The 64,860-nt window shown below is 36.3% G+C and overlaps 9 protein-coding genes, 1 long non-coding RNA gene and 1 pseudogene across 17 annotated transcripts in view; 4 read left to right on the plus strand and 7 right to left on the minus strand.

Annotated features, from left to right (window-relative positions):
* LOC142504447 (uncharacterized) overlaps positions 1-827 on the minus strand; it is a 4,783-nt gene extending 3,956 nt beyond the window's left edge. The window contains exon 1 of the mRNA XM_075617313.1: positions 1-827. This exon is cut by the window's left edge and continues 709 nt beyond it. Within this exon, the coding sequence (XP_075473428.1) occupies positions 1-827 (827 nt within the window).
* A 9,521-nt stretch (positions 828-10,348) lies between these two features.
* LOC142555485 (uncharacterized) lies at positions 10,349-13,364 on the minus strand. The gene is made up of 3 exons (XR_012822407.1): positions 13,243-13,364; positions 12,666-12,784; positions 10,349-10,577 (listed from the first exon to the last, which is right to left on the minus strand). It is a non-coding gene; the product is annotated as an uncharacterized LOC142555485 (long non-coding RNA).
* Positions 13,365-14,608: 1,244 nt separating this feature from the next.
* On the plus strand, positions 14,609-15,392 carry LOC142556619 (uncharacterized). Its single transcript, XM_075668095.1, has one exon. It carries the CDS (start codon positions 14,654-14,656, stop codon positions 15,359-15,361), a length of 708 nt encoding a protein of 235 aa, XP_075524210.1. The 5' UTR covers positions 14,609-14,653; the 3' UTR covers positions 15,362-15,392.
* A 1,979-nt stretch (positions 15,393-17,371) lies between these two features.
* Positions 17,372-20,675, plus strand: LOC142555486 (ultraviolet-B receptor UVR8). Of its 2 annotated transcripts, XM_075666371.1 has the most exons (5): positions 17,372-17,529; positions 17,674-17,850; positions 18,713-18,748; positions 18,871-18,995; positions 19,074-20,675. In XM_075666371.1, exons 1-5 carry the CDS (start codon positions 17,442-17,444, stop codon positions 20,376-20,378), a joined length of 1,731 nt encoding a protein of 576 aa, XP_075522486.1. In that variant the 5' UTR covers positions 17,372-17,441; the 3' UTR covers positions 20,379-20,675. The 2 variants fall into 2 exon arrangements, with proteins under 2 accessions (XP_075522486.1, XP_075522485.1); XM_075666370.1 differs by lacking the exon at positions 18,713-18,748 and having other exon boundaries at positions 17,674-17,865; positions 18,850-18,995.
* Positions 20,676-21,085: 410 nt separating this feature from the next.
* LOC142555487 (nuclear pore complex protein NUP85) lies at positions 21,086-26,860 on the plus strand. The gene is made up of 18 exons (XM_075666372.1): positions 21,086-21,547; positions 21,735-21,837; positions 21,958-22,068; positions 22,153-22,236; positions 22,831-22,902; positions 22,979-23,035; positions 23,288-23,407; positions 23,487-23,687; positions 23,852-23,962; positions 24,046-24,083; positions 24,340-24,496; positions 24,803-24,904; positions 25,050-25,106; positions 25,228-25,374; positions 25,806-25,876; positions 25,973-26,060; positions 26,242-26,298; positions 26,484-26,860. The coding sequence occupies exons 1-18, from the start codon at positions 21,189-21,191 to the stop codon at positions 26,676-26,678; spliced, it is 2,130 nt and encodes a 709-aa protein (XP_075522487.1). The 5' UTR covers positions 21,086-21,188; the 3' UTR covers positions 26,679-26,860.
* A 2,065-nt stretch (positions 26,861-28,925) lies between these two features.
* On the plus strand, positions 28,926-30,782 carry LOC142555488 (EIN3-binding F-box protein 1-like). The gene has a single exon (XM_075666373.1). The coding sequence runs from the start codon at positions 28,954-28,956 to the stop codon at positions 30,064-30,066; it is 1,113 nt and encodes a 370-aa protein (XP_075522488.1). The 5' UTR covers positions 28,926-28,953; the 3' UTR covers positions 30,067-30,782.
* A 5,511-nt stretch (positions 30,783-36,293) lies between these two features.
* On the minus strand, positions 36,294-37,320 carry LOC142555489 (ethylene-responsive transcription factor TINY-like). The gene has a single exon (XM_075666374.1). The coding sequence runs from the start codon at positions 37,098-37,100 to the stop codon at positions 36,321-36,323; it is 780 nt and encodes a 259-aa protein (XP_075522489.1). The 5' UTR covers positions 37,101-37,320; the 3' UTR covers positions 36,294-36,320.
* A 7,734-nt stretch (positions 37,321-45,054) lies between these two features.
* On the minus strand, positions 45,055-48,130 carry LOC142555492 (putative glycosyltransferase At3g07620; annotated as a pseudogene).
* A 129-nt stretch (positions 48,131-48,259) lies between these two features.
* Positions 48,260-52,581, minus strand: LOC142555491 (putative glycosyltransferase At5g03795). Of its 6 annotated transcripts, none has more exons than XM_075666379.1 (6): positions 52,190-52,581; positions 51,812-51,933; positions 50,733-51,619; positions 50,492-50,622; positions 49,469-49,817; positions 48,260-49,081 (listed from the first exon to the last, which is right to left on the minus strand). In XM_075666379.1, the coding sequence occupies exons 3-6, from the start codon at positions 51,570-51,572 to the stop codon at positions 48,425-48,427; spliced, it is 1,977 nt and encodes a 658-aa protein (XP_075522494.1). In that variant the 5' UTR covers positions 51,573-51,619; positions 51,812-51,933; positions 52,190-52,581; the 3' UTR covers positions 48,260-48,424. The 6 variants fall into 6 exon arrangements, with proteins under 6 accessions (XP_075522494.1, XP_075522493.1, XP_075522496.1 ...); XM_075666378.1 differs by having other exon boundaries at positions 51,703-51,933; XM_075666381.1 differs by lacking the exon at positions 51,812-51,933 and having other exon boundaries at positions 52,197-52,581.
* Positions 52,582-53,173: 592 nt separating this feature from the next.
* On the minus strand, positions 53,174-57,179 carry LOC142555493 (putative glycosyltransferase At3g07620). Of its 2 annotated transcripts, XM_075666383.1 has the most exons (5): positions 56,819-57,179; positions 55,587-56,711; positions 55,357-55,475; positions 54,841-55,189; positions 53,174-54,275 (listed from the first exon to the last, which is right to left on the minus strand). In XM_075666383.1, the coding sequence occupies exons 2-5, from the start codon at positions 56,406-56,408 to the stop codon at positions 53,610-53,612; spliced, it is 1,956 nt and encodes a 651-aa protein (XP_075522498.1). In that variant the 5' UTR covers positions 56,409-56,711; positions 56,819-57,179; the 3' UTR covers positions 53,174-53,609. The 2 variants fall into 2 exon arrangements, with proteins under 2 accessions (XP_075522498.1, XP_075522497.1); XM_075666382.1 differs by having other exon boundaries at positions 55,587-57,179.
* A 597-nt stretch (positions 57,180-57,776) lies between these two features.
* LOC142556620 (putative glycosyltransferase At5g03795) lies at positions 57,777-60,618 on the minus strand. The gene is made up of 5 exons (XM_075668096.1): positions 60,394-60,618; positions 59,419-60,079; positions 59,187-59,317; positions 58,748-59,096; positions 57,777-58,686 (listed from the first exon to the last, which is right to left on the minus strand). Exons 2-5 carry the CDS (start codon positions 60,016-60,018, stop codon positions 58,033-58,035), a joined length of 1,734 nt encoding a protein of 577 aa, XP_075524211.1. The 5' UTR covers positions 60,019-60,079; positions 60,394-60,618; the 3' UTR covers positions 57,777-58,032.
* Positions 60,619-64,860: the final 4,242 nt, after the last annotated feature.

Consider the following 64,860-nt stretch of genomic DNA (forward strand, 5'->3'; position numbering starts at 1 on the left):
GTAGTCTTCGTTTCAGTGGCACAAGTAGGGACGTCTAGGGCCACTCTGTTGAATCTTCTGATATAGGCCCTTAAACTCTCTTCTGGGTTCTGCTTAACTTCAAAAAGGCTAAAAGCAGTCTTTTTGTACTTTTTACTGCTGCTAAAATGGTGTAAAAACACCTTCTGGAAGTCATCAAAGGAACTGATACTTTGGGAAGTCAAGCCTTCGAACCACCTCTGAGCTGAATCCACCAGTGTTGTTAGGAACACCTTGCACTTAATTCTATCAGTGTAACAGTGCAACATGGCCATATTTTCAAACCTGGCCAGGTGTTCCTCCGGGTCTGCATTGCCATCATAGTCTTTCACCTTCGCAGATTTGAAATTTCCAGGAAGAGGCTCCCGGACGATGATATCAGAAAACGGGCATCCTCTCGGGACTGCCCGGACAACGCTCCGTCTTTCCAACTGTCCTTCCAAGACCCTCATCTTCTGCCTTAATTCCATCAATTCCTCTGCCACGGTAGGAGATTTGGACCCAGCACTGGATCCCTCGTCTTCTCCTACCATCTCGTTATCCCTCCTTCCCTGCCCCTGCCCCTGCTCCTGCTCCTGATCAAGTCCCTGATCACGTCCCTGTTTATCACCGGGTGGTGTGACAGGGTGAGAGACCTCCTTCCTGGCCATAGCTAGCACAACGGCATCGGCCATCATTTTCTTTAACTCTTCAGGGGTCAGGGTAATGAGGTTTGTTCCAATGTTATTAACATCAGCTTGTCTTGAAGTTTGCCGCCCATCACCCTGGGCGTGAGAATTACCCTGGTTGGTTCTTCTCGTACGAGCCATATCAACGTCTCGAACTCAGTGTTTTACCCACAGACGGCGCCAATGATGTGATCTCGTTAAAATAGGTGAGCCGGGTACGGGGCTTCAACGGACCAAATCAATAATTTATAATGTTTGGAAATTTGAGTGAAGATAATGGCTTGGATCAACACCTGTAAACAAGAAAGAAACTCGTGAATGGGCGCCGGAGGGATGTCCGGCGTGGCCACTCCGATGCTTAAGTCAGCAGGCTTTTTTACGAACACAAGCAATATTTGAAGGGAAATATGTAAGTGCTTTTGGTTCAAAGATTTCCGAATGTTTAAATGACACTAATACCTGCTATTTATAGTAGAAAATGGGGTAGGTACCTCGATTCTTGTGCCACCTACTAAGTATGGCAAGTCGGCTGCCCATACTTGTAGCTTCTGATGACTTCTAGGACACTCCAAGCCCAAGTGGTTCTGACGGATTAGGCTGCCTGTATCGATCACACTCGAGTGTGGTGCAATTCTCGAGGTGGCCTGGGTAGTTGGTTACCTGGGTACCTGTATGAGAAACCGGGTGGAGAAGAAGTGCCCGTACAGCTGTCTTCTGATCCGGGCTATTCAACCGATAACCCGGGTCATCACTTACCCGGAAATGGTTACCATTATCCCGGACCCTTACAGGGGTATCACCTTTTTTGCTTCACTAGCTCGATTACATAATATTTTTTACCGAAAAATATTGAACAAATTCATTCAATATATAATTTAGAGATCGTAATTTATTCATGCATAATTCTTCCTTGTTTCAGAATGAAGATCGGGGCAGGGTAGAGATTATATATATTTTCATTGTTTTTTTTTAAATTTAGATAGTAAATAAATTGAAACTTTTTTAGGATATTTTCAGGGGAAAAAAGCGATTAATGAATTAAAAAAGTGGATTTTCATTAAATTTCATACGAGTAAAGAAACCGACATCTTATTTTGGAGCAAAACATTTATATGTGTGCTATATATACATATTCAACATATCAATATAATTACTTTAAAAATATATTATTTAAGAAAACGTGTTGACACCAAGAAATAACAAAAATAAATGTGTATATATGAATTATTAATCAGCATCAGACATATAATATTTTCTGAATATCTAAAAAATCAATTTTATAATTTAAAAAGAAATTAATAAAATGATAAATCAATGTATGATGTACTGCTGCTGAGAGATCCTAGGCACCGCTGATCCATAGGTTGCCATATATTCTTAAATTAAGAATCTTAAGATTATGATATAGTTTTACTGTTTAATTAAAAATAATGAATTTAACATTTTATATACTCCATCCATGCCAAAAATATAAGTCTGTTTGTTTTTCTCACACAAAGTAAGCAAATAATTGGGAAAAAAAACTTATTTAAAATTTAAATCATTCAAAAAATGGTTGCATGTTTTTAAGACAGCTTAGTTAATAAGAATATATTAGTTAAAATTAAGAAAAAAATATCATTAAATGTAGAAACTGAATTATATATTTAAAAAAACCAAAAATAAAAATAAAAATCTATATAATTGAGACGGATGTAGCATTACATGACCCGACATTATTTGTCCTTAATCCCTAACAAAGTTTGTTAGTGATACTCACGGGAAATTTAGGGTCCGATCCACGCAAGCGTCACTAATCCAGACACGGGCTCCAAAATTACCCTGGGCCTGAAATCACAAATAAGACCGTTATGAGGGGGCCAGGAGGGTATCCTGGCGTAGCCCCTCCGACGCTCAAGTCAGAGACTGAGGATATATGGGGGAGCAGCTAAGGGCGCTGCTGAAAATAATATAGTGAATCCAATAACTGAACACTCAAACCTGGTATTTATAGGAGAATACATGGGCCCTTGATGGGCTTGTCTTCCTTTTGAGCTAGGGATGGGCCAAGGGTAATGGGCCCATCCATGGGGTATCACCAGTCTCCCCTCCCGAGTCGAACTGAATCGTAGGTTCAAAGTTCGATTAGATGTGTTGTCCTCGGGTCACCGGGTACGAGTTGTGTATTTTCTTCCGGTCGTTTGTCAGTCTCCAAAGATTTGGAAACAAATTAAATCATATCGCAATCTTGTTATAGTTTTCTCTTCAATTCGTTCACCAGCTCTCCCCCCCATGCCCGAGTCCTCGCCTCGCTACCCTCGCCGAAACCCCATTCAAGCTCGCCCAGCCCCACGCATCCAAGCGCCCAGCCCCGTGCGCCGCGCTTCGCCATCCTCCCGCTCGCCCAGCCGAGCCCCCTGCCCCTCGTCTCCAGCCGAGCGCCCATCCGAGCCCCTCGCTCGCCCAGGCACCCAGCCCCGCGCGTCGCGCCTCGCCATCCTCCCGCTCGCCCTGCTGGGTGCCACGCTCGCCCCTCGCCCAGGCCCACACGCCCGCCTTGCCTGCCTCGCCGTCTCCCTGCCCAGCCGAGCTCGCCCAAGCCCACGCGCCAGCTCCTCGCCACGCTCGCCCCTCGCCCCCTCGCCTGCCAGCACCTCGCCCAAGCTTCGCCCTCGCCACCTCGCCCCCTCGCCTAAGCTCGCCCAACCGAGCGCCCACGCTCGCCTAGCCAAGCACTCGCCCTCGTCGAGCGCCACGCTCGCCCAGCCAAGCTCTCGCCCGACGCCCGACGCCCACAGCACGCCTGCTCGCCCAGCCAAGCTCTCGCCCGGCGCCCCCAGCACGCCTGCTCACCCAGCCAAGCGCTCGTCCCCTCCGAGCGCCACGCTCGCCCCCGCAGAGCGCCACGCTCGCCCAGCCAAGCGCTCGCCCGGCGCCCCTAGCACGCCTCACGCCGCTCCACCCTCGCCCAAGTGCGCCTGCTCGTCCAGCGCCCCCCATCTCGCCTCGCACACCCGCTCAGCCCGCCGCCACTCGCTCGCCTCTTCACGCTCGCCCAACGCATCGAGCGCTCGTCCAGTACGTTGAGAATTTTGATATATTCCCTTGCGAATGGTTGTGTGATCGATCCCCGTAAACTCTGCTCCCCGTAAACATCTTTTGTTATCGACTAACCAAATAAATTTTTCTCTTCCCAAACTTTGCTCCTCTGCTAGGCGATGTCTTAGCAGGAAAATAAAAACTCAACATCTCCACCCTCTAACTCCTCTGCTAGGTGACACCTTAGCAGGAAAAATAAATTTAATTCTCCTCATCCACTCTTCTCCTCTGCTAGGCGATGCCTTAGCAGGAAAATAACATTTTTCTCCTCTCAAACTCCGCTCCTCTGCTAGGTGATGCCTTAGCAGGAAAATAAAAATTCACTACCCCCACCCTCTAGCTTCTCTGCTAAGCCCGGGTCTTAGAAGGAAAATAAAATTCAACTCCTCCATCTAACTCCTCTGCTAGGTGATACCTTAGCAGGAAAATTTAAATTCAACACCTCCACCCTCTAACTCCTCTGCTAGGCCGGGCCCTAGCAGGAAAATAAAATTCAACTCCTCCATCTAATTCCTCTGCTAGGTGATACCTTAGCAGGAAAATAAAATCAACACCTCCATCCTCTAACTCCTCTGCTAAGCCAGCTAAGCCGGGCCTTAGCAGGAAAATAAAATCAACACCTCCATCCTCTAACTCCTCTGCTAGGCGATGCCTTAGCAGGAAAATAAAGTCAACACCTCCACCCTCTAACTCCTCTGCTAAGCCGGGCCTTAGCAGGAAAAATCAAACTCTCACCTCATCATCTCCTAACTCCTCTGCTAAGCCGGGCCTTAGCAGGAAAATAAAATCAACACCTCCACCCTCTAACTCCTCTGTTAGGCGATGCCTTAGCAGGAAAATAAAATCAACACCTCCACCCTCTAACTCCTCTGCTAAGCCGGGCCTTAGCAGGAAAAATCAAACTCTCACCTCATCATCTCCTAACTCCTCTGCTAAGCCGGGCCTTAGCAGGAAAATAAAATCAACACCTCCACCCTCTAACTCCTCTGTTAGGCGATGCCTTAGCAGGAAAATAAAATCAACATCTCCACCATCTAACTCCTCTGCTAAGTCGGGCCTTAGCAGGAAAAATCAAACTCTCACCTCATCATCTCCTAACTCCTCTGCTAAGCCGGGCCTTAGCAGGAAAATAGAATCAACACCTCCACCCTCTAACTCCTCTGCTAGGCGATGCCTTAGCAGGAAAATAAAGTCAACACCTCCACCCTCTAACTCCTCTGCTAAGCCGGGCCTTAGCAGGAAAAATCAAACTCTCACCTCAACATCTCCTAACTCCTCTGCTAAGCCGGGCCTTAGCAGGAAAATAAAATCAACACCTCCATCCTCTAACTCCTCTGCTAGGCGATGCCTTAGCAGGAAAATAAAGTCAACACCTCCACCCTCTAACTCCTCTGCTAAGCCGGGCCTTAGCAGGAAAAATCAAACTCTCACCTCATCATCTCCTAACTCCTCTGCTAAGCCGGGCCTTAGCAGGAAAATAAAATCAACACCTCCACCCTCTAACTCCTCTGTTAGGCGATGCCTTAGCAGGAAAATAAAATCAACATCTCCACCATCTAACTCCTCTGCTAAGTCGGGCCTTAGCAGGAAAAATCAAACTCTCACCTCATCATCTCCTAACTCCTCTGCTAAGCCGGGCCTTAGCAGGAAAATAGAATCAACACCTCCACCCTTTAACTCCTCTGCTAAGCCGGGCCTTAGCAGGAAAATAAAGTCAACGCCTCCACCCTCTAACTCCTCTGCTAAGCCGGGCCTTAGCAGGAAAAATCAAACTCTCACCTCATCATCTCCTAACTCCTCTGCTAAGCCGGGCCTTAGCAGGAAAATAGAATCAACACCTCCACCCTTTAACTCCTCTGCTAAGCCGGGCCTTAGCAGGAAAATAAAGTCAACGCCTCCACCCTCTAACTCCTCTGCTAAGCCGGGCCTTAGCAGGAAAAATCAAACTCTCACCTCATCATCTCCTAACTCCTCTGCTAAGCCGGGCCTTAGCAGGAAAATAGAATCAACACCTCCACCCTTTAACTCCTCTGCTAAGCCGGGCCTTAGCAGGAAAATAAAGTCAACGCCTCCACCCTCTAACTCCTCTGCTAAGCCGGGCCTTAGCAGGAAAAATCAAACTCTCACCTCATCATCTCCTAACTCCTCTGCTAAGCCGGGCCTTAGCAGGAAAATAGAATCAACACCTCCACCCTTTAACTCCTCTGCTAAGCCGGGCCTTAGCAGGAAAATAAAATTCAACGCCCCCACCCTCTAACTCCTCTGCTAGGAGATACCTTAGCAGGAAAATAAAAATTCTTCTCTTCCACTCTGCTCCTCTCATCGCCGACTCTGCTCCTCTGCTAGGCGATGCCTTAGCAGGAAAATAAATATTCTCCACCTCAGCCTCTACTCCTCTGCTAGGCGATGCCTTAGCAGGAAAAATTTAACTTTTCTCCCCCCCACTCTTCTCCTCTACTAGGCGCAGCCTAAGTAGGTAAAATAAAATTCATATAATCCTCATAAGACAAGAACAACCACGAACTTAATATAAGAACTTGGCTTTATTAAATATCAACTGATAACGTAAGACAAATTCAGGAACGAAATACATCAAAAATGAAGTAAAGATGTTCTCTAAGGTGGTAAGCGTTCCCATGCCTCTTTAGAGCCTTACCCAGCGCATTCTCCAACTTTCCTCTCAGCTCCTCTTGTACCTCCACAGGACAAAGTTACCCATTTTGAAGCTTCTCCGAATGACTCTACAACTGCAAGACTGAGCTCAAGCTTCCATGCGAATGCTCGTGACTTTTCTTTTCTTCTTCCTTCACGATTCTTTCATAACAACGACGTGCGACTTTTTGGTCCCCGCACAGGACTCCAACTCCTCTTCCCACAGGAAACTTAAGCTTCTGATGATAACTGGAAGCTACTGCTCTAAAATCCTTCAGGGCTGGTCGTCCTAGAATTCCACTATACGCTGACTGGGTATCTACTACAGTGAAGGCTATCACCTTTGTTACCCGCCGAGGATCAGTCCCCAAGGATAGGGGAAGAACAATCTGACCCAAAGGCAAGATGACGTGTTCTGCAAACCCATACAGCGGGGTGGATACCGGCTCAAACTCAAATCCTCTCATCTTCATTTGATCCAACGTGCTCTTGAACAAGACGTTCACGGAGCTTCCATTATCAATAAATATCCTTGCCACATCATAATTGGCAATGGTGGCCGTCACCACCAAGGCATCGTTATGTGGAGTCACAACGCCCCGGAGGTCTTCCGGCCCAAAGCTGATGACGGGGTCTTGTGGTAAGTCTGCACCACTATATATCTCAAAGTTCTCCAATTTTCTCCCATGTGCTTTCCGAGCTCGCCCAGAGTCTCCATCAGTAGCACCCCCCGAGATCATATGAATCATTCCTCTCGTAGGGTGGTTATCCTCATTCATTCCCCTCCTCGGTTCCACGAGCTCCTGAGGGACATCTTGACATCCACCTTCCCCTCTCTGCTCACCCATCCTCTGATTTATCCATGGAGGGCCTTGACCACGCCTAGGGGGCGAGCGAGACCTTTGTCGACTCCTTAATGAGGATCCTTCTCGTCTATCCCATGAAGATAATCTAGCACTGTACCCAACCCTTCGCGACTTCTCCCACCTCCCCGCGGGCTCCCTCACCTCCATCACCTCGTCCCGACTCCTATCTAGGGGAACATGGGATGAGAATTGTCTTCTACTACTAGTTCTGTCTTCCTCTCTTTCCCCCGCACCCCTCTTCCTTCCTCCTTTCTCCGCTCCCTCAACTCTACTTCCTCCGGGCCGGCTCTCCATCCTTCTGTACCGTTGGGCATCTTCCAAGTTTACATATTTCTCAGCTCGAGCCAACAGATCATCATAGCTCAACGGAGGCTTCTTGACCAACGACTTAAAAAACTCTCCTCCCCTTAGTCCTTGTGTAAAGGCACTTATCATGATGTCAGGGGTAGCCGATGGTATTTCTAGTGCTGCAGTGTTGAAGCGCTGGACAAACTCCCGCAACGTTTCAGCCTCTTGCTGTTTCATCACAAACAAACTCAAATAGTTCTTTTGATGCCTCTTGCTGCTGGCAAATCGGTGCAAGAAGGCTGCAGAGAAATCCTCGAACGATTGTATGGAGTTGGGCTGCAGGGTATTAAACCATTGCTGGGCTGACCTCACCAACGTGCCCAGAAACACCCTGCACCTGACTCCGTCCGAATATTGGTGCAACAGAGCCACATTCTCAAATCTCCCCAAGTGTTCCTCAGGGTCTGTATGTCCGTCATACTCTCCAACGTTTGATTGTCGGAAATTCGGAGGAAGCCCTTCCTCCAAGATGGCTAGTGAAAAAGGGCTTCCTCTCTTGGGTACCGGCGCCCTGCTTCCCACCTGCTCCCTCAACCTCCTTATCTCTTTCCACATCTCTCCCATCTCACTAATCTCCCCACTCTGGAGGGGTTGCGTCTCTTCAACCCTGCTATGATGGACCTCAACATTTTCCTCCCGCTCCTGATGGGCGGCTTGTTCCTCTACAAACATAGACTCTTGATTCCTCTTCATGGCCTCATCCACTGTTCGGGTGATAAATTGGCCAAGCTGTTCCAGGGTCAAGTTTCCCACATTCTCATTGGGACGGGTTTGCTCGGCCCTCGTCTCGTGGATGGGCTGCTCAGTTCTGGCCTCTTGACGAGGTTGTTCTTGTCTCGTCTCAAGATGCGGTTGTTCCTGTCCCACCTCAGCGCGAGATGGTTCGGGTCCCCTCTGAGGACGCGATGATGCTGAGGTGGCTCTTCCACTCCCTCTCCTCCCTACCATCTCTACGTCTTAACTCAAAAGTTCCCACAGACGGCGCCAAGTGATACTCACGGGAAATTTAGGGTCCGATCCACGCAAGCGTCACTAATCCAGACACGGGCTCCAAAATTACCCTGGGCCTGAAATCACAAATAAGACCGTTATGAGGGGGCCAGGAGGGTATCCTGGCGTAGCCCCTCCGACGCTCAAGTCAGAGACTGAGGATATATGGGGGAGCAGCTAAGGGCGCTGCTGAAAATAATATAGTGAATCCAATAACTGAACACTCAAACCTGGTATTTATAGGAGAATACATGGGCCCTTGATGGGCTTGTCTTCCTTTTGAGCTAGGGATGGGCCAAGGGTAATGGGCCCATCCATGGGGTATCACCTAACAAAGTTTGTTAACTTAATGTTTTATTCTGCCGCCAGCACAGCATTTATCTAAATAATTGAATTTAATTATATGTAATTAATTAATTAACTATAACATGCAGTTTATATATATATATATATATATATATATATATAAATTAATTAATTGTCAGTAATCACATGCCTCTGTATAACTTTTCCTCTCTTCCACCTTAATAACCATTGGCCTACACACACACACACGCACGCACAAAATCATACAAGAAAATGTCATTTTTTTGGCAAATAATATGTTAAACCAAGTTGAAGGAAGACCCACGTCTGCACGTGACGAGCACGTGTGTAACGCAACCCATGGGGACTTTTGTTTGCTTCATTAAGAAATTTATATTTAACTCTTAACAAGATTAATAATGATATAAAGAAATTTTATCTTTGGCACGATGAGGATCTTTATATATATCTTCAACGTCACTCGATCGAAGTCTCTTTTTAGGAAAAGTCAAATCCCCATGACCATGTTTAGTTTATTACATACCATCGTCGGAGTACACACGTTATGTGTTTGTACTGTGTTTTTTTTACTATTTAGTTCGTTTTAATTCCTTTTTTTTTTTAAATTAGTTTGGGAGTAGTTTCGTAATTTACGATGGACTAAGAAATTTATGTTATAATAGTATAGAATATGAATAATATGATAATTAATATAAAAATAAATAGGGATGGAGAATTTACCAATTTGTCGAGGGTTCAATTCCAATGTACCATTTGTTGTCGTTTTAATAGCCTTTAGTTTATATGTGTGTAAATAAAAAAAATGAGAGAGAAGATTTTTTAATGGTCAAATGGTACCTTAATGGGCTCCCATTCCATGCATGGGGATGTTATTTCCATGTTCATTGTAAAGGGTCTGTCTCCTATTGTCCACCACCTCTGTCACAAACTGCCCTTGAATACAATATATCTGTGTGTGTGTGTGCTTGTTACAAGATCCACATGACCTCTAAAAATATAAAAATGAAGTGCATTTTCTTTGTAAGAACGAAGCAATAAAGTATTTGATACATCATGCATTTATTTGAATAGTTAAAAATACTTATATTTTACATACATATTGTGACACACAAGTATTCCTTACTAGTAACATCGGCCTATGACCAGTCCACATGCGACGCGTCGCTCTTTGCATCAGAATTATTATAAGTATAATGAAAAGTGATAGCAAGATGTAATGGTTGTTTTTAGCTTGTCTTTCATCTGAGTATGTTCAATATATTTGTTTTTATATTTTCTATTCATTAAATTTTATCCATTGAAAAAACGTAATACCGAAACTTGATATCCACAACGCATGGCAGATTAGTAATGTGTTTTTACCGTGGAAGCTGGAAAATTAAACGATACAGACACCTGGAAGAACTTGAAACTGTCAAATTATATTGCTGCAATATATTATTTATAAATAGAAGAGAAACTCAGTGAGCAAGTTCTTGGTTCTGTAATTTAGGAAAGGAACATTGGTTGTACATATTATCAAGAATTCGAAGCACGTTGCAATGAAACATACGCATTGCCACATCGAATCACACCAGTTCTTCGACCTTTAAACATCTCATCACTTATCGCGGCACACAGAGACCTAGTTCTGAAATAAAGAAATCAACTCGTGAGCAATGAATTTACTGCCAAATGGATACCAGAACCGACTCTACTAGAGGCGAAAAAGAGACAACGATCACATAATGTAGCACTTTTGCAAGCATACAATAATCAAAAGAAATTATAACACATGACTAGATGTAAAATCCCTATTATACACAAAACTACAAACCCAATTGGAAAAACCAAGCGCAGGGAAGATGGCTGAGTCTAGGAGCCCCGGCACACTGTGTAAGCAAGTCGAACAAAAACATAATATCCGTGTCAAAGATGCATTTGCACTACAGCATGAGCCTTCGAGGCACGCCGAAGCATTCACTTCATGTTAAAGACACATGCTTCGTTAAAAGGACGTGTCTTTGATTTGACGACTACGGAAAAACCACAAAAATTGTCGATGATAAAAGTTACTATTCGCTGAGATTGACAGAGACAATGAAAGCTCCATAGAAACAATAACGTGAACAAGATTTCTGAAATCTGGTAGGCATACTAATTCCTACCAACATGTGGAATCAGTGAGGATAAGGAATATCAAATGATGGGGCTAAAGATGCAATCGCGATGTCAAATCTAATAACTGACCATCATCAAGGACTACATATTGTATTCTATTCTTTAAAAACAATCAGCTCTTGCTTGTTATGCAAATGCCATAATAGTAGACACGGAGGGCTTCAATCATCTGGAGGTAGGATGGTAGCTATATATTTTTTTTCATAGTAAAAAAATTAAAAAACAATCACATGAAGAGCTAAACGGCTGAGCATAGAGTATATCCATGATCACTGACCTAGAGTATACATTACAGCCTCTATCAATAACAACAATCATCACTGTGTAGAAGCCTCAGTTGATCATCAATCTGAATTATCCATGAAAAAAAATGATTGTGGAATGTGGTCATCGATGTTCAAATCATGTAGCATTCTGCAACCCAAAGGCAATATTCTGCTCTGGCTTATATTAAGTCACTAACGTTTACCCAAAAAACTAATGTAGGTTGAGAAGATAAGAGAGGAAACTGTTTCCTCAAAGTTTCATGAAAAGCTAGTTTGCAGCAGAGAAAATGAGAGAATCTCTGGTTTACATAATCAAATAATATAATGAAGTAAAAAGGCAGGGTGGGGATAGATGACAGATAATACAGCATTCAAAAAGGTCAATAGAAATTCCAGATTCAGCTCAAAAGAGGAGCTGGCAAAAGGAGCAAACAAAAGTTGTTCCAGTTAAACAGCTGTTGGTTTTTCCTAATTCAATTGCCTCATTTCATATGGATGGCTACTCAAGTACTCATAATACTGATTTTATCGCTGGAATGTTGTTTGATCCAAACGAACAAAAAAAATTAGTTAAACCATTATGTACCACACTACAACCAATATTATTAAATTTTGAGCAACAACAATTTTTATGCATGGTACTTCATATAAAGTCACGCCTTAAGTAACAAGGAAAGCATGTGTATAACCGACCCATGAAACTTGTACAGATTTGTTCAATTTCAAAATGGCTAACCTCCCCTAGTCTAGTCCATGCATGCCTGCATATTGAAACTTCTTATTCTCTCATTGCCTTAAAACAATGGCACACTCATATTTTTTCATTACTGTGTAGGAAAAAAATTTACTTAGCAAAGTGTATTTAAATCAGTGACAGACACATTTAACTTCCGACCAATTATTAGAGATAACACAGCACTCTAACATGTTTCTCCAATGCCACTATTGATCGAATAAGTTGCCTATGTAACTCATGGGTTAATTTTAGTGCACTTGTCATCAAATTATATATGTAAGCAAATGAATCTTCCCTCCCCCTAAAATTTTGATTTCAAGCAAAATACAAAACTGAATTGAAACTCATGATGCCCCATCAGCCATTGCATTCTCCCGAAATTGCAAGTAACTCGGCTAAACTCCATGAAAATAATAGTACAGCAAATTGAAAAGAAAGTTTAGCAGATTGCTATAGTTAGAGACATGGAAAATCATTTTAGATCTAAAATTTAGAGTATTCTTACAGAAACCTCGAAAAATCTATCAAACTCCAGGGTTGGCACAGCAGAGCATACCCTGAGACAACGACCTACAGCCCAAGGAATCGGCACCCAGGCAAGATGTCAGCCTAGCTGAGGAGACAGCTGAGTGGAGTGGCAACAGAGACTGTAGGGCTCCCAATCGCGACACTGGCCTGCAAGACAATATTTTAAGCTGCATTTGGATTTTTAAGATTTTAGGTTACCGTATGGACTTAAAATCTATCATCTAAATCAATCATAGATGTTTGATAACAAAGAAAATCGAGATTTTGAAAATTCATCTTTTCAATCTAATATAATTTTTAGCACATGATTCGATTGATTTTCAAATCTTTTTCATTAGGAACACCGAACATCTTTATCAAATCCAAATCCTCTGACCCAAAACACTGAGCTTCTAAAGTAATTTATCCGATTTATTATTTTAAAAAATGTAAAGTCTTGCGTTTATAATCCAAAAGCACACATCATAACCGGAGCTTTTTAGTGAAACCCATTTGCAAATTCTGCATGAAATTTAGGAATGGCACATAAAAATCCAACCTTGATCAATAACTAAAATGAATACGCAAACAGGGTACATAACTCAATTAGGGCTTACGGAAAAAACCTGGAGAAAAGTAACGGCTGGGGCCGCGGTGATTGAACGGGGGGCGAAGGTCTGGTACCGGGCTTTATAATGGCGGATTTGAGAAGGTTGATTGCAGGTCTTGAAATCAATCCGGAGCGGGAAGCCATTGTTATTGCGTAATGGGGGCAAGGAACCAAAAGGGTTTTGGAGGGATTTATTAGATTGAGGTGTTGTACGTGGTGCTTTAAAGGTTAGACTTTGTTATATTTGTCCTCTCTAAATATTTATACAAAATTGTTTCAATTTAATTTGATTCAATAGTTTTTATAATCATACAAAACAATAAGAGTATGTCCCAAAAAGAGATAATTTCACGAATTTTTATCTATGAGACGGGTCAACTTTACCGATATTCACAATAAAAAGTAATATTGTTAACATAAAAAATAATATTTTTTCATGGATAACCCAAATAAGAGATCCGTCTCACAAAATACGACCGTGAGGTCGTCTCAAACAAATTTTTGCTAAACAATAATGCGTTTAACTGTAAAAATATTTTTATAGAATAAACTGTCTATTTTTAAAACTTTAATTTTTTTTAATTAAAACGTAATTATTAAACAGTACCAGAATTTAATAAAATTATATTTCACTTAAGTTCTTGGATTTGTGGAACTTGCGAAAAGATCCCTGTGTGATTCCAGAAATTGGCTTGAATTTAGATATTTGAATTAGGGCCCAAACAACTTCTACAAAATAGATGTACAATATTCGAACATTGTACTTGTACATTAATTCATAGAATTCCTTAATACAATTATAGCTGGCAAACTTTATTGCTACTCAACTCCCATTTACAAGAAACAACTTACAAAAACTTGTGGGCTTCCTTCTCCAAATTTTCACTTCTCCTTTAATTAATTATTTTTTTGTTTTTAATTCGCAATACGCGTGAACCGTAACATTAGCAAATACTTGTTCATAGACAGATTCAAGAAGCATTTTTTGTAATCAAACAATATAATTATTTTAAAAAGCAATTTTATATAATTTTTTAAAAAACGCTTTTAATCCGTTTACTTCTACGAATAAACCCACTATAGGATTTAAAAATATTTGAAAATTGAAATTTATTGAAAAAAATTTCATGGCTTGAAAGTCAATATGCTAAAATAAATTTCTAAATGTTTTTTTTATAAAAAAAGTGTATTGTTTGGTTAAGAATTTATTTTAGAAAAATTTAAATATAAGATGACCAAATACTCCACGTAGGTAAAGAGCCGAACCAAGTATTCACAGTTACACAATCCTTCACGTGTCCTTGGAAACTCTCCAAGGGATCTCCACCACATTAATTTACCCAAAAAAGACAACTTTTCCCAACAATAATAGTAATAAAACAGTGTCCTCATTTGTCAAACTACCATAACTACTTTCCCTTCCAACGATGGAGTCCGTTGCATCAAGCTCTACTCCGCCGCCAAACCACCACCATCAGCGCCACCGCTTCAGCCCTACTCAACCCTACTCCGACCGGATAACCCGAGCCCTCCACCACCGCCTCCGGCTCCTCCATCGCTCTGGCCCTCATTTCTTCATCCTCGGCGCCACCGGGAATGTTTACACCGTTAACATCTCCTCCACTCCGTCGTGCACCTGCCCTGATCGCACTGTCCCCTGTAAACACATATTGTTCGTGTTTATTAGAGTACTCGGCGTGCCCCTCGACAACTCTTGCCTGTGGCGGCGAACGCTCCGGCCGTGTCAACTCCATCAACTGCTCGACATCCCCACCTCAGTAGATGCCCTTGCCGGTGCAGCAGTCAGAGAGAGGTTTCACCAGATGTTTTCCAAGGAAAAGGGTGGTGGTTCACGGCCGCCCGTGGTGGTGGCAGACTGCGACGGAGCATGCCCGGTGTGTTTGGAGGAGATGAAGAGAGATATGAAGGTGGTGGCTTGTGGGACATGCAAGAATGTGATACATGAAGAGTGTTTCCTGGCGTGGAAGAAGAGCTGCGGACGAAGGTCCGCCACCTGCGTCCTCTGTCGTGCGCGGTGGCGGAACAACGGCGGCGATCTAGAAAAGTATCTGAATCTCTCTGCTTATGTTAATGAAGATGATTTGTCGGAGGAAAATGGACGATGCAATGATTAATTTAGCTAATTAATTAATTTTACAGTGCAATCAGTATTGTTTGGAGATAGATTTATTAATTTCATAACATCATTTCGGCTAATTATTTTGGTGGGCTAAGCTTATCATCGAAATTAATTATTAAACAAAAAACCGTAAATGCGATTATAAGCTGGACTTGATCACTGTCATGAAAGTTTGGGTAATCTTCGAGCTCCAAATTCATAATAAACCAAATAATTATATGCTTGAATATTTATTATTAATCGATTAATAGAGTAAACAAAAATATGGTCCGATATGATTATCTTTTTGTGATATTGATCCTTATGTTATTAGGGATGACAAAAAGATGAGTTTTGATCGGATTTGGTCAAACCCGAGACCCACTAAGTCTCTTTTTTAAACCTACCCCGTCTTGTCTCAAAACTTGGCGAGTCCAACCCGAGTTGGATTCGTGAACATGGTTCGCCGAAACGGGAACGAAACGGCCGGAACGGGCGTTCCGGAACCGGAACGTCAGCAACCTTGACGAGGTTCCGGGGTGTGTAGGTTGATGACTTGTATCGGCGTTTCATATATCGAAAACGGGGATATAACGGTGGAAAACGGGTATATAATGGTGAAACGGAACCGGAACGCAATTCGCGACGATTTTGTTTTGAACTGTCGCTACTAGCGACGATTTTATGTATGTAGCGACGGTTTTTATTCAACGGTCGCCGATGTACATCGGCGACAGGTTTAGTTAGCGATGGTTTGAATAAAACCGTCGCCAAATTAAAATCGACGACGGTTGAATAACAACCGTCGCTAAATTTAACGACGATTTTTCATAAAACCGTCGCAAATTCGAATCAGCGACGGATTTAATAATGCACGTATCTTTGCTTTCTAGTACAAATAATGCAATTGTAGGTCCTATTGCACGTCGTATCTTTGCTTTGTAGTACAAATAATGCAATTTTGAGCACATGCATTGTTTGGATAAAACCGTCGCCAAATTAATTTTCTTATTTACATCAAATAATCTATTTAAATGATATTTATTTTAATTTTTATATTTCTAAATATTTTCCAAAATTTTTAATTTTTATATATTTATAATATTTTTTTAAATACCCGTTCCGTGACCGTTCCGCGAAATTTCATTGTAACTGAAACGGTAACATCCGTTCCGATCTTCGCGACCGTGACAACGAACCATGTTCGTGAACCCGTTATATATTTAATTTAAAAAATTTAATACATCACATATATATATATATATATATATATATATATATATATATACACAGGATGATGGTCCATCCAAACACATGACCCGTCCCCCATACTCATAATTGGACCTGTTTACTCGGACCTCGTAACCTGTTTGACCGGGTTTTAACCCGCTCCAAATGGGGCAGGTTTAACATGGGCAACTCGGCTCATTGTCATAACTATATGTTATCAACTTTTATTATTAGTCAATTATCTTAGTTTTTTTTTTTTTTTTTACAATTTTAATATTTTTTTCTACTTGAAATTGACCCGAGGCTATCTTCAGTGTCACGTAATTACTTTTATAAAAAATTACCATAATTGTGAAAAAATCAACTAATTGCCAAAAGACTATTGTATATTTCTTTCAATGGTATTATTATTTTTATCTAGCCCCGGTTCCTGCATGTAGCATGTTAACAAAATTAGTTTGAATAAAACAACTTAGATTGATTGTTATTTAAATGATTATGTAAACTATATTTACAAACTAATTTCAAATAAAATAATAATGATGAGTATCTCTCTTATGAGACGGACTCACGAATATTTATCTGTGAGACAGGTCAACTCCACCGACATTCACGATAAAAAGTAATACTCGTAGCATAAAAAGTAATTTTTTTCATGTCCCATAAAAAATTAAGATGTAACCCCAATACTTTTATATTAGACGATGGTACGTGTTTTACAAAAAAATTAATATGTATTATTATTTGTTCAGAAATTATTTATTTTAATGTGTTTTTGGTTTGATGTTAGATATTCTTTCTTTTTCTCTTCTCTGAAAATTAGTTGATTATTTATTCTCCAAGCTCACGCTACCGTCTACAGCCCAATGATGGAGCAAACGGCGACTTCCGGCAATCTTTCCCGAAAAGTCATTTCAATCGCCGCCGGAGAAGCTCATACTCTCGCTCTTAGTGGTCAGTATCGGTTTTGTTCCTCCTTTTATTAGCTGAAAATCGGAACTATCATAGATGAACTGGTACTATGTATACTTGATTGAAATAGTGATGCGTGTATATGTACTTTTCTAAGCGTATAGATACGCATCGATGTATGTACAGGTGATGGCAAACTCTATTCTTGGGGGAGAGGAACCTTTGGCCGGCTCGGAACTGGTTCAGAGGCCGATCAGCCATTTCCGGTCCTGGTCAAGTTTTTTGGTTCTGATGCTGATAGAGAAGAAAAGCTGAGGATTGTTGGGATTGCTGCTGGGGCTTATCACAGTCTTGCTCTTGCTGGTAGTGTTTTTGTTTGTGAGTGTATAATTTTGGGTTTTTTTCGATGTTTTTTGTGTGTTTGATTTATTGTTTCTTTGCTATTAGATAGGTATATTGTTTCCTTACATTTTGTCAGTTCACGATGCTTATTTGTCTTGAACATGGGCAGGGGTAGGAATCCAATTAAGACGGGTTGAGTAGTTGTCTGGAGGAGGGCGAAGCTTTCGATTTCGGAGAACTATTCTAAAATTTTGAGTGATGTGAATTATTGAACGCCAAGTGGAAGATGAAGGAACTAGGGTTTGATTTTGTCGAATTGTTTCTTGTTTTTAGGAGAAAGATAACTGATAAGTTTTTTTTTTTTTTTTTTTTTTGTGACAAAGATTTATATCTGAAACCTTTCTCGAATAAGTCTCATCCTACATGATTCGTGTCGGCCTGTGAATTTTGATTCCAGCCAATGATGACACTATATCTTCAATCCAATTAGTTCCTAACAAATTAGTATTTTGCAGTTTCTGAGGGATGTATCTATTTAAGATGTGTAGATTCCAATCTATGGATTAATGAAAATTTTTCAAAAGCTCTTTAGGGGAAGATTAAGAAATTTATTCTCGTGTCCTGCTCTGTCAAGTTTTATTTCCTCTTTTAATTGAAAAAAATGTTCGCATACTGTTTTATATAAATTGGCTTTTTGTCTGTCCATGCTTTGGTTACCTTTCCAGGGAATAATAGTGCTTTGTATGTGAAAATGGTTTTGATGCTATTTTTAAGCCAAATGTTAAATGCCAATGCTGCGGACACGCAAAACAAGTGGAAATTGAAATGGCGTGTTCCATCAGCAATCTTATGGTCTTCTTTTTCTTTCTCTGTATGACGGCAGATGATGGATCGGTTTGGGGATGGGGTTACAATATTTGTATCCTTTTAACACATGCTCTAAACTTGAATACCCTAGATGCTATCTCTGTTCATAGTGAAAGTAATGCAGTTTTGCAAACTTTCTTCCACGATATGAAGTAAACCTTGACCCTTTCCTGGATGGCCAAATTGGTGGTACCGGAGAAAATAGTTTGGTGCCTTGCTTGTTGGAAGGTTTCCTTGGGCTGGGACCTCCAGGTTCTGCTACCAAAGATTACGAAATGCAGAATGGAAAACCTCTGAAAGTACAAGCTAAATATTGTTTAGATGTTTTATCTCCAGTTTCAGTATCAACTTAGATAATGCTTCGCTTGCAATTTCAGATTTCTTCTGTGAAAGCTGGAGGAATGATGTCAATGGCAATTGATAGTCTGGGATCATTGTGGATGTGGGGCAATTTCCCGCATCCTTTGCAAAGTCAATCTGTTGAAGGACAAATAGCACTTGTCAGCAGTGCTTCTCCAGTTCCCATCTGGAATTTCCATGGCCACACTGTTGTTAAAGTGGCATGTGGAAACGAACATGTTGTGGCATTAGTGAGTGCTGGAGAAACATACGAAGCTAATGATCTTATATGTTACTCTTGGGGTGGCAACAATCATGGCCAGTTAGGTCTAGGAGATAATGAAAGCAGGTTGAGTCCTGAGGTTATAGAAGCTTTTAACTTGGGGTCTCCATGGTCGGTGTACGAGATATCTTGTGGTGCGTACCACACAGCTTTATTAGCTCTGAGCAAGGGATCGAGCGACATTTTAGAAAGTGTTTGCTTCACATTCGGATTAGGTGATAACGGGCAGCTTGGTCATGGAACAACACAAAGTTTGCTGTCCCCTGAACTTGTACATGGATTGCCTCAGAACACCTTCCTAACTTCCGTGGACTGCGGATTATTTCACACGTGTGTGGTCTCGTCTGCTGGTGATGTATGGTCATGGGGGATGGAGAAGGGCCTTGGCCTATGCCCGGATGCGCGATTTACGGGGACTGATTCCGGGGATGCTAGTTCTCCATTACTGATTCCTTGTAGTGGGATGTACAGCCCCAGATTTCAAGAACCTTTGCAAGTCGCATGTGGGGCAGCTCATACTGTACTTGTCGCAGATTCTGGTTATAAGATCTGGTCGTGGGGTAGGGGTCGGAGTGGTGTCCTTGGAAACGGAAAGATGGTTGATTGCTATGCACCGACAATTTCACTGTGGCCAACTCTTGTTGAAGATTTCAAGGAACAGGACTCCAACAATGCAAGGCCAAATGAAAATTACAGAGAGAAGAATCCCGAACATAATGTGGAAATGGAGAAAAGGCTATCTGCGGCAATGGAGGAGATGGCAGTTCTTCGATCAAAACTTTCTGTGATGGAAAGATACGCTAGCATGCTTCATGGATCGATTTTTGGGAAGCCTTTCCAAGAACAAGAAATCCCGCCCTCGATACAAAGCTCGGGTGCGTTTGACATTGCTAAAGAGTGGGACAATATGCTGGAGAGTTCAGATCAGGGCAAGCTCCTCCGTTTAGAGATGTTTTACAAGGACATGCTTGCCAGTGTAAAAGATAAGCTGTTGAAGAGAAGGATACAAGATATTGTAAAAGAGTGTCTAAAATCGACTGCTGCCAGATCTACTGGGTAAATATGGTCTATTTCAGTCGACCATGCGTATTCACCCCTGAGTTGAAGGGCATGGCTACCCGTATATGATTTGTAGACATGTTCAGGGTCGGTTTAACAGCTTTTTAAGAACCATCGATCATGTGTCACATATATTGTACCAGTTCCTATAGACAATAAAGTTTGCAATCTCTTGCATGCATTATGGTTTCTCACTCCTTTACTTCCGATTTAGAGAGACAATAAATAAAAGACAATATTTGGCGGCAAATTTCATTGTGGGATTCTGTTGAACTTTTGATTAAGGATGTTTCAAGTATCATGTGTTAAAGTGAGTTCTGTTATGAATGGTCATCGAGTGATTCTATATTAGGTTTCAATTTCACATTTTTTTATTGATGTATTGGTCATCACTATATTATAAATTGACATACTTATTTTTTTACAAAAGTAAATTTTTAATTACTATGGTCCTATTTAAAAGTTTTAAAATTTGATTTTGATAAAAAGATATTTAAATGAAAATGTCATAGTCTCCATGCTAATTCAACCAGTCTCTGTATTAAAAATATTTCGGACACATTTATGATATCTGTACGAGGTTTTGTTATTGATTTTAAAATTATAGGATTTTAAATGGCAATTACTTTTACGACCGAGTTTTCCATGTTTTTTTAATTTTGACTGAAGTTTATATAATTGCCGGACCCCATCACCAATAGGAAAAAACTCGCGAACACACTTTTGCTGGAACAACTCTCCGTGTCGCAGAAACATTAGTCTCAATTGTCTGTAAAAGCTCTTCTAAAACCTAGAACGACACTCCGGCGAAATGCCGGGAATGATGTCGGAGTCAGATAATTCCGACGCTCTCGCCGTTGTTCCACGCTCCCCCGATGCATCAACCCCCCGAGTGTACACTATTCGGAACCATGGCCTTACTGCCCCGGTTGCGCGAGTCTCCATCTCCTGGGCTCGTGGTAACACGCTCCGTGTTTCCCTGTTACAGTCCGACGCAGTTAATGAACAGCGACACGGTGGACAAGTGGTGGAGGTGAAACTAACGAGCTTGGAGGGAGGAGAAATCTCCGGTGCGCATTGGAGGAAAATTGCTTATGGCTCGGTTGCACCATTCTCGCTTCTTCAGTGCAGGAAAAATTCTGTTGACGCATCCCGTTACAAGAAAGATTGGTAATTTATTCGAACTTATCTTTTGTTTACTTAACTGAAGCTATGTTGGATGGGCATTTGAAAATTGTCGGAAGTTGGAGCAAAAATCCTCGCAAATGAGTTGATAGAGCGATTAAAGCTAACAATTTTCAGGTGTTACATTTGTTTGTTTCCTTGGTTTTTTTACTTGTTGTCTTTATTTCAACAGGTGGGAACATGTAATGGAGTACAGCAAGGAAATAAGTTCTCTTCTTGGTAATTCCAATTCATCTCCTACTCCGAAAATTGAAGACCCAAAAGTAATTTTGAAGGTAAATCTTGGTTTTTGGATGGATTTTTCGTTTTGTTGCTGCGCGTATATTGCTTAATTATTGCTTAATATTGTAATATTAATATTGCTTAATCTACTTGTGATCACACAAAAAAATCAGAAAGTTGAGGAACCAATCTCTTTGAGAGCAGCGTGGGAGCTGATGGAGATATTTTACGTAGACAAACAAGCTCAGACTTGGCTCCCTGAACGGCTTCTTGATTGGTTGGCTGTATGAAATTTTCAATTATCTACCTGTGTCCCCAGTGTCGCTGGTTTCTTTTACTCGTACATAATGATTGGTTTTCTTTGACAGGACTATGATTGTCTGTTATCTGGATTACAGCCAACAGTTCATTCGAAACTTGTAGCTTTCCAAAAAGAGCTTGTAACTATACAGGTCTTTATATGGCACTTTCATCTTTTATTTGTAGTTAGAGTCCATAGTTTGTGGCTACAGTTATTATTTGACCTATCTGTGGGATTGCTTCATTGGCTCTCATAGTTTGATTCAGGATATATATAATCATAATCCAATGCTGGAAATGTATATTTTGGCACAACATTTCCGAGTTACTGTTATTGCCCATGAAGCAGTTTATTAACATTAATTTACATAAAATTGCACATCGACTTTAATTTATTTGGCGATGCTTGATATAATCTTTTAAGTTTGTAAAATTTATGTTTAACACCAGATATACATTTTCTTTTTGTTGTATTTTGGACGTGAACATTGTTGTTTTATTTTCTAATGATGTGCCAACTCCTGTTAATTTATTTGGCTATGCTTGATATCATCTTTTAAGTTTGTAAAATTTATGTTTACACCAGATATACATTTTCTTTTAATTGTATTTTGGATGTGAACATTGTTGTTTTATTTTCTAATGATGTGACAGCTCCTGTATTTTAGATGTTTATTAGTCAATAATTTTTATAAATTATATAACAGGTTCTTTTATACGTGTATTTTCTCCTATTTTCTCCCCAGGCTGTTGAGAATGATCCTGAGTATTGGGAAGCTATATCCTCAGCCTTAGCAGTTGGCTGGCTTGATGTTGTTGTATGCTCTTTTCTTTGATTTTATCTGTTTGTATTTATATGTGTATTGCATTCTATATTGAATTCACTGCTTGCAGGTTAAATTATTGCGCATGCATGGATCTTATCTGTTCGATCAGCTAGGTGGCCGTGAGGTCAGTCTAGACGTCAACGAGTTAAATTGATTACCTTATTTCTGTTTCTCCTTTGTTGGTCTGATGTCATATGAGACACTTTGAATGTTTTAAGAAGCATAATTTACCATTTTCATATCGAAATGAAATAATGACGCCTATAATGATTAAGAAAAATCTATTTAATTTTTCTCTTGTTGTTTTTTTGTTATTTACTTGCCTTTAACCATTGATGAAATATTTATCCGAATCTCTTACATCTATCTTGAACAGATAGAAAATGGACTTGTAGAAGCTGTTGCTGTTCTTATATCTCAGATGCCACGCTTGCGGCCTGATGTATCAGCTAAAAAATTGGGCGAGTGCTACAATACCAAATCAGAGTTCATGAAGGTAATATGGAGTCCTATTGACATTTTGCATCTATTGAGGACCATAAACTATGCTGTTCTTGATAAATTTAATCTGTCAGGCATGGGAAAAATGGCGAGCTCAAATTACGAAATTGGATTGCAGTGCATTCTGGCTTCAATGTGATCACGAGCAGACTAGAGATGGGCTTAAAAATATGCTTCAAATCATGTTGGGAAATGCTAGCATTCTCTCCAATGTGACATACCACTGGATAGAACTTTACATATCTCACTTTCTCTACATCAGACCATTTACAATGGTATGACAATTATGATTCTTCCTTAGAAAGTTTATCTTTCTTGATAATCATAACAGCACAGATTTTCATTGCTGGAGAGTGGAAATTGGAGGGTAAGAGGAAGTAGAGAATTCGAGATAGACCTTCGTTTTGTCTGGCGTTCAGAACACTTGCTCTGTTTGCAGGGTTTAGAAAACATGTCTAGCCTTGCTCAGAAATGCATGCAATTGAAACCAATTTCCAATCGTCATAAGTTGATGGGACTCATAATTGGAATTCTAGAAGAAAATACAGAAGTAAGAAATATGAGTTATTGACTGCAGCATCTTTTTATTGCTGGCCTCTCGCCTAGCTGGGAATGACTAGTTTAATGATTCAGGTTATTCTTGCTGAATGCTCAAGATCATTTGGTCCCTGGTAAGAGATGTACCTTTTCTAGTTTCTAATTGTGGTTCAATTGTTTTTTGTTGTGAGAAAATCCTTTTTAGGGTTAACATGTCTTTCTGTATTTGTGACTTGATGGTGGTTGTGATTGTTTTCTTGATGTGTGGGTGGATTTTATTTATATTATGCTATTTGGTGAGTAATTAATATGATCATGGTTACGGTATTGGCATCCAGCATTTTGGAATTTGTTACATATGTAATGCAATCTTGTGTTTTTTACCAATAGGATGATAACCCATGCTATAGAGCTGCTGACAGCTGGAAGTACACAAGCAGAATTACTAATGCGCGAACAACAGCCTAAACTTGGAGGAATTTGTATAGAAGAGCTACATCGACTCACTTATTCCCAAATTCTATCTTCTCATGCCTTGACATGGAATGTAAGTAGTCACTGCCCGATTTTACTTTTGAGATTAACATTTGTGTCTTCTCATCTTATATATTTCATTTAAATATGAAATTCTGTCCTTGTTGGTCAAGCTCACATTTAGTTAATTTATCATTTTTCGCAACATTAAACTAAAATTTTTAATTGAATATCGATGGAAGAAATCTTCTTTAAATATGTTTTCATTTTTTTCCGTTCCACCTTGGTCTATTTTCACAGGTGAATTTTTTCTATTCTGGTCAGTTACATTTAACTGTATCTTTTCCTGCAATATCATGTCATTATCTTGATCCTGCAGATCGCTCCTATATATTTGACATCATGCATGAAGCAAGGACAGGGTTTGTTGGAGAATTTATTATACAAACAGCCTGTGCAACACCATCAAGTGTTGCTAAAGGTGATTGAGCTACCTTTCATTTGATTCATGATTGTCTATGTTTCCTGTCAGTTTTCATCAGTTCACATTGATTGTTTTGAGTTGACAAACTCTAGGCGTACTTGTGTGATTCCTAGTGAACCTATTTTTTTTCTGTTTCATACAGAGTTTAGAAATCTGCCGTCTCAACGGAGTTGATCTTGTTGGTAACAATTTGATGAAGGTATGTCTTGGGGCCAATATCTTATAAAATATTGCTGCAAATTTCCAGTGTTTTCATCAATCTTGTATAGGTAATGAATGCATGAATAGTTACTAGTTTCAATCCACATCTGATTATGCAGATTGCCGGAGTTCATTACTGGAATCATGGCAAGAAAGGTTCTGCCGTGTTCTGGCTTCAGCAAGCTCGAGATGAACTTCGCTTAAACAGAATAGCCAAGCACTTGTTTGATTTTGTTGGAAAATCCATCTCTGATGAAAGTTTCAAGGTAGTTGTCACTTGAAAATGATACTATATTTTAATAATTGATGTATGCAGCATAGGTTCACTAGCTCGTCGGTATGTTGAAAACTGAAAATAATTCATAAACAAAGTGCATACGCTTTCACAGAAACACCTTGTTTGTGTGCTGTATCTGGTTTTCAGTTCCTTGGTACTTTGTAGTAAACAGAATGTTTGACGGTGCATTCTTGTTGGAGCCAAGCTAGTTTTGTTATTGCAAGGATGGTAGCATGTTTAACTGAGTATTATCCATAGTAATTACTGCTGTGCAGCTGTCTTAATTTATGAATTACGAGTTATATTGAAAATGAAATTTCGAAAAGTTGGTGTTAAATTAGCAACTCAAGTAATATTAGGTGATTCAGCATGTAAATACTTACGTGGAGTTATTTGAACACTGCACCTGTCTTGTTGCAGCAATGGGAAGGAATGCTCGAACTGCTGGGCTCTGAATCTAAAACCACCGGAGGTCTCGAGTTTTTGAAAAAGTATGTTCTCATTCTATCATTCTAATAGTAGAAATAAACTTTGTACCATGTCATTATACTATTCCTCTATTTTCGACGTGTCTTAAAATTCTGCAGCTATAGAGACTTCAGGAAATCACTTCAACAAGTTTCGGAGGGAATCACAACTGATGCTGCTTGGAAATCTGCTGAAACGCTTGTTTCAGTATGTATCATGCATTTCTATTGTGGCCTTTATTGCAGGGCTTATCTTACCTTATTCTTGGGATGTTTACGGATGTTTAACTTTCTTTCATTTCTATTCTCTGTTGTGCGTTCCTCTACTAAATGAAGAGTTTGTCGCTTCTAAGATCTATTTGATGATTCCCATCTTACAACTTTTTCAGCTCATGAAGAACCCTTCTACACCTCAGCAATTTTGGCTCTGTCTCTTGTTTGACTCTGTAAGCCAGTAGTTTGTTGAAATCTAGTACTTTTCTTTTCTTTTCCTTTTTTTTTTGTAACATAGTAGTTCTGATCGTCTATACCAGGTAGAATATGGTGTGTTAATTGACTAGGATTTCCTTCTCGTCTAGGAGTTTCTAACATGTTTATACAATTTCTTTAACTTTCGTGGCATCATGTGCAGTTGAAATTACTGAACTGGAAGGATCGACCCTTGCTCAATATATCGCAGACCAATCTTTTATTGAATAAACTTCAAGAGCTGTCATTAGCAAGATTAAGACCAGATTTCGTCGATTCTGGCTTGCCACCGGAGGCCTTGAAATCTGTCAGACTCGCTCTAGCCTCTAATTTAGGGCGTGCCATCCTCCATGAGTAATTTTCCGAGGTTATATTATTTAGTGTGCCTTTATAAATGTTAGTGATATTATCTTTAGACGAGTCTCTTCTAGTTGAATATAATGCTTAGTGTCATGTTGTAGCAGTCCCACCCAATCTGCTATTCTGACGTTACTATCAATATGAATCCTTTTAAGAAATTTTTTATTTTATTTTATTTTTATTTTTAAATTTTGAAATGACTGTGTTTCTAAGTGGAATTGAAAATACTTGTTATATATGTTGAAAAAGGAATTGATAAAGAACAATATTTGTGTTGGGAAATTTGCTTAGTTTCTTAAGTTGAGCGTCTAAACCGTGTAATGTGCTTAGGTTCGTTTGGAGAGATTTATGCCATTTCACGTCTCTGAAATAAACTTATCTAACTCTGCTTGAATAATTTGGTGTAGAGTAGGTCTCTTGTGAGACGGGTCAACTCTACTGATTTTCACAATAAAAAATAATATTCTTAGTATAAAAAGCAATACTTTTCATGGATGATCCAAATAAGAGATCTGTCTCGCAAATACGACCTGTGAGACCGTTTCACGTAAGTTTTTGTCTTTGGTGTATTGGATCACATCATAAGCGTCTAAATCGTCCAATGTGTAAGGTTTGTTGGTTATGTCATTTTAGAAGTCTAAAATAAACTTATCCAATTCTGTTTGAATAATTTGGGGTATCAGATTTATCCCGCACCGTGAATGGATGCAAAAGTAATACAATCTCAAGCATTCTAAGCTTTATCTTGCACCACGCTTCATGTTATTGATCAGAAAAATTTGATCATGCTTTGAAAAACTTAGGGGAAAGTAGAGAGTGTTCGATTCTTTTGCCAATAAGCCAACAAACTAATTTATTTCTCTAATACTAGGAATGTACACGTGCGATGCACGTAGGTGACTAATAATGAAAAATATAATCACGAGAATTAGATAATGTTTAAAGTCGTTTGAATAACATCATGTTTATAAGTATTTATCAATCTAAATATATCAAAACACAATACATAAAAATACATCATGACAATAAATCATATATATTCACTTATTTATACGACATTTTTCAATCCGCGACATAATACTGCTCTCTTAAATGATAAATCAGTAAAAATATTTTTCATTCAAATATTATTCAACATGAAAAAAAATAATAAAAATAAAATTAACAGAATAGTGAATTTTGCCAAAATCAAAACTAAAATTTACTTAAATAATGTACACATAGACAAACGTCAAATAAAATTCTCTTAATTTACTAAATTATCATAATAATGTTAAAATAAAATCATTAAACTTGTTATTAAGATAAATATCACTTTTGCTTTTGCTAACTTTTAACACATTGCAGATTTTATTTAATTTCTATATTTTTTTAGAATACATATTATAGATAATTAATTTTATATCAGAATCAATCATTTATAAATTAATATTGGTGATTAATAATTTAAGAGAAATAACATTTTAATATCATACCACTCAAATAAATATATATAGTAAAAAACATATATAAATAAAATAATATGTAACACTCAGTTAAAAAATTTTATATGTAAAAATGTAATATATAATAAATGATAATAAACTATCAATATAATTCATATTTATTATAAGGATTATATTGATTAATTTTTTTTAAGATTATATCATAAATTTAGTTTAAAATTTAGAAGAAAAAAAACAATGTGTATTAATGTCCAAATATATCTAAAATGGACAATGAATCACAAAAATTGACTAAGAAATGTAAATAAATAAATTTTGTACATAAAATTTAGAAAATAAAGAAGAATGTGAATTAATGTCCAAATCTATCTAAGATGGACAATGAATCACAAAAAAACCCTTAAAAAGACATATTAATTTAATTTGCTAACTTAAATGAACAAGGAAATGTAAAAAAATAAATTTTTTGGCATAAAATTTAAGAAATAAAGAGGAATGTGTATTAATGTCCAAATTTATTTAAGATGGACAATGAATTACAAAAAGAACCCTTAAGATAACCTAATAATTTAATTGGCCAACTTAAATGAACAAGGACATATAAGAAAATTTACAATTGAAGTGGTATATTCACATGTATGTTAGAAAAATCGGATTATTTTTTATATAAAAAATTATTTTTTATGAGTTGGATGAGAGATTTAAAAAAATTAAAGAAAATTAAAATAGTTTATATATAAGTTAAAAAAATAGAAAAAATAAATAAATACGATTCAATTTAACTGATCTTATGACTTATAGCTCAATCCCATTTCCACTGTCAAGAAAATGACGGAAGAAACCGATAGAATAGAGAAGCTTGGCGATGATGTCCTAGCTTTGATTCTCAGTAAGATGAATGACCCAAGTCATAGAAAATCATTCTCTCTAGTTTGCAAACAATGGTTGAGGGTTGAGGGAGTCCAAAGATCAACCATACTAGTTTTTGAGCCCGAACTTCTCCCTAATTTCTTGCCCAGATTTCCAAATTTACTCCAACTCCAAGCATCATCCATAATCACTAATTCCTCGATCCAATTTCTGGGCGCTACATGTCCAAGAATTCGAGTATTGAACCTTAATTTTAAGGAAAAGGGGGATTTGAGCTGCCCAAGTGTCTATTTTCAAGATTTTGGCGATGAGGGCCTTTGTGATTTAGCTAAAGGGTGTTCCGATTTGAGAACTGTTTTATTGAGGAAGAGAAAAGGAGTTGGGGATCTCGGGGTTGCTTCATTAGTCGAGTCTTCTAAAAGCTTGAGGAATCTTGATTTGGGGTGGTGTAAGGAGGTTTCTGATAAGGCACTCGAATCATTTAGGGGTTTGAATTCGTTGGAAAGTCTAAATTTACAGGGCTGTTGGCTTATAACAGATGAGGGTCTGGCTTTCTTGGCAGAAGGGTCTTTGTGTAGAACTTTAAAAATATTGAATCTTGCTGAATGTGATCGAATAACTGATTTCGGCTTGATTCATTTGAAGAAGATGTGTTGTTTGGAGGAGCTGAATTTGGCGGAGTGTGGACCTAAGGTGACAGATAATGGCGGCAAATTCACCGTGGCCACCATTTTTTCTTTGAGGATATTGAATTTGTCTTGGTTGGTGAATGTATCTGATGCTACCTTATTCGCATTGTCCGAAAAATGCAAGAACTTGGAAGTGTTAAATTTGACAGGGTGTGAATTGGTATCCGGGGCTGGAATTCGTGCTTTGTCAGGCCATGGTTCTCTGAACCAGCTTGTTTTGGCTTACTGTGAATATGGTATGAACGGCAATGATCTTGAACAGTTGGTGCTGCGGTGTCCAAACTTAGAACACATAATTCTCGACAAAAGACTCAAAATGTGGATTCCAATGTCTGTGCAAGAAAACATATTGAGAAAGCAATGTGTGCTAGAATGGAAGTGATGAATGATCAGTCACCAGAGTCATTTTCAAATTCTTGGTAACATTTAGTTACAACGATACATTTTTATACTATATCAGCGGACAATCAGCAAAAATTTAGTTCTCGATACAAATCACAGAATTTAACATCAAACGTAGGTGACAGATTTGGAGAAGACAAAACAAGGTACTTCCGTACTTGGATTATCGTGCTGATTGTCGACCATTCGATCATATGAATGGTTGAATTCTAGTTTACATTGTATGCTCGATCCATTCAACTTTATGATACTTTACTTTGCAGCTCATGGAAATGAAATTACCCATTATCTTTTTTTATTGCATGATCATTAGCAACTAGAGCACATGAATATATTAGAGCGAATTTAAAATCTATAATGGTTTCTTGTAAATTACTACAACGTTATTGTCAATGGATCTTTCCAAGAATTTACCTCTCGATCATAGGGGCCTCCGAATCTACTGCAACTCAGGTTCGCACATTTCGTCTATGTCTAGTGGGTATCTAATAATAAGAAATGTGACGGACATTTAGTTGCTGGGATAGATGGTGTAGCACCGAGAGTCGCAGAAGCTTGTGCTGGATCATTGAAGGGCTCTTTCCTCGGTTTGAGATACTCGAATTGAATATCAAGAACACGAGAAAATACTCGTGGATTGAACTGTATTCGATGGTGGAATAGTTGGTATCCAGAAAAATGCATTCTTATGTTTGAATTATATCCAGCGTCTGCATATAATTTCTTGATAATTAGACTTCGACTCAATCACATAAAATGTTACAAGAAAATCAATTCTTGTAGAAATGTGAGTCAAATTTATGTTTTAGAAAAATTTGAGTGAAATCTTCGAACGTGCAGATGAGATTAAAAAATTTTAAACTGGCCAAACAAAAAAGGCCAAGGCCTTTGGTTCTCTAAAATTCTCACTCTATGAAAATTGATCGATTCCCCACACCAAGTCATGGGCTCTGTTTGACAACCGATTTGTTTGACGATAAGATAACCCAAGCCCAATGACATTTGAGTTGGTTAGTTTGCATTCATTTTTCTTATACTACCAATTTAATTTGCATTCATTTTTCTTATACTTTATGTACACGACGCACCTACCACATACGTAGCATGCAGGTCATGCTTTTCTTTCCAAAATCTTGATCTTTGCTCGTTTTCTTCTTTCGTCCATTCTTCCTAAATTCTGGGGGTAATTCCAACGTGGAATTGCAATGTTTTGTCTTTCTTTTCCATAATAAAAAGACAGATAAGCACATATAAGAAAATGTCAAGTCCCTAAAATCTATACAGGATTCGTACTCATAAGGCTAATCCATGTTTTTTTCAAAGATTCAACTGCATTGGTTCCATTCTCGAGTCATTTGGGAAAACCTTCACCAAAAAACTCAACTTGCACCTTAGACTGATGATTGAGTCATTTCGAAGAGTCAAGGTTGTATTCTGGTAATTAGTTCATCAAATCTGCCGACCAACTTGCCATAACGAAGTCGTTATATATCTCCATGTTCATGGAGTGGCAGTCACTTACGATTGCAAACACACAACGACAGAGCCAGGATTTTAAATCTATATCTGCTAAAATTTTCTAAGATTTTTCTTTTTTATGAGTTGAGTTGCCCTATTTTATTTTTAAAAATTGAACCACCGGACATCAGTTGTGTGCATGGTATTGCTCGCCATAGGCGTGCAAGATATCTTTTCTATGTATCCATATATATATATATATATATGCAAATCTATGAATGTCTGTCTCGTATGCCGACAGCCGCCAGCTGTTAGAGTCCAATTGAGATGCGATAGTTTTCCCATTTACTTACACATACTGTTTTTACTTTTGTAAGAATAGGACTCCGGGACCAGCAAGCGACGTCCAAACTTATAGGTCCCTTGTTATCATGCAACACCCTTTTCTCTAATCAATGACTTCCTTGTATTGCATTTTTCAATTTTTTTGGACTTATATTGTCCTCTATTTAAACAATTATTATTATTATTATTATTATTTTTCAGAGGTTGAGCTTATTATTAATTTATAGTACAATAATTTAATTTAATTATTTCGTATGGGGTCCTCCTTTGTTGAAAAAGCAGCACATTTCAAATATGTCAAATTATTATTTCCGCTACTTTTTATTATCATTTCCATTTAGAGCTTCCATATTTTCTTTTCAAAATGAAAATGCAAGTCGTATCAATCAAGACTTGCTCTTAAATTGGTTCGATAAATTATTAATTTAAGCACGAATAATCTTGAAAGAAAAAAACCCTTTTCAGCACGATTTTCCAACAAAAATTAAAATTTTATTCTATGAACAAACCGATTTGATTTACCATTACTTGGATTACTATCACTGGCGAAGCCCACACAACGGACCCATAGTTTCGTCTTATTGTTTGTTCATCTTTATATATATATAATCAAGAATCTGCATTTAAGGATGCTACCCTCCAATTATTGTACTTCACGCACACATACATCTATTTCCGTATATTTTATTCATATTATATATATATATATATATATATATATATATAATATTTAGAATAGTTAAAATTTATTATTTGTATTTTATATGATATATCTGTCGTAGAGCTTATAATGTGCCATCATATCAAGTAATCGGCCAACCACCCTATAAAAGCATGTCTTTAAGTTGTCCCACTTCCAATTTCATTAAATGTATCACTTAACAATAAGGAATTGCACTTTAAAATAAAAAAAAGTAAAAAAAAACAAAAAACAAAAAACAAAAAACAAAAAACAAAAACCCAAATATGTGATGGGAAATTCTCCTCTACCCGTTCCTATAATTCGCTTTGTGAGATGAGATCATTTTTAAAAAAAATTAATGAAAGAAATGCGAAAAAGTATTGTATACTTATTATACTAAATTTGGAAAATTCATATTTATTTATAGAACTATGTAATTTATTTCAAAATATAATATGTTAAGTCATCATGAATCTGAATACATTTAATTTTTTTTACAAGTTGTAAGAATGAAAACTTGTCGTTTTACTAAAAATTATAGTCGGTAGTAATAATATAACTCCGATATTTTAAACTGTAGATAAGATCAAATTTCATATTTTGATTGATCTATTAGTAAAGTAAATTATTGCACACAACTCAAATAGTGAATAATATCGCCATCATACTTTAGTTGAAGTCAATATGACAAGAGGCTGATCTTAATCCAATGATTTAATTACTTTCGGGGAGCAATTAGTCGCTTCATTTGACTGAATCAATGTTCATGTTTTGGATAATATAATGAGGTAAACCATTCACTCATGAGAGTTTAGTGATAAATAACACCTGATTTAAAATCAAAAAGTGATTAAGTACAGCCGTAATCATATTTAACTTTATATATATGCGCGCGCGCACACACACACATACATACATACATACATACATACATATATATATATATACACACACAGTTTTGATATGCTGCACACCTACCGTGCACACCTATGTGAGCACCGATGAGGTGTCACTCACCCATTGGATGTGATGTGTGAGCACCGATGAGGTGTCACTCACCCATTGGATGCACAATTTTTCTATATTTCATCACATTCAATAGGTGATTGACACCTCATCGGTGCTCACATAAGTGTGAGACAAATATCTTATTTGGGTCATCCATGAAAAAATATTACTTTTTATGTTAAGAGTATTACTTTTTATTGTGAATATTGGTAGGGTTGACCCGTCTCACATATAAAAAATCGTGAGACTTTCTCACAAGAGACCTACTCAAAATTGATTGATCATGGTTAAAACTCTCTAGTACACGAGACTCTTGACCTTTTTTTATTGGGAATTTAAATTCGTTGGATAAATATTTATACAAATATATTGGACATGTCTACAAGCTCAATAAAATATAGCACACAAAATTCACTAGATAGGAAACAATACAATTTATACAAAATTTTACTTTGGGTGATGTGATAAATATTATTGTAACTAGCGGATTACCCCGTAAAAAATTAGAGAATAAAGTGTTTTTCTATTAAAAATTAAATGAAAATTGTTAATTTTTTTAATTGAAATAGTAGGAGAAAATATAAAATATAAAAGAAAAATGTGGTATATATAATTGGATGCTTAGAGTATATTTTGAGAATTATAAAAAAGTTTCATCACAATACTAAATTTAGTTAGTAAAAGAGATTTAATTGATTTATAAATAGTATATTATAGATCTTTAAAGTATATGAAATATGAAGTAGAATAATAATGAATAAATAATAATAATTTGGTTTTTTTAATATTAAAGTCATTTGATATTTTTTTAATGAATAAATTTTTTTTAAAAAATATTCAATTATTTAGTTTAAAATTCTTATTCATAAAGATGAGAAAAACAATAAAGCTGATTTGGAAAATGAGCAATAAAGTGAGATAAAACCAAAAAAGGAGGAAAAATACTCACCAAAGGTACAAATATGAAAGAGACCCCTTCTTTTCTTGTCTTAGATGATTACAAATTACTTGCAGTCCTCAACTGACCAAGTGTACAAATCTTAAGTAGGATACGTCATGTTTTAGAAAATGAAGTAATTTTTTGTTTTTGTTTTTTTGTTTTAATGTTTTATATATATGATTATGATAATTTAAGTTATCAAATTTTAGTATTAATCTTTTATTTTTTATTTTTGATAGTTTTAGAGTCACTAATCGAGGTTAATGTACTGCTTACATGTCGTTAACTTGTAAAAATAATAAAATAACAAAAAAAATGATCGAAATTGAAAAAAAAAACATAATACTAAGAGTCAATTTTGACAATATACAAGAAAAAACATAATTTTCCCAACGATTTTATGCTTTATGCGTCCATACTAAGAAATTTGATCGAAGGGACAGAAGTGATAAAAAAAATTATGTTGCTTAGTTAAACAGTGAAATCGAAACATCAGAAAAAAAATATTTATTAATTTTTTCTCAATTAGAAAGAGGAATAATCAAAATCTTCGAGGAAAGCTTGACAAATTAACCGATGAATTAAGATTTTTGAAATGTTGTTAAAATTCATTAAGAAATTAAATTAAAAAGAAGGCATTGTGTGTGCTTATATATATATATATATATAAAGTATTTATAACAAAATTAACATTGCTCAGTGAATTCGTTATTTTATCCGCTGAAATTTAAGCAGCTGCCTAGCTAGTTTTACACAAATTAATGGTCGTACGTTTAATTCCTCATTCATTAATTGTCATGCAATTTATTTATTGGATTCGATTCACTTTAGACATAGAATTTTTCAAGGTAAATTCCATTTATCCGGAAAATCTAACTTCCAGCACAGTCAATATACAAATCTGCCCCGATCGAACCAAACCCTGATTTTTTTATATATATATTTATAATACAATGCTATACATGGAATATTAAAAAGTTATAAATTAATAAATAATGTGATCTTGAGATCTGGCACGAAATGAAATATATGGAGTGCCATATTAATATTATGGCTTTTGTTTTTTTGGGGGTGGTTTTCGGCATTTATTTCTGCCCATTGATTGCAAGTAGTTCTCCCAGCATTTATTTCATCATAAACTAAACACTTTATAATTCCACCAATATTTGCTTCTTTCTTTTTTCTAAAAAAATTCCAATTTTATTTTTAAAATAGACTGAATTAAAGTATCTCCGAACATTTTTATTTTTTCTAAAATAGAGGTCGATCGGCTGAATTATACAAACTTTTCTATAAAATTATTTATATTTCAAAACATGTCAAAGTTACAAATCTAATTCTTGAATCCACTTTCTTTTGTGTGTACATACATACATACATACATACATACATACATATATATATTTATGACTAAAGATCAGTAAATATTGACTGTGAAAAATATTTAAGGCACATACTTATTTAGTTTTGTGTTTTAAACCAACTTTCTCGTTCATGTACCGTCGTTTTTCCTGTTTTCAATAAAAAGTACGTAAATAAATTCCATACTGTAAAAACAATTTTTGGGTTAAAACATATTATAGCTGCTGTAAATTACTTTCGGAAAAACAACAAAAAAAGGTTTTTTTTTCATGAAATTTCTTCCAAAACAATAATGAAGGAAAAATAAAAAAATGTCGACTTTAGCCCTTCAAATTAAAATCATAGCATTATTATTTCGCGGATACGATACAATATTTGTAACTCGAATTAAGGCAATAATGGTCACACTGGGTTAAAAAATAAGACTCAAAATTTAAGATTAATAATTCCAAATTAATGTCTCGAAATAGCAGGAAATATCAACATCACGATCGACCCCGACACAACCACCGCCTCCGCCCCCGGTCCACGGGGGTGGAGAGCCCAACCCATCATCCACCACCGTGTTGTCAAGGTATACGAAGTCATTCCGCAGATCTACGGCGTCGGAACATGGCCCCAAATTCGGAAGCTCGATGATCTCACTCAGTTCATCTGTCTCTGTGGACATGTCCACTGCAGAAACTAGAGATGACAATGAAGAAGAAGAAGATAAAGTTCTGAACGAAGATGATGAAGTACAAGTGCTGGTGGGAGATGACAAGACGTCGAATTTGTCCATTGCGGCGGCTTTTAAGGCCGCGGCCTGGACGTCGCGTGGGGTACGAGAGACAGGCCGTGGCAGCGTGGCCGCAAGTTCAGGGAAATTCAGCACCGCAGAGGTTCCTTTAATGCTCAACGCGGCCACGTCGTGCGCACGCGCAGCCATTTCCGCTGTGGAGAAAGTACCTAGCCATATCCGTGATTTCTTGCGTGGCTCCCTGATTTCTGACACCCATTTTCCCCAGCTCCGCATTCGGACCCCGCGGTAGACCGTCCGGTGCTTGCTGGTATCGGAACTGTCGGATTTTCGGATTCTCTTGTTCCTCTTGGCCGTTCCCGGGGACTCCTCCGCCTTGAAAGCAGCTTCATCCAGTGGCGAGAACTCCGAGTTATAAGAGGACGATGACGGTGAAATACAGTTTCTATCAGCACTCAACATTCTTGAAAATGAATCCATGACAAATCAAACTCTCAGCAATGTACTAACAGTTAGTATCTTCCATTATGCTTCTATATTTAGTAATTTCCAACTAAATCAACGCACAAGTAGGATATTCACTTTTCTATACTGGGAAATGCAGATACAAAAATTCATGAATCTGTTTAACTCGAAGAGATAGGCAAGTTTTGGAGATGGTGAAAACTTGAGCAGAGAAATGGAAAGAATATATACTGTACTTAAATAGCCACAGGGTTACCATTAAATATAAATAAAAATAACAATATATAAGAATTTTATTTGTTTTTGGGTTTTCTTTCTTTAATTTTTTTCTTTTATCATGACTGTCAGGTACATCACTTCAATCAAGAGAGTGCCCAATCTATATATTATATATGAACAGTATATCGATCGGGTAAGACTAAATTTAAGATTTTCGAACACCTTAATATAAAAGGCGTAAATGTTTTTCTTGCATGATTTAATATTTTTCTCAATCAAGGGACATGTCAAGCTGATGATAGGCTTGGTAATCAATCGCCATAGACTCGTCGTATGCATCGACTTAATTGGGTATCGGCTTGGGCTTTGAGCAGATTGATCAGGTAGTTCGGTCTGAGTTCGACTTTTGCGAGAACTCGAACTTTCAGCGTAACTAACAATTTTAACTACTAGTAAATTTAATAGTCGATCAAATTCAACAGCAACAAGCATTGTACAGCAGCTTATATTTCCAGCAGCTGAAAATTCAGTAGTCAAAATCTAGCATATCATGTCAGCATTAAGCTGTTTATTCTGATACAAACCCATAATTGAATAGTTAAACTCGAAATCATGTCAGTTAATGACAGATAACGATCATTAATTGAGAGGTTAACAGTCATATTTTTCTTATTAATAACACATGATTTTTCTGAGTTTATGTTACACAAATTCTAAGCAAATCACTCAAAACTTAGAGGCAATATTTTGAGCTAAGAGTGGTCATTTTCGAGCAGCAGTACAATAACAAGAAAATAGATCATGTCCAAGTATCAACCAAAATTATTTTAGCAAATTATAGTAAGTGTGCTTTTTATTTTAATTCTTGATAATCGTTTTAAAACCAACCAACATATATGTATGCATGAATTTTGAAATCTATATTTATGAAACAATGAAAATTGTGAACTAATGGTAGGATGAACATGCCCGATTCTTGTTATTCCTGATTTCTACAGCACCCTTAAGAAGATTAATATAAGGGACTGATATCAGTTAGCCGTGAAATTTATAATATGTCTGTGCATAAAATGATATTTGTTATTCCGAATATATGTTGTTTATGTTTTGAATATATGTATACAAGATTTCTATTGAAAATGAGCCAAAGGCCAGAAGGATTTCCTCAACAATGTTTGGCGTGACGTTAATAATTTCAATTACAAATGACTACTACACACATCAGCACTTTCAATAATAATTTTTTGGCACAATAATTTAAGAATTTAAATGCATGTCATTTCTTTTGTTTGTTTGTGTAGGCTTTGAGAAATATGTTGTCCTCTAGAGATTACTTCGTATCTTTACTAGAACATTTGGAGATTTCATATGGTTTTTGTTGGTGGAGTACGATTAAATGGGGTATAATTTATGCCATGATGTAGTAATTAATTATATGTTCGAATAATTTATGATGTGAAATGATTGATTTATAATTTGTGGATTACCTTTGAGCTGGCCCCAAGAAGCTGCAAACCGGACAACCTCGAGATTTCAGCAAAGGGTCCAATTTTTTTTACAGAAAAAGTCATATAAAACAGTAATTTTTTGCATCAACTTTATTATTTATTATATAACTTGAATATTTCTGTGCTAAGATGTTATATATGCCTTGTTGACAGAAATGGAAATTATTGGTTGATTAAAGAACTGAATATTTTATTTTGCTCGATTTTGACATCTTCCAGATAGAGCCCGCAAATCTCATTCTCACACTCAAATCATCTTGATTATTATTAAAATACAACAACCGGTATTTTGCATTTTTGTTGAAGGAACATTTTTTTTTTCATCCGAGTATTGACTTGATATCTGATATATCAGCAATATTAACGCGACGTTAATAATTTCAGGTGTCACGTCATCATTGATCGGGGTTATTTCAACACTGCGATAAAAAAAACTAAATTTGAAAAAAAATATAAATTAGTGGATTAAAAATGTAAATCAGCATACAATTTGAAAAACTTATTTTGATATACTCATGTATTGGCATTTGAAAATTTTGATGCACAAATTCCTTCACCCACGATAAATAAATACAAGGCTTTGAAATTAATAATGACATATATATTTATTCAAAAATAAATAAAATAACGAGACATATAGCAAATTAGTCAGCATATATAATTCATTAGCAACTTTCACTTAATATTAAACTCAATTGGAATTAATAAATTAAATTTTATGATCTGGATTATTTAAGAAAAAATATATATTTAAATCAAGGATTCAAGATCGTCAATTTAATCGGATTTAGAAGATCCAATGAATTGTTAAATAAGGCCGACACCAGAATATATATTCCCATTTACTCTATTTTAATAAGGAGTAATTCTCTTGTGAGACGGTCCCACGAATATTTATCTGTGAGACGGGTCAATCTTACCGATATTCACAATAAAAAATAATACTCTTAGCATAAAAAGTAATATTTTTTCATGAATGATCCAAATAAGATATCCGTCTCACAAAATACGACCCGTGAAACGTGAGATCGTCTCAGACAAATTTTTGCATAAGTGTTGTAAGACCTACTAGGGTTATTTCCTGTGGGGCAAATCCTTTTTTGTTGTTTCTTGGTTTAGTCAATTACACTTACACATACCTCATGTTATATCTACTATTATGAATTGTCTTTAAGTTTAAAACTTTGAAGAATCTGTTACACTAATAGATTTTGCTACTTAGAAGTCAGACCGAATTAAGTTCGACTTATTAGATCACGAAAACCAGACTAAATTATACAATCCGTTTCGCTATTTTCCCGAAAGTCTAAATTATATGAAACAAAAAAAAATTCCTAAAAAAAAATTTATGAGACCGAGTTACACTTGGTGTGGGAGGGGTTCACATGCTCCTGCTTCAAGAAATTTATTTGCGACACATACAATAATTAAGATTTGTACCCATTAATTAATTTGGACCCGTTAGGTATATACAAGTCCCATTAATATCTAACATTTCACACACCTTACACTTGCTCTAACTCTTGTGTATCCCCAATTATTTTGTTCACGACTCTATTCACATGCCTGTAACATATACTAGTAAATTCAAATATATCGTGAGAAAAAATAAAAATAAATGTACATAATTTCAACATTTAATATATTAGTTCGATCCTCTACCAAGTAGGGACAATTGTTGCATCCAACAATCTTCCTCCCAATAATTACACTCATTGTAATAAATGAGAAACGAACCCGCGACCTTGGCTCTGATACCAATTGTAGGACCAAATGTTTACCGCTTTATCAAAAATTATAGTTGGTGGTAATGGTGCAACTCAAATATTTTAAACCGTACAGCAACCCCATCACAACGGTTCGATCACTCTACCAACCAGAGATAATTATTACACCCAACAATGATATTTAATTATTAAATGTTATACATGTACTTGTCATAGCAATTAATTCCTTTCTCCTCTCCTTTTCAAAAACGTGTTTTCAATGCTAGCAAAAAACTTATAGAGACTCCGGTAAATTTTGACGATAATGATTCTTTTTTTGTGCATACGACATGAGGAAATATGTGACTTGGCCGGGTACTCGATCATCGCATTTTTGTATGAAAATTTGTAATAATATTATCATTGTGTTGTGATTTGGCTGTCTTCGACATTTAAGCTTGGAATTAATACTCGCAATAGATATATTTTTTAGAATTAGAAGCCAAACATCGATGATGTTTTTAATTAGAAATATTCAAAACACATGTATTTCAAATGTTAGAACGATCGGTCGGATGATTTGTAATATTTTCCACCTGATTATGCCCAGTTTTCTTATATGAACATTAGACATTGAATAAAATGTCTTTTACTAGAAAAAAAAATAAAAATTAGCCCCAGCTTAAAAATTCTTTCTTTAACGTAGCGGAAACATAAAAATTCTTCCTATTACTGAATTAATCAACGACAAGATTTTTCACAAGAGCAATATATTATATATATAATATATAGTCACACACACACATACATATATAAATGACACATACACACACATAGCAGAAGTATTTTCATGAAAAAGGCCGTAAACTCCCAAGTTTGACTGCACACACACACACACACACAGAGATATATATATATATATATATACTGCTGGCAGAATTTATATATATATATATATATATACTGCTGGCAGAATTTATATATATATATATATATATACTGCTGGCAGAATTTATATATATATATATATATATACTGCTGGCAGAATTTAATTTCTACCATTTCATCTCTGGCTGTGTGGCTTTCATTCTGATCTTACAATGATGAAGGAAGCTGCAACAAATAGTTTGAAATAAATACGATAGTTTGAAATAAATACGATGCTTTATCATATATATATATATATATATATATATATTATGCTCTAAATTAATTACATTTTTTTGTTCATTAATTTCTTGCAGTATTAATACACAAATCTTGACGTTGACTTGAACAATATATATATTATGTATGTATATATTATATATGTGATATTGAGCATATGCTTCGTTGGAAATTGGAATAATCGCGGAATTGCGACCATTTTTTTGGCTCCATATTGGACAATTTAATCGAACATTTAATTATTTGCGGGTGTTTTTGTCCAATGTTCAGAAACCTTTGAAAAGATAATAAATAAAACACAATTGAATTAACATAAATCTAAATGTTAAGCTTCCAATAGTTTAACTAGCATCGCGACGTTGATATATACACACTCACACACACACACACACACACACACACACACACACACACACACACTCAAATATGAATCGAGATGTAATGGGAATTAAGATGATTCAAAATTGTTCTATAAATTATAAGTTTTACATCAGAAATTTAAAATTTTAGAGACGAGTCTGATCAGGCACTACTGTTTCTTTGTATTTATGGAAAATACTCAATTCTGTTTTTTTATCAGAAATACAAACAAATATCTCCATATATTTTCAAATTTCCCACGGAAACATTATTTAATATTTAACTTTCACCCTACATATATATAAAATTAAAATTTCGAATATTTTATCATAACATCTATAGTATTTTTAAATAATTTTCAAAAAAATTAATCCTTTAATAAATTCCGACATTTACACATTTCAGAAAAATATTATAACCAAACATCTCCACATGTTTCAAAATTATTTCACAACTGCTACTCTTCATTGCACAGTAGATGAAACCCTGGATTAAACAATAGTCTACAAAGCACAATAAATAAAAATATTTGGTTTCAAATGTTTGGCTTTCACCTCGATCGCATGTCAAATCTTGGAAAATATCTCACACAAGATCGAGATCGAGAAAGGGGCTGTTTTGTACTTGTTTTTGAAAAACATATGGACTATGGAGGAGTAGTAGTAGTATATATAGAGGCCCCTACATATCAAATGCGCCCACCGTCTTGTGTGGTAAATGAAACCAATCTCTTTTCTTCATTAAATGCATGCCCAAACTTACTCTCCAATTTACGCCAGACTAGAAGAAAAGGGACCAGTGTTCTCAAAATGGGACCGAAATCACAATTTATGTGTTTTTCCAATTTCTATAATTTGTTCCCAAAAAAAAAAAAAAAATTCTCTAATTTGTCAAGAATTTTAGTTTTATAATGTTTTTGTGAATTTAAAGTAGTGTACCTATCCTATGTATGTACGTACCGTAAAATGAATAATATGTACGCGTCCTCTATTCTGACGTAGTCTTAGCATTTTTGATATTTTGTAATGTCATTGTAAGATGTTAATGTTGATTTTTAGAAGTGTCTCGAATCTTTAGATTTAATGACAACCTAAAATGTCAGAATGTGTTGATGACATTTATTATTATCAAATTCAGGACAAATTTAAATGCCCTTGAAATCATTTATATTGACAATTATAAATATCTTTTATGCTTATTTATAATGAAAATAAAAATGACGATAAATTTTATTTATAAAATCAATTTTAAATGTCTCATTAACTAGACTATAGTGACATGTATAAATGTCTCATATGCTAATTTATAAGAACATTGAAAATTGTCATTATTTATTATTTATAAGGGCATTTTGAAATGTCTTTATATAAAGTTTTCAATCACATATATAATTTTTATGTTTTAGTTTTGTCATGCCTCCGAACCGAGATGATTGTCACCTATGTTGCTATTAAATATACATTTGGGAGAAAAACAAGCCTCAAAAATTAGAAAACCAATCTTTAATTCATAATACCAACATTACATTGCCATCACAAATTCGAACTAATAACATAAGTCTAACTTAGCGAAATAAGATAATAGAAACTAAACAACAACATTGACATTACTGATGAAAAATGACCGACCACTGAATTTACCAGTTGCTGAAATTGTTAGTTATGTTGAGTTCGGGTTCTCACAAGCTCGATACTATCAATGATTATTGATGTATACAACAAATTAACATGAAACAAAAACAAACACTTTTATAGAAATCAAAATACTAATACATGATTGTCATTGACTCATATTTGTCTATAATTTCCTGATGATTATTTGAGCCAATATTACGAGTAAAACACAATTGATAAATTTTTTACTTCTAAATGCATACACACCAAAAAATAGTACCAGCCAACAACAAAATCTAATAAAATAAAAAATCAGCAAACTTGTTTCTACAGCCCATTCAACCAGCTTATCCTCGTAAAAATCCGATATCCAAAGCTTGTCACCTACCATAACAATTTATATACTTCCATAAGTAAAATAAAACAATAAAAACACAAAAAGAACAATATATAATTCAAATGATTGAATACAATATCAAATGGGTAACAAACCATGTTTATCCAAATGTATCTAATAAAATTATTCGCCAACTGTCAACTGCAAATACAGTCGATATATGTTCAAACATGTAGTAATATAATAAGCATATAAACAAAAAACTTTTAAAAATGTCGAATTTCACACCAGATGACAAGGTCGAACTATCAGTATTCCAAGTGTATCCTCAGACCGTTGTAAAAGATCTTAAGGTCTAATAAGTTTGAGGTCAACTTGTACTTGTATTTCACACCAATTTGGTCCCAACATTTGTCTAGCTGATAAGTATTTGGATCCATACCACAGAGCACTTCTTTTGCCACAATTTTTGTTGAATCAAATGGACATTGATCAAGACCGAGGCTCCATTCTACATGAAAGTGCGATATATAAGATTTTGTTCAAAACAAATACTTTGGCAAGAAGAATCATAAACAAGAAAAGAAAACATGATGAGCAAATAATTTTAATCCTGCACTAAATGTAGGCTACAAAAAATCAACTTCAACCCAATATGCCACACCAAAGCGACAAAATGAAATAAGCGATTACCAAGTTATATCTAAATTTCATCGTCAGAGGCTCAAAGCCAAAAAAAATTCGAGTTTCATGTCGCTTGTACGTAATATGTTGCACATTACCTCTCACGTCCATGTTGAGTTGATTTGAAGCTTTCATCTATTTGGTAATTCCAAGTATTTTGTGTGTTCCGACCAGAAGTACAATTATTGATTTCATCAAAATATAAGCAAATAAAGTTTTTCTTATAATTATCAACTTTACTTACCGTTTTCCCTAGCTAACATGTCTTTTACTCACATGCGTAAAGCTACCTTGTTGTGTTTAACGTGGATCTGCATGATTTGTACTTGTAGTTGATGGTCGAGTAAAGATTGTATGTTGTCTTAGTTAGTGTAGGTACTTGAAGATTTGGATAGAATAGAACAACATCTTAGCATCCTGGAGTACTGGTAAAAAGTGTCTTCGAAGTCCAAAATTGGTTTGTGAAACATATTTGGATTGAAACTTGAATTCTAGTATATTTAGTCGTAATGCATTATATTTGAAAGATTCTGTTATACCAAATCGAATGTAGAATCATGTGAAACATATCATATTTTACTGGCTCAACATGCCATAGAAAATGTCTCTGCACTTCTTTCACTCCCTTTTGCATTTCAACATACTTCTCCTCAGATATAGACATCAATATTTTCTTCAAATCGGAATCTCCCGCTCTAAGACGAAAACGGCGAAGGATTCCCATTCCAAGATTTCAAAAAATGGAGGAACGTAGTTATCAGATATAATGACGGGGACACAATCGAAGAAAATCGACTCCACAACACGAGGGCTGTGCACAGCATAACCTCTGGCACATATACAATACTTACTGCTCTTCATGTATGTAGTATAGTTCCTATCACCTTTGACATGAGGTATTCGTCCTAGGATTCTCATGTCCGAATCGTTTCCCCAGTGTTCTAACAATTTTGGACGAACATTTCCATGCATGTAACCAGCAAAGAAGGCAAGAATTGGCCATTTTAACGACGGTACGCCTCCAATATCATTTAGTGGATTCTGGGCTGATCGAACGTTTACCGTAGGGAGAGAAACGTCCTTGCCTAGGACAAAACCTGCTCTGATATCAGCATTGCAGAGGGCTCTTATGCAACTAAGCATTCGGCCTCTAGTTTCTGCAGGAGCCTGTGGTTTTCTCTTTTGGTTAGCTTTTATTAGTACATATGAAATAGAATTATTACAAGAGAGGTTTACCCAATCGTGGCAAGCAGCCAAGAAATGGTCTTCGCCATTTGTTCGGTTCCAAAAGGGGTGTTTCTGTATAAGCATCTCCACATAGTTCTTCATGAACTCTATTAGGTTGTCTCGACTGTGCGAATGCGGGACGTAAAGCGTTAACTCGAGCTGTCTTGAGCTAAAAGGTATGTAGAATAAATGAGCTTTTGCGGGATCTGTTGTGATAAATTTCTTATTGGATTCCAACAGCTTCAAGAACCATCCCTCGGACGCGTATATCCCCTCGAGTATGGACTCGTGGAATATTGGTTTTTCCCCTTCCTTGTAGATGTAAACTCTCAGCATCTTATTCATCAACTCATAGCTCCTATATCCAAACCAGTTTCAAATATAGAACGAAATAGATACCCAAACCAGTATCAAATATAGAACGAAATAGATACTTTAATTAACAAACTAATCATACATTTTGAACTCGGAAGCGTGTCTATAGAGAGGCGCATAGAGCCCTGAATTATAATTCAATGGTGCGTTTTCTATCTCCGATTTTGCACGAAGAATCTCCTCATCAGACGATGAAAACATCCTAGGCATCTGCAGAAAAATTGAACAAAGAACAAAATATAACAAATCCATTAAAATTAAGTGCTACATCATATAGTTTGAACCTTACACACCTTTGGATTTCGGTTTGAGTGACTCTGCAGCAACAGCTCATTCATCTGAGTTATTGAAACTGTATTTGTAGCATTTTTTGGACTTCCCTTACTCAAACTAGCACTAGCCCTAGAAGAATTATGTGCTAAATTGTACTCGTTCACACCACCATGGGTACCATGAAAATCCCCCTTATTTCTACCTTCCATTGTATGATTCAAAATCTTAATACTATCTACGGTGTTACCGACCACTGCAAGATTTCCGGTAGATGACAGGGATGACAAAACATTGCCATCTTGAAGCTCGAGAAACCGAAGCGGAATGAGTACTAAACCAAATGCCAATCCAAAAATCCATAATAAACGCCTGATTTCTACCGTACTCCAGCATAAAAATCTAGATCCTTGATCCATAGTCCTGGACATTCCCTTATCGATAACAAAACTCAGGATGTTTTCTACACATTTACGGAAGCTTTATCTTCCAACCAATCCAGTGTTAGATCACACATTAACTAAACAATATCAAGCCCATTTACAGAAATCAGCAGAATCACGCAAACTCCGATTGGTTTCTCAAGAGATAAATGTTACACTGCATGAGATTCAAATAGAGCTCAAATACCCACTTTCCTTTTTTCTTGAATTCATTAACGGCAAATCGGCAATGCAGAACTGCAAAGACCAAGCGACAGAGAGAGGACACCCTATCGTGATTCAAGATGTGTTCTTGGAGTGACATATTCCATTGATAATCAAAATCTTGGGGCATAGCATGGAATGAGAACAAAGATCTTTTAGTCACAATTTTGGCAAAATCGACGGAGCCAATTTGATACACAGATCATAAATTCCAGGTGATATAAACTTTTTATCTTCATTTTCATTTCTATTTTGTAAGAAACTAAATATACATTAATCCCACAAAAAAAAAGAAGCCAAAGCGATCTTGGATCCACGTTCGATCAATGCAGACTTTACTGTTAACATTTACATTGTATGTGCAGAAAAAAAGAGATGGAAAAAAATCAACTTTAGCACCACAAGAAAAAAAGCTATTAGATTGCATGCATGAATTTGGGGGGGGGGGGGGGGGGGGGGGGGTGGACTTACTGGAAATAAAGATTATTTAGTCGAATCAGATCGAAATATAGACGAGGCTTTGAACCTCCAGCAATGAACCATTTTTTGGAGTGATACGTAGATGTTAGAAATTTCCTCCCTCATTAATCCTATTATTGCACAATTAACCGCAGACTTTTCATTTATTTAGTTGCTCTTTTTTACAAGCCAGCGAAAGTTCAGATCTTGAACTATTGGATATGATAGGAGACACAAGTCAAAAAAAGTAGGTAGATTTATTGAATGAAAACGAAGTTTGACGAGAAATCAATCACGCGTCGGTGCATATTAATACATTTGCGTTGGCTCGCCCTTTTGCTAGCTATAGTTTATCTTTTATTAATTTCTTTTGAAAATAATGAAAAATAGTGAGAGCCCACCAGCGATAGGACTTCTCTTTAACATGAGCATACGAGTTCAATTCAAATAATAAAAGAAAATCACCAATAATTTTTGGTTTGAAGCAAGCATGATTCATTGAAAACCGGTCTTTGGACACCCTTCACAATAATTATACATGTTAACCCACGTTTACACTGTTGCACATCTTCCCAGTTTAGGTATCAAGATTAGAGAAGAGATAAACTAAAGTGGAAAATATATATATATATACCTCAGCCAATTTATCGACACCAAAAGAATTTCGTACCTCCTTCCGATCTTTACAAAATTTCATCTGGGACCAAACTTCTATAACACAAAAATGTACAATTTTTACAGCTTCCAAAATCAGCGAGCACTATCTGTCATGTTCGGAATACTCTATTGTGCCATATTGAATGTAGTATCATGTTAAAAACATCATACTTCATCGGCCTAGAATGCCAAAGAAAATGCTGCTGCACCCGTTTAACCCTCTGCTGCATCAATCGATACCTTGTCTTCGAAATAGACAGGAGAATATTTTTTAAATTTGGTATGTCCTTCTCCAAGACAAAAACAGCAAAGGATTCCCAGTTCAAAGTCTCAAAAAATGGTGGCACAAAATTATCAGATATGATCACCGGAACACACTCGTAGAAGATGGCTTCAACTACTCGGGGACTATTGACTTCATAGCCCTTGGCACATATGCAATATTTGCTGCTTTTCATGTACTGCGCATAGGTCATCTCGCCTTTTGCTTTACGCAATGGACCGAAGATTTTCATGTCGGGATCTTTATTTTCCCAGTAATTTAACAAAATGGGACGGAGGTAGCCGTGCATGCTACCAGCAAAGAAAGCAAGAATTCGTCTCTGAGAAAATGCTTTGCCTCCTAGTTGTCTGAGTGGATTCTGAGGTGACCGTACATATGTTTCAGGAAGAGAGGCGTCTTTTCCGAATCGAAACCCTTCTTTGATATCACTGTTGCATAAAGATCTGATACAATTAGCCATGATATTCCAAGTCTCTGCTGGTGCCTGGAAACACAAATAACATTAAACATTCAACTAACTTCCAAACAGTAAATCTCGATTGCTATTGGTAACCCATATTTTGATGCTATTCTACATTACCAATAATAAAAATTAGTTTATAATATATAATTACTATCACTGAACAATCCTTCCACAATTTCACCAATTTATAACTCAATGAATCAAACAAGACCTCAGATATGATACCTACGAGCACTTGGTCCATAATCGAAAACTATAGGTAATAACAATGGATCAAGTTCCATCTGTTGAATGTACCACAAGCCAAACACTATATTTTAATTATAATGCCACGTTGATAACCACATAGAACAGAGGAGGCAATTGTTATTATCCAACATGACTAATTAAATAATATAAGGAACGAACCCAATCATGGCAGGCGACGAGGAAATGGTCAGCTCCGTCTGTTCTATTCCAAGAGTCATACTTCGTCTTGACCGTGTTGACATAATCACTTAATCGTTGTATCAAATTCTTGCGACTATGAGAATTAGGTACATATAACGCTATCTCTAGCTCACGTGAACTGAATGGTAAGTAAAACAAGTGAGCTTTATTCAAGTTTTTTGTAAGGAATCTTTTGTTTGACTTTAGCTGCTTCATAAACCATCCCTCAGATGCGTATATTCCTTTAAGAGGTGGCTGATGGAATATAGGCCGTTCTCCTTCAGCGTAGACGTAAACCTTGAGAACCTGTTCCATCAATTCATAGCTCCTGCAAATGAAAAGTTGGATATATTTCAAAGAGCGTAATTCATAGAATTAGTCAAGCAACTATTGTGGAGGAATTTCCTCAAAGTTTTGCCATATTCTGAAACTTCTTTTCGCAATCTTAACATATAAAACATTCTTTACAAGTAGACATATTCCTAATGTATGCATCCAAAATGCATTTTAACAAGAGCATCGAAGGAGACGAATATGTTGGTAAATAAATTGAGCTTTTCAACAACAAATACCCCAAGTAAAATTCATTTTAAAGCAATATTAAATAACCCTTGAAAATATCAAGGTACAAAAAGACGACGACTAAGTGGTGAACGGTCGTTCACTGCCCCGATTTTTAGAAAGATGGTGCCTCTAGGATTTGTTACTAGATTAATATATGTTAAATATTATTTGACATATTTGTCTATCAATTTATCGGATAAAGAAAATAAATATGTCATGAATTTTGAGTTGATTCCGATGCAGTTGAATGATTGAAGAAAGATGAAGATGAAAATGAAAAATTAGATATTTATTCTAATAAAAGGCCTAGGCGTCTAGCGGGCAGGTGGCTGTCCGCATACCTTTTTTTAGAACACTGGAAAAATCTATATAAGAAATTAAATATCATACAAAACATTGAACTAGTTGAAAATCAATATCTTGGCGTGGTTCAATTACCTTTCGAACGCTGAAAAATTTCTATACAAACTAACATCAAAGTGAGAATCTTTTTCTTTGGTTGCGGCATTCTCAATCATGGACTTTACATTCCGTAATTCTTGGTCAACAGCCAAAGACCATCTTGGCTTCTGCAATCAAATACATGAAAAAAGGGTCGAAGCCACAGAAAATAGATATGGTGTGACCAATGCAAGAAAACATCTGAGATGGGGAAAAACAATTTGTATGGTATACATACCACAGCCTTGTATGAAGCATAACTACTGAGCAGCATATCGTTCATTTTAGATATGGGTACTACCATACGTTTTGGTTCCTTGACTCGTTCTTTTGTAGCTGGAATGCTGACGGAAGAATCATTCACTAGATTAGAAAGGTCCAGAATCTTGGGACTCTCATTCTTTGTAAGCATATCTTCTGCATCTTTTCCCATTGTAGATGTACTCGGAGCAGAAGAGTTCACACCATTTCTAGAATTTGTTTCCAAATTTTCGGGAGATGTGGAGAAAAATTGCAAATTTGAGGGAGGTGAAGCACCTGGGCCCATTACAATATCATTTTTTGGGGAAAAATCCCTATCGGAAGTATAGTTTGATACTTGTAGTTCGAACTCTGGAGGATTCTCTTGCTTCAAGCTATTATCTTCAATTACCCCAAGAACTTTTGTATTGTTGTTAAATTCCAAGAAATCGTTGGAAGGAAACTCATCTTCGGGATCTAGATCATCATCCAAGGTATCACCAAATTTTTTTATGTTCTCAGGCTCAGAATCACCTTTGTCATTCGAGACTCTACTGACTATTTCATCAGAGACTTCTGTATCAGTAGATACCAAATCAGCCACATTTACATTGGCTGCATCCAAGACACTATGATAAGTCGAGTTTCTCGAACTATTGTGGTAAATGAATGAATCCTGTCCTACTTCAATTTTTCCTGCAGAAAATAAAGATGATAAACTTTTGAAGTCTTGAAGCTCGAAAAGTTGAGCAAACAAAACCAATGCAAAAGTCACTCCCGCCATCAACAACACACTCTTGACCCTGACCAGGGACATGTACCCAAACTCAATTCCCATGCTAACAGCTCAGATTGATTGGAAACCTAAAACGTTGTCATGAAATTCTGCAGACAAAAATTCAACATGTCAGTAGAAAAAGATTGTCATTATTGCACACAGGATTATCCAATTTGAAATCATCGGGTACCGAGGAAGTGTCTAATAAAGGCTTCGAAGAAATTTTCCTCCATTTATGCTTCTTTTCTAAAAGAAAATTTAAGCAAAATCATTGACGATCATGTTACAAAAGACCTAACTTTGAGGTTTAACTTGAGCAGAAAACAAAGGGGATTTAAGGCTTAAAAATCAAAATCATCCACTGATCCTGAACGGTCTTCGCGCTTTTAACCTTTCTCCGGTGATCAAGCAATTAAACAACCTAAATAACAAGAAAAAATTAAATAAAATCAGCAAAAAGATCTTAATCATCTTCCCAGTTCCACAATTGGCACAACCATACAAACATAAACAGACACCTAAAATTCAAGAAATCACGAAAAAAATTCCCTCTTTACATAAAACAAAACACTCTATGTTTAACGAAACAAACCATGAAAAGAAATCAGTATCTTCAAACTAAACAAAATCGACAACAAATTCAAAGAAAATTATTCTGCATATGGTAGAAAGCTTACTAGGTACCAGAGGCCAAAAAATCGACCCCGATGCAAGAAATTATTCGCTGAGTATTTGAACTCCAATAATTGAAAGCCAAAAGGGATATATAGCTCAAACTCCATGAAAAATTCAAATGCTTGCAGAACCAAATACCAGAAAGGAAAAGACAGCACGGACTAAAAGGTGCTCTACTTAGACACGCAATTACACTACTATTAATTATAATTAATTAAGGCTGTAATAATATAATACAGGCAATAATTGAGAGACCATAGACATCAAACATTTGATGATTCCAGAGAAATTTTGTGAACTTTGTTTCCCATTCAGGACATTATGATCGGTTAATCCTGGGGGTCTTGAAAGTAAACGAGAGCGGTCCGAATTTTTATTTTTTTAATTTTTTTAATTTTTGAGTAAGGGCTGTGGGAATTTTAAATTGCTTTGGATGAAATCTTGTCTTTCGTTTTTCTCTCTTTCAAAAATTGTCTAATTGATTAAAAAAAAAAGAGAGTCTTGTTGTTCATATTTATTTCGTGTGTTGAATTCTTTTTACATTACCGAGCAGTAATTTTTTGTCCTACTTACAATTTTTTTCCTGTCATGGATACATTTAATAAATCGTAATTTTGTTATTAAGAATTATGAATTCAAATGCGATAATATATACAGTAATATAATAAAAAAAGGATAATCGATGCTCGTATAGATTTTGAGTTTAATGAATAGATAAATGTTTGATCAATTATTAGAAGCTCATTTCTATCTACCAACATTTTTTCGTGCGATCTTGTCTTGTCCAATAAAGTTTACCTTACTAACTTAATTTACAAACCATTGTGTTAATTCGAATGTTTACTCGTTGCATATAAAAAGTTAACGGATTCTAACGTCATAAAAAATAAAATATAAGGGAATCTGCTACTCTCCATTAGGTCTGCCGATAGCATATGACCAACCATTTGAATAATGTAAATTTTAAAGTACAAGCTACCAATGGCTTCAATAAATTTCTCAATATATATATTCCTCACCAACCAAATTATTCAAATGGCTTTATAATCCAAGAAAATCCACATCATGTTCTACGGACAGGATAAAAAATCCCACTTCATTTTTCTCACAAGAAAGTACAGGTATGATATATATACATACAGCAGGGAGACAAAATACCCTGTAACTCTCTAACTACCTCGGATAATAATCCTAAATATTGGTTGGCACATGTGCAGATGTAGCTGTCGTTCATTTACAACGTAGAACAAGTACTCATTCCACCAAACAAGTTCTCATTTCACCTAACATGTGCCTTTCAGTGTATCCAACCAAGGCTTGATCACCGAAAGCACAGATGTGTTGCTCAAAAGTTGCGTGTTTCTAGCAAGGAATACTTCGCTTGAAGAAGAAGGATCTTTGAGACAATGGTGGTATTCTTGTTCAGCCAGGTCTCATCTGGAACACTCTAGTGTGCCATATAGAATGAAGTATCATATGGAAGATGTCATACTTGATGGGCGTTTCATGCCAAAGAAAATGTGTCTGTACTTGCTTAACCCTTCGCTGCATCTCAATATATCTCTTTTCGGGGATTGAGAGGAGTATTTTCTTAAGATTTGGAATATCCTTCTCCAAAATGAAAACGGCAAATGACTCCCAATTCAAAGTCTCGAAAAATGGAGGGACATAATTGTCGGATATGATCACCGGAACACACTCATAGAAGATGGCCTCCACAACTCGGGGGGTGTAGGCTTCATAGCCTTTAGCGCTTATGCAGTACTTGCTGCTCTTCATATACTTGGAATAGCTCATTTGACCCTTTACCTTGTCTAGCTTACCGGAAATCTTCATGTCAGGATCTTTGTTTTCCCAGTGACTTAACAAAATGGGACGGAGATAACCATGCATTTTCCCGGCAAAGAACGCAAGGATATGTCTCTCGGAAGGAGGTTTACCTCCGAGATCTTTAAGAGGATTCTCAGACACGCGCACATTGGTTTCAGGTAAGGAGACGTCTTTTCCAAATTGGAATCTTCCTTTGGCATCAGCATTGCACAAAGCTCTAATGCAGTTGGCCATGATCCTGCTTGTCTCAAAGGGTGCCTGAAAGAATAAAGCTAAAAATTGATATACATAATTATTCACGTGAATGTACTGGATAATTACTTATTGTTGAGTTTTAAAGAGTATGTACATAAGTGATTCCACAAATGTTCATGTGAGCAGTAACCGTACAGAATTTGTTCCCAGTTATTGTTCACGTGAACAAGCTGATTGTCAGTCTATCAGGATCGCATGTTAAAGTCCATGGTCAATTTACTACTTGTCTGATCTTTGTTTTGAAAATACAAGTTCTTCGATGGAAGGTGAAACATTAGGCCTATACCTGCATACTCTCTATCTCTTTGGTCATGAATACAACATCCTTCAAGATTATTCTTCAAAAAATTTGTGTGTTTCAGGTTGTGACACTCGAATATAGATTTTCATGTTCAACTCGAGAGGGAGTGGTCGATCAACGTAAATCTGTCATATTGTCAAGTGTCTCTCTCCATTGTACTCATACTAATTTAAAATTTCACATGCAATAATTCTGATACTTGGGAAACAAAGTAACTATGATGCTAATTCAGTAAAACATATTTTATAGAATATACAGGAGAATTACCCAGTCATGGCAGGCTACAAGAAAATGGTCGGCTCCATCGGTTCTATTCCAAAAACGATACGTTGTTGTGATATTCTGGAGGTAGCTACTCAAATATTGAACCAGGTTCTTCGAACTGTGAGAATCGGGTACATATAAAGCCTTTTCTAACATCCATGAGCTAAAAGGCAAGTAAAATAAATGGGCTCGATCTGCGTTTTTAGTAACAAAATGCTTGTTTTCTTCCAGCTGCTTCATGAACCATCCTTCAGAGGCATATATTCCAGTAAGCGCTGGTTGGTGGAATATAGGCTGTTCTCCTTCAGTATAAATGTAAATTTTGAGAGTCTTCTCCATCAGTTCATAGCTCCTGTAAATGATGATTCAGACTTTTTTTTAACCAAAATAATCAGGAAACTCACACAAAATTAACTGGTTACAAAATAGAATCTAGTCCCACGATAAAATATCAATATAAATTAAATCATCCAAGAAAATGAGAAAAAAATGGAATTACCGTTCGTTTTATATATATACCTTAAAAAGGCAGAATAATTGCGATACACATGAGGGTCCCCTTTCCTGATTTGTGCGTTTTCAATCTGTGTTTTTGCTTTATGTAACTGCTGGTCCACCTCGGAAGGCCAGTGTGGTTTCTGAAAACAAATATATCAAGCAAAAGAGCGATAAAAGATTAATAAATGAATGATGGTAGTCCGTGGAATCTTGTTCACAGAGATTGCTCAGATTTTCAAGACTGCACATACCATGGGCAGATAAACTACATAGCTTTGAAGTAACATGTCGTTCATTGCAGATATTGGCAGTACTTTAGCTGGTGGTCCTTTTAACCTTTCTTTCTTAATTGAGCTGCTAAAGATCGAACTAGAAAGGTTATTCAGTGTTAGACCAGCATTATCAGTTTTCACGTATAATTTTGGCGCATCTTTTCCCATTGAAGATGTATCAGGATCAATAGATTTAATGTTAGTACTTTGATTTGCACCCACAGACTCTGGAGATTTGAAGGGAGCTGCAGAATATGATGATGGTGCAGACGGAGGAATAACATTCCCGGACAAAAGATGGTTCAATGAAGAATTACTTTTTGTATGATTTGATACTGGTAAATCATAACTGTAATCTCTACTCTTCTCCAGTGCCAATGTCTTGTTCTGTATCGGTATCACATCAACTTTGGGCTCATTCATTTTCAAGAAGTCCTCAGATGGAGATCCATCGCCAGGACTAGTATAAACACCAGAAGTTTCATTAGAGTAGTTATTAATATCCGCACTCAAATTATGTTTGCCATCTGCATCATTTCCACTAGTGAACTTTTCCGCATTCAAATCCTCTCGGACCATGCTCATTGTGGAAGAATTTGAACCACTCAAAAGCGCCTGGTTTTCCACACTTTTAAACTCACTAGAAGAACCCCTAGTCGGTAAGTTGCCTCTGTATGCTACTTGAGACTTGCCAAAAGATAATAAATATGACAAATACCCATAAGGAAGCTCGAAATACTGAACCAACAGAACAACGGAAAAGGCCAGTGCCATTAGCCAAAGCAGTCTCCTAGCATCCATTAGATAGATTTAATAACCTTTGATAGTTAAACTAAATTAGGAGAGGCCGAATGCCCTTAAAGAATCTCAAGCCATGTTTCCAACTTTCTTGTGGGTGATTTCATTCTAATTCAACAGACAAGTAAAAGCGCTACAGTAGAAATCAAATCTCGGAAACTGATCCATTAATTCAAGAAACTGAGAGGCGTTCCATAAAGTCAAAGCTCAAACATAAACACATTAAATGAAATTACTCGGTCTCCACGGTCTTCCAACCAAGAAATCGAATATTAAATTACCAAGCACAGTCCTTCGAGATGTCACCTTATGAATTAAACACCAAACGAGTTAAATAACGAAATCCACTGGACAAAAAAATAAGCATCAAATCCCAGAGTCACAAAGCCCAAATACTTAAACAATAAACTTACTCACAAAACCCAGTTTCGCAGAGCAAAAGAATAGCTCAATAAATACACAAATGACTGAGAAGAAACTCTGGAGTGGACGATCAAAAGAACCAAAAAAGAAACAATAGGGTCACTGGAATGGTTAGTTGTTTAGTCGAGGCTTTTTGACAACCAAGAACAACACGAACCGCTAGAATTAATCAAGGAATTGAAAATTTTAATAATGGAGATTTAACATTGGAATATGTGCTAGTCATCAGCAGCATTAACTGCGAAAGAATTAAAAATACAAACTTGGAGGAATGAAACACGAGAATCAGCATGTGGATGGTGGGTTGGCGGTGGTGGTGGTCGTGGAGGGGTGGGAGCCTGCACTCACAAGATACCCAAGTATCTTGTTAATGGGTCTCTATCTAAGTTTCAAGTCCAAAAAATAACACCAAAATTTCTTTACTCATAAATTTTATGAGATTGAAATCTAATTCGACTCAAATAAAAAAAATATTATTTTTAGTTAGATATATAGATCGAGTATATTTATCTCACATATATAAATCTTGAAATCGTGTCACAAAAACTTAAAAAAAACATTATTTTTCTTTATTTATCCAAATACATAATTGTCAATATTTTTTCCCTAATAAATCACTTAATTAAATAAATTCTGCTAAATAATAGCTTTTTAAGAAATTTATTTTGCATTCAAATCGATGCCATTGCTTTTGAATTATTCAGGATAAATGTATTTTTAGCAAGGTTTTGGAAAAACAATTAGAAGCATGGTGAAACATCGACATCACACATTTAAATATATTTCTCTCAAAACTTAACCACAGAAAGCATATTCCATTTTCGATATGATTTAATTAACTTTTTTGCAAAATAATAAATATACATAATAAATTTATGAACAAAACCATAACTTTGATAGAGTCTGAGAGAAGAAGCATAGGCCTCAGGTAAATCCGTAAATGATCCTTCCAAATGTTCTGCCTTTTCCATTGATTAATGCCATACGTGAAAAATGTACTGGCACAACATTAATCTCATCATTCCACAAAATTGGGTCCTAAATACAATGAAAAGTTCAACAACATGTAGCATACATTTTGGGGAAAAAAATGATATTCTATAGCATTTTTATGAAATACATGAACCATGTTAATTTGAATTTTTCTATAAAACCTAGGGTCTCGGCTCATCGGCGCCGCGCACCAAAAGCTTGTTGTGTGAGTTCAAAGTGGCGGTAATCGGAACACCCTATTGTACCATAGTGAATGAAGTATCATATGAAAAATGTCATATTTCACAGGTGAATTGTGCCAAAGAAAATGCTTCTTCACCTGGTTAACTCTTTGCTGCATCACAACATACCTCTTTTCCGGTATAGACAGCAGTATGTTCTTCAGATCTGGGATATCCTTTTCGAACACGAAAACAGCGAAAGAATCCCACTTCAAGATCTCGAAGAACGGAGGCACGAAGTTGTCTGATATAATCACGGGCACGCATCCGTGTATAATGGCTTCCACCACTCGGGGGCTGTTGACTTCATACCCTTTGGCACATATGCAGTACTTGCTGTTTCTCATGTGCTGAATGTAGCTAGCCTTTTTCATCCTTCCAAAGATTTTCATGTCCGGATCTTTATTTTCCCAGTGTTTTAGTAACACTGGTCGAACATAACCATGCATTTGGCCCGCGAAAAAGGCGAGGAATTTTCGTCGGGAAGGAGAGTTGCCCTCAAATTCTTTTGACGGATTCTGAGGGGAATGGACATATGTTTCGGGCAGAGACACGTCCTTCCCGAATTGAAAGCTTTCCTTCGTATCAGCGTTGCATAAAGCCCTTATGCAGTTAGCCATATGCTTCTTCGTCTCCGCTGGAGCCTGAAAAATAACTGATTCTCATAACTACATAAACATCTATGAAAAATTCAAGTCAACATACCCAGTCATGGCAAGCAACTAGAAAATGATCCTCCCCATTTGTTCGATTCCAGAAAGAATATCTGCCCTTGATTGTGTCGAGGTAGTTCTTCAGATATTGGATTATTTCATGAAAAGAATGAGAATCCGGCACATAGATATAGTCCACCAACAACTGAGAGCTGAATGGTAAGTAAAATAAGTGGGCTTCTCCCGGATTTGTGGTTATGTATCGGTTGCTTGCTTCCAGGAGTTTCATGAACCATCCCTCAGAAGCATATATTCCCTTCAACCTCGGTTGGTGAAACACCGGTCTTTTTCCGTCCCTGTAGACATAAATCTTTAGCTTTTGTTCCATCAATTCATAGCTCCTGCACCAGCAACCAATATATATGATCAGTTGTTACTTTTACAGTCTCCCTGGAAACATTTGGCAACGAGATAATTGTACTAGGAGCTACCTTACAAATGTTGAAAGATTTCGATAAATAGGGCCGTACAAGCCAGGGTGATCCCTTATTATAGATGTGTTTTCAATCTGGAATCGAGCATCGAATAACTCTTGATCAGCAGATGAAGACCACACAGGTCTCTGGAATAAGATTCAACCTCACATATTAAACCTTGTCCTGGGAAAATGACTATTTTTAAACAAAATGCACAAATTATACACCAAATTACGACTGAAATTACCTTGGAAAAAGACGAGACACGACTGTGAAGCAACATCTCGTACATCTCAGATATAGATAAGACCGACGCAATGGCCTTCTCAGGCATCTCCTTTTGAGGTGGACTACTATTCATGGCTGAGTTTTGACTTCCTTGAAAGTTGTTGGTTTCATTAACCTTCAGTGTCGAGCTTAGAGGACTATATGATTGCAAAGTGACCGATTCAGGTGGTGAAACAACGTTTCTTGGATTCCTCAAGGCATCGGATTCTTCCCTATAAGTAACAGATGGACTGATATCGGAAACACTTTCCAATGTATCAATCGCACTTTCCGGAGCTAGCCCAATGTGTTTTCCTATTGTCTCAATAGTTGCATTATGGTACATCTCCAACGCACTTTCTGGCATAAAATTTTCCTTGAGTCCTGAATCTCCATTATCTTCTCCATTTGTATCATAAAAAATCAAGACAGACTTCCCAGTAGATAACAAGGATAACAAGCTATTCCCATATGGTAGCTCAAAGTGCTGGATCACTAAAACGGAGACAAGAATCAATCCAATCAGCAACACTATTTTCCTGGTTTCCAGCCTACAGGTATACGGAAAACCGCATCCCATTTCTATGAATCGTGAAACTAACCGAAACCGGTTCGCTAGTCGCCGATAAAATCTACTGGTCCTGCAATATTCCGAAAACCAATCAAAACCAAGGCGTTATTTGAACGGAGAGAACTTTTCAAACCAATTCACATATACCTTTTTTATGATCAAAAGTTTTAAGCTAGTCACATGTAACTCACATAAATTCATCACCATTACCAAGACAAGTCTTGAAATGATAAAAACCGAAAAAGACACCCGCAGTATGAGCAAACTCCCAACAAATTAAACAAACGACACCAATAAGGAAAACCAAAAGATCAAACAAAACCCATGTGTATATATGTAAAGAAATTGACTGTTCTCAAATAACAGGATTGAAAGACGAATTACCCTCAACAACATAAGATTCTGGAACTCGCTTTTTCCCCTGATCTTCAGAACCCAAAAAATATTTTCCGAAAGGAACCAAAAAAGTCGAAGAAAAGCTTTCCGATGTGTGTGTTGCGTGTGAGAGTTGATATTTGGCTTGTCATGCATGGCGGCCGAGTTCTGGTGGCTTACAAGTGTGAGTATAATGCGGTCATTTCTTACAGGTTCAAGCTTCTCGTTGGCTAGTTTTTGGCCTCCTTTCGTTCACATGATATAATATATCAAGGCAATTGTATTTATGAAATTTACCAATTTCCAAATATTTGGTAAATTATAGAATTACTATTGTTAGATTATATAGTATGTCTCTGTGAACGGTTCCACGAGTCTTTATCTATGATACGAGTCAACCCTACATATTCATAATAAAAAGTAACTCTCTTGGCATAAAAAATAATATTTTTCATAGATGACCCAAATAAGAGATCTGTCTTACAAAATACGACCTGTGAGACAGTCTCACACAAGTTTTTGCCCAGATTATATTATTGTTGGTATTCTCAACGTCAATTTGTTTCCTAATTAGCTGAGTAATTTATGGCATTAATTTCGTAGTAAATCATAATTATTTGGTTACTTGAAATAAACACTTCACGAATACAGTCTACCAGTCCATAGTAACAATTTAGTTGACCCAAACATAAATAACGAGTTTATCATTGAAATTATCGAAGTTGAATCCATACATTTCTCTCTCGAATAGGTCACATGTGAAACGATACACGTGGTCCAAATCTAGAGCAAGGAAAAAAATATTTTTTCATTAATCTGGTTGAATAAAAGATTTTTCTCGCAAAATTAATCAATGAGATAAAATCATATAAGTTTTTGCAATTAATTTTTAAAAAAAAATTAAATTCAATAAATAAAATCAAAACGAACTAATCTACGTCGATCTCAATTTCCAACGAAAGAAATAGTTCGTTTTAAATAATAAAAAATTGGTTTCGCACTAAATTAAAACATGAAAATAATTATGAATATTCTAAATTACTCAATTTAATTTATTTGATAAAAATGAAAACATGAATTACGAATCGACGTGAATTTCACACCTCGTATGACAGTGTTCTGATTCAAAGATGGGTGATTTTAGATGACTCTGACTTTCAGTTAAATCAATTAAATGAAATGACATCTCTTGCGATTCTTCAATAAATACAGCATATTTGTGAGTTCAGGATCGTATAGAATATGTCATCCTGGTTTATATGTTATTATGTTAGTCCGAGTTCGAGTTAATATCGAAATATGGTGATTTTGAATTATTTCGTCGTGAAAAAACTCTTAGAAAAATTTATATCCATATCGATTCTTCAATTTTTTTCATAATACGTATTGATACCCCCGGATCGAGGATGGACCCAGCCTACTCTCGGTAGCCCAGATAGTGGCCAGCGTTCAGGAACTCCTGACAGGCCATCTACGAGAGAAAGCCCTGGCAGAAAGTCCTTTCTCTACTATAAATATCAGGTTTCGTTCATTGTTTATTCATTTATATATTCACATTCTCTCAGCACACACAATAATACTCTTTCAGTTTTCTTTTCTCTGACTTGAGCTTCGAAGGGCGCCGGAACAACCTTCCGGCCCCCTTCTAACGTTCTTGTTTGTACTTCCAGATCTCGAAGGTCCGATCCGAGCTCTCCAAGCGAAGATCCGACCTCCCAACTATCATCCCAGATTTTAGCAAGATCACGTATTATCTAGTCTAGTTATATAAATGGGTCGTGCATATTTATGCATTAGCTTTCTCGTCCAAGCAGTTGTGACAATTCTGATTAGTTGAACAGCAACACAAAAACAATTGGAGAAAAGAACAGGGATAATCAACGGGGAGACTTCGTTGGATATGATGTGTTTCATCTTACAACCAATTCTCATATGGGTCAGTAGGTCGAGAAATTACTAACTCGATCTATCTATTTTATTTGGTGAGACGATATTAGTTCACGTATCTGATTAATTAATAATTGTATATAAATATGCTATCTAATAAATGATCTGCCAAATTATAGGTTTTCAAATTGCCAGATTAATTGATATAGGGTAATGGTCCCTGTACTCATATATAGAACATACAATTTTTTTAATATATATAAAATACAATCACTGAAAAACGCTACATCTAGAGACACTTTTACAAAATTTGCTAAATTAGAAACGATTTTGTAAAAACATCGCTACTTTAGCGACGGTTTATCAAACAGCCTCGTAACATGGTAATGTATTTCAAATAAAATATTTATATATCCAAGAAAATAATATTGAATTAAAAAAAATATCATATTTTTGTATATTAATATAATCTATATGGATCAGTTTATTTTTATCCAAAACTTGAATCAAACTAATTTTTCGATTCGGTGAATATTAAATCAATCTATCCATGATCGATTGATTTGGTTTTAGAGTTCGATTCTGTTTGGTTCAATTTCTAAACACTCTTAAGTGTTGGCGTCTTCATCTAATAATTGATGGAAAACCATTGTATTTTGTTTGAACATCGTGATGAAGATATATATTTTTTTTGAAAAAGAAAAGAAACAAATGTTTCGAATGTGATTTATTGTATTTTTTTTAAACATAGTGTTCAGTGCATTTAATTTTTAAATATTTGTGCAGACAAAACATGTTTGAACAAAATGTGATACAATTTAGAGTACAACAGATGATTTCGTCATGCCCCAAGTGTCATTGCTATATATGATATCCTCCTTTGTCTTATCTACTAGTTGTACAAATAAAGAATGCATGTATCCGAGCAGTAACATGCATGTGTAGTAGTAATAACTGGAATGGGTATACTACAAAGGTGATCGAACAAATTAATGCTCAATATTGCTGCTACGTATCAGAAAGAATATGTAGCATGTTAAGTTAACAAGTCGAGGAACACCATTTCTATCATATTTTATGGCAAAAAAAAAAAAGGCATCAAGGTTACAACCATAGCGCTCACGACAATAAGAGTGATGTAGTCAAATAAACATGTTACATGAATTAGGAAGATCCATGTACTTGTTGGATAGTCGAGTACGGATGTGCAGATGATGTTCCTACGACCCTCAGAGAAAATGTAATGGATCATCACACATGTCACTAACAAAATGTTAGAGACGCATAGATTAACCCAACGAAAACTTTCCGATACTCAAGTCGATGCTACCCCAAGAGAGAACAAATAAGAAGAGCATGAATAGGCAAATGATAAAATTGGTTTATTTATTGGCTTTTGGGTTGGAGTGCTTTACGGGCTTGGCCGTGGTTAATGGACTTTAATCTTGAATTGGACATGTCTATAATGGATATGATTAGTAATTAAATTTAGAGAAAATAAATTTTTTAGTCTCGTAACTTTACTATTTTTTTGTGTTTCAGTCCACTAAATTTTCAATTTTTGTTTCTGTACATTATTTCAATTATTTTGTGGCTTCATTTGATCGACTCGTGACTTCTGCTGAGGCTGAATAATATGGGGCCAAAGCAGTGGTGGAGCCACAGGCAATGACACCCGGGGCTCGTGTCCAATTTTTTAAATATATTTAACTTTATATTATTATGATTTTAGTTTGCTGGATCAATTTAAAATATTAAAAGATTGTATAATTTAAAATTTTAATTAACTTGAGTATAGTCATGTTCTTAGCTCCGCTACTTGACCAAAGAAATTGAGGATCAATAGGTCTTGGTCAAAAGCTAAAAGAAATGATAATCTATGAAAAATTGTGAAATGTAACGTAAATGCAATAAAAGTCCTCAGTTTTTCATTCGCATCATATTTGTTTTCAGCTAAAATTGTCCACTCAGGAACCTAACAGATCAAAATAATTGTAAATTAAAAGATAATGCACGAGTCATCACAAATTAACATGTTTATCAAGGGCCAGTAATTTTGTCAGTGGCTAGTAGTTTGAGGATGCATGTCGTGACATAGCTTATATATGCAAATGTGTGTGATAAAACAAGTAATAAAAATCAAACAGCATGCAAATTCATACAAAATTAACTAGAAAATACAAGTATATATGCATGCATGCTTGTATACATGAATGTTGTACGTATATACTTTACAAATTGGTGCACTGCTTGCTAATATATATGTTCGGCATTACGACACCCACGAAATAGGACAAAAAATTAGCAAAAAAACAAAGACAGTCATAAGACCCAACTTAGTGAAATGAAAAATAATCTTGGTTTTCAATATATAATTTGTTCCGTGAGATAATTTTTTTAAAATATATTTTCTTTATTGATAAGATTATATGAAATATTTAATTAAGGATTTTGTCTTTCTAGATATATGCTATTTATGATAAGAATTTTATAATAAGTTATCATTGTTTAAAAAATTATTTATATTTGTGCACAATTAATTCTGAGTATTTTGGTTTAAGTTATTTATTTGCGTGTTATATTATTTCG

This window comes from Primulina tabacum, chromosome 9 (genome assembly GCF_025594145.1).
Source record: "Primulina tabacum isolate GXHZ01 chromosome 9, ASM2559414v2, whole genome shotgun sequence".
NCBI classification, from domain to species: Eukaryota; Viridiplantae; Streptophyta; class Magnoliopsida; order Lamiales; family Gesneriaceae; genus Primulina; species Primulina tabacum.

What these genes read in the sequence shown, in the direction of transcription:
- LOC142556619 (XM_075668095.1), top strand. Translation starts at nt 14,654, where the DNA reads ATGGAGTCCGTTGCATCAAGCTCTACTCCGCCGCCAAACCACCACCAT.
- LOC142555486 (XM_075666370.1), top strand. Translation starts at nt 17,442, where the DNA reads ATGATGGAGCAAACGGCGACTTCCGGCAATCTTTCCCGAAAAGTCATT. An exon ending in TCATACTCTCGCTCTTAGTG is followed by an intron (nt 17,530 to 17,673) that starts GTCAGTATCGGT and finishes ATGTATGTACAG; the next exon opens with GTGATGGCAAACTCTATTCT. An exon ending in AGAATGGAAAACCTCTGAAA is followed by an intron (nt 18,996 to 19,073) that starts GTACAAGCTAAA and finishes TTGCAATTTCAG; the next exon opens with ATTTCTTCTGTGAAAGCTGG.
- LOC142555487 (XM_075666372.1), top strand. Translation starts at nt 21,189, where the DNA reads ATGCCGGGAATGATGTCGGAGTCAGATAATTCCGACGCTCTCGCCGTT. An exon ending in ATCAGCTAGGTGGCCGTGAG is followed by an intron (nt 23,036 to 23,287) that starts GTCAGTCTAGAC and finishes TATCTTGAACAG; the next exon opens with ATAGAAAATGGACTTGTAGA. An exon ending in TTGGTAACAATTTGATGAAG is followed by an intron (nt 25,107 to 25,227) that starts GTATGTCTTGGG and finishes CTGATTATGCAG; the next exon opens with ATTGCCGGAGTTCATTACTG.
- LOC142555488 (XM_075666373.1), top strand. Translation starts at nt 28,954, where the DNA reads ATGACGGAAGAAACCGATAGAATAGAGAAGCTTGGCGATGATGTCCTA.
- LOC142555489 (XM_075666374.1), bottom strand. Translation starts at nt 37,100, where the DNA reads ATGGATTCATTTTCAAGAATGTTGAGTGCTGATAGAAACTGTATTTCA.
- LOC142555491 (XM_075666381.1), bottom strand. Translation starts at nt 51,572, where the DNA reads ATGGGAATTGAGTTTGGGTACATGTCCCTGGTCAGGGTCAAGAGTGTG. An exon ending in ATGCTTCATACAAGGCTGTG is followed by an intron (nt 50,623 to 50,732) that starts GTATGTATACCA and finishes ATTTGATTGCAG; the next exon opens with AAGCCAAGATGGTCTTTGGC. An exon ending in AATTTTTCAGCGTTCGAAAG is followed by an intron (nt 49,818 to 50,491) that starts GTAATTGAACCA and finishes TTTCATTTGCAG; the next exon opens with GAGCTATGAATTGATGGAAC.
- LOC142555493 (XM_075666383.1), bottom strand. Translation starts at nt 56,408, where the DNA reads ATGGATGCTAGGAGACTGCTTTGGCTAATGGCACTGGCCTTTTCCGTT. An exon ending in ATGTAGTTTATCTGCCCATG is followed by an intron (nt 55,476 to 55,586) that starts GTATGTGCAGTC and finishes ATTTGTTTTCAG; the next exon opens with AAACCACACTGGCCTTCCGA. An exon ending in TTGTAGCCTGCCATGACTGG is followed by an intron (nt 54,276 to 54,840) that starts GTAATTCTCCTG and finishes TTATTCTTTCAG; the next exon opens with GCACCCTTTGAGACAAGCAG.
- LOC142556620 (XM_075668096.1), bottom strand. Translation starts at nt 60,018, where the DNA reads ATGGGATGCGGTTTTCCGTATACCTGTAGGCTGGAAACCAGGAAAATA. An exon ending in GTGTCTCGTCTTTTTCCAAG is followed by an intron (nt 59,318 to 59,418) that starts GTAATTTCAGTC and finishes ATCTTATTCCAG; the next exon opens with AGACCTGTGTGGTCTTCATC. An exon ending in AATCTTTCAACATTTGTAAG is followed by an intron (nt 59,097 to 59,186) that starts GTAGCTCCTAGT and finishes TTGCTGGTGCAG; the next exon opens with GAGCTATGAATTGATGGAAC.